Source organism: Xyrauchen texanus, chromosome 2 (genome assembly GCF_025860055.1).
Source record: "Xyrauchen texanus isolate HMW12.3.18 chromosome 2, RBS_HiC_50CHRs, whole genome shotgun sequence".
Lineage (NCBI taxonomy): Eukaryota > Metazoa > Chordata > Actinopteri > Cypriniformes > Catostomidae > Xyrauchen > Xyrauchen texanus.
In genome coordinates, this window is record NC_068277.1 from 9642643 (window position 1) to 9703590 (window position 60948).

A 60948-nucleotide genomic window follows, 5' to 3' on the forward strand; every position below is an offset into this window, starting at 1 on the left:
TGCCTTCCTCATGTTACATTCGACTGTCACTCAATGTTAAGGGTGACATGCAGGTGTCATGAGCGGAGCACATCAGAAGTGCAGCACGAGCGCATCATACGGACATGTCTAAGCCTGAGCCTTTATTTCCAATGACAAAGCAGTTGAAGTCAGCTGTCTGGGAATACTTTGGTATGATAAAGACCCATGAAGCACCATCAATGTTAATGGTTACCCAGTCTGTAAAGTTTGTCCCAAAAAAATATTGTCTCAAATGGGAAACACTTGCACCATGCGGAGATGAAAGCAAGGGGAAATACAGGATAATAAAGTACATAAAAACACCAGATTCAATGTAGTTTTACATGATTTGTAATGACTACGTAGACTAAAGTTATGTTTATGCTTTCGGTCACATTCACAAATGCAGCTAACGGATTTAAGCACTCGTTCAACATTACGAATTGCCAAATGTTTTTTAATTTGCCTAAGTGCAGCGCAACAGTAGGCCAACAATGTGTTTGATACTACTAATAATATGTTTTACTTAGTACTAAAACATAGTACTAAACTGGGTTTACAAAGTGGATGGCTTTTGGTGTGCAGGAAATTGGCATTGACAGTATGCATGCACATAAACATAAATTGTGGATGTGGTGGTGCAGTGGGCTAAAGCACATTACTGTTAATCAGAAGATGGCAGGTTTGATCCCCACAGCCACCACCATTGTGTCCTTGAGCAAGGCACTTAACTCCAGGTTGCTCCGGGGGGATTGTCCTTTTAATAAGTGCACTGTAAGTCGCTTTGGATAAAAGCGTCTGCCAAATGCATAAATGTAAATGTGAGTCTGCAGTGTGTGTATACAACCACCCTACAATGTTAAAAGTCCCCCCACTCCTCTTTCTTATATTTCTATTAATCAAAAACAGTGTGTTAAAATGAATGGTTTTCGTGACACGTTAGAGCATGCCTCGCCCACGAGTGGTGACGGACTCCGCCCTATTATCATAGATCCTCCCCTGAGTGATCTACACAGAGTCCGCCATTTTTTCCACACTGGAGCAGATACAGAGAGAAGAATAATGTCTCAGCTTCGTAAGCGTCATAAGTGTTCTGTTGTTGGCTGTAAAAGTGAATGTAAGAGTCTTCATGCACTCACGGAATCAGAGCCACGTGAAGTGGACAAGTTTTGTTTTTGAAGGAAATGTGCCCAAAAACATACAAATAATAAATTTATGTTTGTTCAAATCATTTTACACCAGACTGCTTTGTGGATGAGTGTCAATATAAAGCAGGATTTTCAAAAAATTTGATTCTCAAGCATGGATCAGTACCAACTGTTCGTGTTCCAGCTTTATATCCTGAAGATGTAAGTATTGCACTTTATATTTTGTGAATGATCGCAAATCGCCTTTCTGAATGTGCTTGTTAGCTGATTCCACGGCTATTGCAGCTAAAGTTACCATTGTCTCTGATTGTATTCATGGAGACCAGAGCTATGTCGGGGCTGGAAGCAGTTAATTTGCATTTAAAGATACACATACGAAAACAGTGTGTTTTTGATTCTACCCAAAAAGAGGCATTTACAAAATGGTATAATAAATGATCTGTGGGGTATTTTGAGCTGATACTTCACAGACAAATTCTGGGGAGACCTGAGACTTATATTACATCTTGTAAAAAGTGGCATAATAGGTCTCTTTTAAGTAGGATTTGTTTAGAATTAAATGTCCTGGTTACTTTCGTAACCTCCGTTCCCTGATGTAGAGAACGAGACATTGTGTTGAAGTAGTGACACTAGGGGTCGCACTTGGGAGCCCCAAACACCTCTGATCTTTCATAAAAGGCCAATGGGAATTGGCGAGTGGAATTTTTATGCCACTCCCCCGGACACACAGATATAAATGGAGCTGGCTTGCAACCACTCATTCAGGTTTTGTGCTGAGGTGCAGAGACAAGGTCCCAGCCATTTCAGCGGGTAGTTCAGTGTTGTGGCAAGAGGAACACATCGTGCTACTAGGACAACCTGCTCATTGTTCTCACTGACCTTGGCTCAGTGGGGAGAACACATACTTGTGTAGCCCCAGTGGCCAGCTGTGTGCCAGCGCATCTGTGCTGAGGGGAGCCTCTGTCAGGGAATACCAGAGCGGTCAGTGGGAGAATTCCTGGGAAGCGAACAGGTCTACCTGGGCCTGACCGAATTGACTCCAAATCAGCTGGACCACCTGATAACAATCTTATAAATATATTACAAAAAAAGAACAGTCTTTGAGTATTAACCTAGCAACTGCTCAGCTATGCCCTAGCAACCATCTCTAGAGCACCCTAACAACCATACAGCTGCATGTCTCAGCAATATCTTGGCACCAGAACGACTTTGAGAGTTATGGGGTGTGCTTGTTTAAATTGGGCCAGTGTAGTGAGGCCCTTTGTGGTACTAATGAGGCCCTTGAGAGCCCCTGGGTGCCCCGGCCATATTTCGACACCAGAACATCGTAGAGACATGGGGTTTGGCTCTCTTGTCTGGGGGAACTTTACCGAGGCCCATTGTGGGACATTTTGGCAGTCTCGGCAATCACCACTCACATTTAGTTTTCTTTAACTAAGTTAACATTTCCCTTTTAGCTAAGATTCTAAAGAGAAGTTCTCCTCCAAAAAACTTTATCAATAGCCTCTCTACAGATTATTATAATGACATGAGCCTCCAAAATGTCCAGCCAACGTATACCAGTGTTTCAAGGCAATAGTGAAGTAATCAGTGGGTAACCTTCTTATATGGTACGTCGCCCTCATTTATGCCAAGAGACATTCTCATTAAAAAAATCCAATGAGGAATTTCTCAGAGAGGACCCTTGAGATTCCAACTGACCCCCTCAGAATCACAGAAGAGAACTCGCATGAAGAACACAACAGCTTTGTGTAGAGGAGAAACTAGCTTATGTAAATGGGAAGGTTGCTTGAAAATAGACATAATGTAAGGACCAAAGCACAAAATATTGTTGTGTGTGTGTGTGTGTGTGTGTGTGTGTGTGTGTGTGTGTGTGTGTGTGTGTGTGTGTGTCAATGAGTATATATTTTGCTTCATTATTTCTTTTTTGTTTCAAACAGGCTGTTTCTGTACTCTTTCTGCTTTGTTTGAAATGAGCCAGTAGCAAGACTTTGTGCCTGTATCTTCTAACAAGGTCACAGAACATGATACTGGTCTTCCGTCAAAACAGAAATGATATATTTTTTCAATAATTGCTATTTTATCGCAAAAAGACCTGGATTAAAAATAACATGTCTCGGCTCTATCCCATTACAGCAATAAAAAAAAAAACCTTGAACCTTGAATTTCTATTTATGCAAAACAGGATGTGCAACTTACTTTTGTTTTTTTTTCAAACAAGGCAGTACTTTATTGATATACATCAAACATTCGGTAAGTGGTTGTTCTAAATTCCCAATCCAAAGTATTACATTTAAATCATTAAACCTGATTCAGCCCAATCTGCTTAATTTATTTACTATGTTTTGTAGGTAAAATAATTTCAGTCTCAGCGCCTGGTTAATGCATTGTTTTTTAGCTTCCTTTAGAAAGTACAGTCACTACACAACAAAAATTATTTGATTAATACAAATATTTGTCTTGTTTCCCCCCCAAAAATATCTGTACATCCTTAAAACAAAATAAATGTATTTTAGAGGATAATAAGACTAATTTTCACCCTTTTTCTTTTACCCCATTGAAATTATACATATATATATATATATATATATATATATATTAGGGCTGTCAATCGATTAACATTTTTAATCAAATTAATTACATGGTGTCCCGATTAATTAATCGCATATACAAATATTTGCTGAGAAAGCCCCACATTTAACAATAATTCAATATATAAAGATTATACATATTTATATTAATATATAATTATACATAGTTATCTTTAAATATTTAAAAATGATATATATATAAATATATATATATAATAAAAAATATTCAGATAATTAAAATGCATTACATTCTTGTGGCAGAAGAGTTAATCATTGATAAGACAATACAAAAATTGGCTTTAGAATACAATGTATTGTTTATTACCATATTATTGATCATAAGTCAATCATTGGCATACAGTTCACAACAATCCATTACACAAGTGAATTTGTCGATCATTTGGAGATTTATTATGAGGGCTTGTTTAAGGACCCATCAATGTACACCTGCGTCAGTCATGCTTGTGTAGCGTCTCGGGTGCGTTGCATCATAAACATAAAATGTTAAGTTCGCTGTTTCAAGTTAAATATAGTTTAATACTCAATCTTTAAACACATCTTGAGAGCCCTTAGATCGCATTTGCGCGCCTTCAAGTGTTTTGAACGCAAGAACGTAACGCATGTTTGTGTTGTTCTGCCTACTGAAGTGTTTTCTTCACTGTATAAACTGTACAGCTGAAATTTCACTTACTGTCATCTGGAGTAAACAGGTGGTACTACAAGCATGCATTTCTCAGGAATCTTCCTTATTATGGTGCGCTTAATTGTTTTTTTTACCCGTTATTTTTTGTCAAATTAATCGCACTGAATTAATGTGTTAAATCGACAGCCCTAAATATATATATATATATATATTTATAATTTATTTATTTATTTATTTTTTTCATTTTTTTTTTCAGCATATAGTTAAAAATAAAATTTTTGAAATTGGGTACAAAAATAAATGTTACATAGAACCGAAGCTTAAAACCTACATTTACCTTAAACTGTTCTTTTTCCTTAATTTCCTTTACGAAACAGAAATGTAGTTGCAGATGCATTCTGAATATTTCTTGAGTTAATCTGGAATAAACTTTTTATGTTTTTGCTTTCACCAACAAAAAAGAACTAAAAAGTATCACACTTCTATGGTTCTGTTTTTTGGACATCCATGGTGTACCATTTAGATACCATGATATACAGTATGAATATGGTAAATGTAATACTATTATATTATATTATGCATTTCATGTATTCTAAAGAGCAGATTATAATTAGATTTCAGTACATTTTGTAATAAATGTAGAGATCCATTTTGTAGGACTATTTAAATATTAACAGTTAATTGTTTTAATATCATCAAATTAGTTTTAAATGAAAACATACTGTAAATCACTTTATGCCCGGCACACCTGCTCAGCAATGTTTTAAATGCCTTTTGTCTTCATTTGTTGCATGCACTCTGTCATGGACTGATTCAGCAATTACTATATAATTTTGCATTATTTCAGATGTCAACTCTGATTATGGTTATTATGCTTAAATCGAGCACCGTTTATACCAGACTAATCTATTTTCTCCCCCCCCCCCCCCATAAATATGGGCGGCTGTGGCTCAGTTGGTACAGCGGGTCGGCCACTAATTGCAGGGTTTGTGATTTGAATCCTGGCCAAAGTGTCCTTGGGCAAGACACTGAACCCCAAGTTGCTCCCAATGGCAGGCTAGCGCCTTGCATGGCAGTTCTGCTACCATTGGGGTGTGAATGGGTGAATGAGTCACAGTGTAAAGCGCTTTGAATACCATTAAGGTTAAAGGCACTATATAAGTGCAGACCATTTACCATAAATGTATTTCAGTTTATTCAGCTTCATATACTTATTATTTCTACGCTATGACAAGCAGAAACATAAAAATAAGTCATGACAAAACAAATATTTGACTGACATTTACATTTATGCATTTGGCAGATGCTTTTATCCAAAGTGACTTACAGTGCACTTATTACAGGGACAATCCCCCCGGAGCAACCTGGAGTTAAGTGCCTTGCTCAAGGACACAATGGTGGTGGCTGTGGGGATCAAACCACCAACCTTCTGATTACCAGTTATGTGCATTAGATCACTACACCACCACCACCACTCATGGCTCTAGCGATACAGCATGTCCATTCTCTTTCATATCATTCAAACTACGCAGAAAGGGTTCATTCTGGATTCTGAAATTTGTAGCGTTACCCCTGATCATTTGTTTGCAGATCAGTCCCCCAAGATCTTTAACCATAAATGCAGTTTTACCCAAAGATCAGGGAAAATGCTCTATGAATCATGTCGAGAGGCCTCCCAAAGCTAAAAGCTCATTCACAAGAAGGCTGGGATGTTTGCCATCCAGATTACATTCCTCAGGCTTATTTCTCATCTACTTTCATGCATGTTTGTCAGCATCAAAGTACTGTCAGCAGTGGCCTTTGCCTTTTTTATGGTAGTTAGAAATTGAAAGAAAAGCATTTGCACAAGAAACCTTGACATATTTTACGCTTGCTTAGTTTTTTTGCATTTAATCAGTGTTTTACTGTTTGCATGTGATGTTGCGAATCACCTGCGCTTCATGTGTATTACATGTCACACATTATTCAAACACAACAATGTCAGTGGCCCTTTATGGTATCTGCAAGGCTGTGTTTGCACACCAATCACTTTTCTTTTCAGTCCCTTGAAAAGAAGCTGTCACCAACCCATCACACACCGTGCCATGCAAACAAAACTAAAGAGAATGGAGAGAAACTGACTGAAAGCGTCATTACAAACACTTTCCTTCCATCGTGACTTTCATGATATTTGTTTTCTTCAAGCTCTTGTTGTTATTTCGATTTTTAATAAGAATGCAGGACTGGCACAATTCAATAAAATGCATAAAAAGTCAGATCATGTATATTAAAAGGAATATTTCAGGTTTTTTGTGGCATAATGTTGCATTACTGTTACCACTTAACAATTATTTTGACTTTGACCTTTTCTTTAAAAAAAAAAAAAGCACAAATCTGGCTTAAAGTGAGGCACTTACAATGGGAGGAAATGTTTTCAAAAGTATAGCCACAAGACATAAACAATATGTGTGTTGACATGATTTTAGTGTGATAAAATGGCTTACTAATTTTTTCTGTGTAAAGTTATAGCCAATTTTGCAACTTTATTGCCATGATGATGTAACACAGTAAACCCTAAAACGACTGTAAAAATGACGATTTAAACAACTTTACAGCTCAAATAATACATGAGTTTTAACAGAAGAATTAATGTAGGTGCTTTTATTAAATTATAAGCTTCACATTTGATCCTTAAATCAATTGGCCCCATTCACTTCCTTTGTTAGTGCCTCACTGTAATTTAAATATTTTTTTTTTTCTATAAAGGAGGAACGAGTCAAATAATTTTTTTTGGTAATCAACATTATGCCACAAATGCTGTTAATGGAGCTTAAATTGTATTGAACCTGGAATATTCCTTTAATTCAGTGGAAGTAAAAATGAAAGGCACACAAAATGCTCTAACAAGCATTGTTCAACTTCAACTCTGTGGACTCGCCGGCAGGGCCAAAAGGTGGCGCTATATTACGAAAAAAGTGTATGCTTAAAATACCTCTGTATACATCAGTCAGGCATATGTGGTATCCTTAGAAAGCTTAGAACAAAATAACAAAAAAAGGCCTTAAAACATTGCATCGTAAATAAGCGCCACCAAGTGGTTATTTTGTAGAAATATTGAAATTAAAATAAAAGTCTTTTAACAAAGTTTACAAGATTTTCAAAAGAGTCACAAAGTGAAATATGATCTCAGACACAAATCTTATGCACTGATAACTGCTGCTGTCATTTTGTTTTTTATTATTATTATTATTATTTGTATAGCTGTAAGCCCCAAATAGCTAAAAACTCTATATCTGCTTTTACCTTAGGAAGTTCTATACAATTATTTGCCATTGTTTACTTGTCTGTGAGCTTGACTGTGTGAATAATCCAATGTTTTGTCCTTATATTTCCCTATCTTAGATGTCCAAAATGAAATATGTAGTCCGGTAGGAAAAGCATGCTAAACAAATCATCAGAAACACATGTTATGGACTATTAATGATATAACGTTAGACACCATCGCAAATGGGAGGATCTCAGCTTTCTAATGACACCTAGATTGAGCTTCTAGTCCACTCAGATGCCGAGATATTCAATGAAAAAAATGGGGTGATGCATGAACTGAAAATCAGACTGAACGTCTATGGACAAGCACATCTGTGAGGGCTAAAATGTGAAGAGCACCACCTGGATTTCAGATCGGCATTTTGTGATGAAGGTGATAGAGGAAAAAATCCTCTAGTGCCATCTAGAGGAATAAATAAGACTATTTGGAAGAAGACAGGGAAAACAGAACCAGAATTACATGCTTCTAAATTTAGGACAAACATTTTTTATTCATCATAAGAATTTAAACATATACAATATTATGTATGAATAATTGGAGGCAAATAGTCCACAGTTTGTGTGAAAGGTGAGCTGAAAAACTTCTGACAGCAGCCCAAAAATGCTTCAGAGCTGAAGAGGTTAAATAGAAGTTATGAATGTAAAATGTGCTTCTTACACAGTTTTGTTAACAAAAGTGCTGCAAAACTGCAACAACAGTAGCCTAATCTAAAGGTCTTCAAACTGATTGTAAAATATCCAGCTTGCAAAAGGTTTTCCCAAAATATTCAGAGTCAATTTATTTTTTGTGTGTAAACAAAACAAAATAAGCTAAAAACATGTTGATAAGAAAGATCTTTTTGGTGACCTTACTTAAATACCAAAGTGATTGGTTTAAAGGAAGAATTGGAATTGAGTCCATAACAAAAAATGTCACAAACACAATCATGGGGCGTAGATTCCAGGGGGGATGGAGGGGAGGTAACCCCCCCAATATTTATACCATGGTCAATGGAAACATTCTTCACACTGTAACCCCCCCAATGTTCAAGCCAAATGTACGCCCTTGACAACAACATTTCCCCAAAAATTGCCCCAACCTGCCAAACGTAGTCTGAACTTTCATAGTGAACAATGGGCTTGCAAGTTTTAAGCATTCTTCAATCAGATTTGTGTAATGTGAACATTTAACCAGACACATGATCAATTTCACATTTGTGTAGCATTTCAAGCGACAGTCTCCTGGCAGATAGGACAAAGGTAAATTAGATTCAGTTTGTCTTATCTTTAGACACCAGCTGCTTATTTACATACACATCTTGAGCAACAGAAATCCCAAGGGCCTGTCCAGCTATAGTAGATGGAGCAGCTACTCGAGGGAACAGTCTGCTCGATTTTCCATCCTTCATGGTGAAACTAAAGCAAATCATTAAGGTGACGAAAGCACGTCTAGAGTTCAGATACTTGCTAAAATATATTGTAGAGGTGATAGAACTGATATATGGAGCTCATTTTCTAGTCACTGTTTTCATTTCTAATGTAAAACTAAACTTCCATGTGTCTAATAATGTTGTTTTGGCGCTTCCTAGTGGATAATTTATGTAAGTGATTGTTTGCTGTTGTAGGAAAGAAGGTTAGCAGCCTACTTGTGCGAAAAAATGAAAAACTTGTCTTGGCTAGGTCTTATGAAATGCTTTAAATCGTATGTCCCACACAATTATTTGCAATTCCCCTTGCATTAAACATCACAAGTGTTTATTACTTAAAGCCTATTTACAAAGCATATAACCAGTGTTGGGTGTTATGCATTACTAAGTAATTAAATACTGTAATTAAATTACTTTTAGTAATGTACAGTTACTTCTGATGTAATTGTGTTAAATATTCTATAGACTCTAGACCAATTCTATATAAAACAATAGTGAATTTAAAATTAGAATTTAACGTCTACTGTTAAAATGTATGCTTTCTAATTTAATACTGCCCCCTTAAATTCTCTGGTCAGTTCATGAATAATTTATTTGATTTTAAATTATTTATTTGAAAGAATTAAAAGAACAGTGTCGAGTCTATCCTTGTATTTTCATCTGTCGAGGTTGATCTGGGTTTTAGAAAGTAATTAGTAATTAATATAGTTACTTTTCAGACAGAGTAATTATTACAGTAATCTAATTACACTGTAGGAGATGTAATTACTAGTTAGTAATTAATTACTTTTTTTTTGCGTAACTTACTCAACACTGCATATATCCTGAGTGAGTACATTTTGGAAATAGTAGTTTTTAATTTTGTATAAACATTAATCCTGAGTTATCGATCTAATGATGTGTGAACAGGAAAAGTAATTAACTTTAGGTTGTACTGAACATTTCAGAAATAACAACCTTTTATTTTAATAATAAAGGTAATAATTAGCCTGGGCCTGACACACAGCAAGTCTTGCTATATTTTCGATATAGACCACTAGTCCTTTGTTTGCAGTATTGTTGTTATGATGCCGCAATATTTGGGTCAGCCACTAATGCTACGATCTTTCACTGAGATATTTCATTGGCCAATAGGTCAATAGGTTTTTGAATATATACTGATATAAAAGGGATGGGCGATACAACTTATTTTATTTTCGATCCGATACCAAAGTTATTTTGTACAATAACACTGATATCGATACCTCTATTAAATTGAATTTTTACAAATTCTTTGAATTTTATTTTTTACTTTAATTATTACTTAAATTTGGTATATATTTCTAGGCCTAAACAGAACATTATTTGGCTGCTTTGTTTACCCTTTAAAAATTTGTTAGAATAAGCCACATATAAAACCTTAAAATGTAACCATAGATATTATTATATGGTTACTATTATGAAAACCACATTACCATATGGATAATACATTAATGCTGTAATGAAACCATGGTCAATTGTATCAAAACCTTGCTTTCTGCCAAAAAGAAAGAGAAAAAAACATGGTTAATACAGTCGTGGTGAATACAATATTACTACAGTAAATCTATGGTAAGTTTTCATAAGGGTATCATTTATTAACAAGGATTACGGATCATTATCAATGTTTTAACGACTCTGAATTTAAACAAACCTGTAAAAATGGTCAAACAAGCCCATTATAATACATGTCACGTCTAGGTTTGTCATTACTCGGTGTGAATAACTGTTTACCTCAGGGAAGTTTCAGTTGTTGCTGTTTCCCAGCGTGGTGTGTCATGGTCCTCTAAGCTCTTACCAGCCTTTTCCGAAGGCAAACACACAGGTTGTGTCTTAACCTAGTAAACTTCCTACCTAGGTATAATTTTGGGGCATCAACATCTTATGCACATGCAGGATTTTGAAACATTACAGAGCAAAAATCTCAGTTTGTGTGTGGAAGTTTTCATTCATCCAAATGATCATGAAAAGTCTGATAGTTTAATCATAAGCTTTAGTTTCTATCTTTGTTGCAAGATGCTTCTCCATACTTTCATTCATCCATCATCATCATCATCATCATCATCATCATCATCAGGGTACTCATGGTGGAGACAGCCATTCCTAAATATATGGGTGAAACTGGGGTGGTGAGATATCTTTAACATCTTTAAACCTTTGTTTGCCCTTTCATACACATCAGTCTCACACAGACACTGTCAAGGACATTCATTGGTCTCCAGACATCAACACGCCAGCATAGAGCTGAATGCACATGCATGAGTGGAAACTCCTTGAAATTAAAGTAGAAATATGTAAAAGTGCTTATGCTTTAACAACTGTGCTACTGAGTGAATTCTGTACTACAGGGTTGTGGACTCGAGTCACATCGACTTGAATCACAAATTTGATGAATTGCATTTCCACACTCCACATACAACTAATCAGAGAACCAACTAATCGACTTCTATGAGAGTAGGACCAAGTTGGAAGTTTGCGCATTCAAGGATGACAAAGCCAAAATGATACCAAAGGTAATTTCAATTGGATGTAATGTATACAATAATGAAGGCAACAAAAGGATTGTAACATGTAGAAGCTGTGGTTCAAAAATTACAGATGCATTTTTAACAACGTACAATTTTGTGAGGCATCTGAGAACCCACAGACAGTCCCACAGAGCTCAGTGCACTGCAACTACAGATTTGGCATGAATTATTGTGCATGACTTATTGCTGAAACCAGCTAAAAGATGCACCGTGGACCAACAGTTGCCACCCGTGCCATGCCTGTATCCACACCACAAAATATCCGTAACATTTTAAAATAACATTGTATTTGTCAAAATTAGTACATTAGTTAAACTATCAGTGAACAACACTTAAAGCACATATTTAGCTTAATGTTATTTCCAACATACAGTATACTAGATTTTTAATGTTAATAAATGGTGTATTTAAACATTAGTTAATCAATTATGAACTAAAATGGATGTAACCCGACACACACACACACAAGTAGAGACAGTCACAATGTCGGTGAGAACTGCTTTTAATGTGTTTAAAAGCAGTGCAACAGTACAAAAAGGGGCAAGTCAAGAGAAGAATGGTCAAGGGGGAGCGTAGGGTCAAAAGCCGGGGTAATCTGAATAACAATAACAAGTGGGAACGAAGACAGGGGAACGAGTTGGCAAGCTAAGAGGTGACGAGTAGGAGCAAAACTAGACGGGACTAGCGGGGCAAAGGTACGGGAAACTAAACACAATAACCAACGGGATTCACACGGAAGGATAGTGTATTTATAGGGGCGAGTGCAGGTGTAAACAATGACAGGTGATGAGACGAGTGCAGGTGAAACTAATGTGTGAAGATAGGAAGCGCGTGAGTGCAAGTGGGTCAGAGGGGGGAGAGAGTTTACGAGCGAGAGCTCGTAATAGCAGAACGAGCGTGTGAGCTCGCGAGGGAGGAAACAGAGCGTACGAGCTCAAGGGGGCGGAGCGAGGAAGCGAGAAGCGAGCACGCTCGCGGATGCCCATCTGTCACAGATATTACTCATCATGACATTTGATACTACTGATGATGACTCCTTACACACTCATCACATCTCACTTAAGTGAGATAATGCTGCTTAATTAACTTTCATTAAAAAATGTATTCTTCCAACCTTCCTTTGTCTCTGTCTTCTCTCAGGTCCAGTGCCTTTTTGTGTATTTCAGCATAGGCCAGAACCATGAGAAGAAGGCTGCTATCTGAGGTACAGTATGCGTGTTCTTGGATATTTAGATATTTGGAGTGTGGAAAAAATGCCTCATGCAAAAATTTAAATGTTGTAGTCAGCGTCCATACTCACTGAGCTACCCAGGCCCCCTAGATCTCCTCCTTTTTAATAACATCCTGTCAGTGAACAGGGTTACTCAAGTGACCTTAATTCACCAGGCCTGCTTTTGTGAACCGTTTCACCTTTCCTCCCTTGCCTGATTTACACACAGACTGCATATTTATTTATTTCTGCTAATGTAACCTACAGGTGAAACTCGAAAAATTAGAATATTGTGCAAAAGTTCATTAATTTCAGTAATTCAACTTAAAAGGTGAAACTAATATATTATATAGACTCATTACAAGCAAAGTAAGATATTTCAAGCCTTTATTTGATATAATTTTGATGATTATGGCTTACAGCTTATGAAAACCCCAAATTCAGAATCTCAGAAAATTAGAATATTACATGAAATCAATAAAAAAAAAGGATTTTAAATACAGAAATGTCGGCCCTCTGAAAAGTGTAATCATGCATATGTACTCAGTACTTATGCATGATTATGCATGACTCAACAATTATTACACTGTAAGTCCAAAGCGACTTACAGTGTAATAATTGCACTGTAAGTCGCTTTGGATAAAAGCGTCTGCCAAATGCATAAATGTAAATGTAAATGTACTTGGTTTGGGCCCCTTTTGCATTAATTACTGCCTCAATGCGGCGTGGCATGGATGCTATCAGCCTGTGGCACTGCTGAGGTGTTATGGAAGACCAAGATGCTTCAATAGCGGCCTTCAGCTCTTCTGCATTGTTTGGTCTCATGTCTCTCATCTTTCTCTTGGCAATGCCCCATAGATTCTCTATGGGGTTCAGGTCAGGCGAGATTGCTGGCCAATCAAGCACAGTAATACCATGGTCATTGAACCAGGTTTTGGTACTTTTGGCAGTGTGGGCAGGTGCCAAGTCCTGCTGGAAAATGAAGTCAGCATCTCCATAAAGCTTGTCTGCTGAAGGAAGCATGAAGTGCTCTAAAATGTCCCGGTAGACGGCTGCGTTGACTCTGGACTTAATAAAGCACAGTGGACCAACACCAGCCGATGACATGGCTCCCCAAACCAACACAGACTGTGGAAACTTCACACTGGACTTCAAGCATCTTGGATTGTGTGCCTCTCCATTCTTCCTCCAGACTCTGGGACCTTGGTTTCCAAATGAGATGCAAAATTTGCTCTCATCAGAAAAGAGGACTTTGGACCACTGAGCAACAGACCAGTTCTTTTTTTCTTTAGCCCAGGTAAGACGCTTGACATTTGAAGCCCATGTCCAGGACCCGTCTCTGTGTGGTGGCTCTTGATGCAGTAACTCCAGCCTCAGTCCACTCCTTGTGAAGCTCCCCACACATTTGAATGGCCTTTTCCTGACAATCCTCTCCAGGCTACGGTCATCCCTGCTGCTTGTGCACCTTTTTCTTCCACACTTTTCCCTTCCACTTAACTTTCCATTAATGTGCTTTGATACAGCACTTTGAGAACATCCAACTTCTTTTGCAATTACCTTTTGAGGCTTTCCCTCCTTGTGGAGGGTGTCAATGATGGTTTTCTGCACAACTGTCAGGTCAGCAGTCTTCCCCATGATTGTGAATTCAACTGAACCAGACTGAGAGAGCATTTAAAGGCTCAGGAACCCTTTGCAGGTGTTTTGGATTAATTAGCTGATTAGAGTGTGACACTTTGAGCCTACAATACTGAACCTTTTCACAATATTCAAATTTTCTGAGATTCTGAATTTGGGATTTTCATAAGCTGTAAGTCATAATCATCAAAATTATATCAAATAAAGGCTTGAAATATCTTACTTTGCTTGTAATGAATCTATATAATATATTAGTTTCACCTTTTAAGTTGAATTACTGAAATTAATGAACTTTTGCACGATATTCTAATTTTTCGAGTTTCACCTGTACATTGTTTTAATGTGAGCACTATTATGACAGCTAATATCTTTCATTGAAAATCTACTATACCAAACAGTGTAACAAAGGATAGTGATTTGAATAACAGCTCCTGACAGAAATGTCATTAAAAAAAAGATGTGGAAGTGTAGAAAATTTATCAAGGCTCCACTGGTTATTATTATTGTTACAAGACAACTCAATTCCCATAATTCACCTGTAACCTGCTTTTCACATGATATGTTAAATGTCTGTAATTGTCACTTTCCACAATGCAAATTACAGACTTGAAGAGAGACAGGTGTCTAACCTATTATTGTAAAAAGAAAGGGCAGCGCTTGTACCCGGCCTGTAATTTAATGTTTTGACCCGGGGCAGGGGGTGTAGGGAGATCAGGATGTTGCATAGCAGGTTTAATTGGGTGTCACAGCACCCTGGGTCTGGCAGGTCACCTGGATCAAGAGTAAGTTAGTGAAAAATAAGACAAAGAGAATAATAGTGTTATTATTAAATATATATAATATATATTATAAACATAATATAATTTAACAACAGTAAACCTCAGCTGCTTGGTGGCCATTGGCCGATTGCATCCTCATATTGTCCCTCAACCCACCAATCGAGACATCAGAGTGAAGCCTACAGAGTATGTGTCACGCCATGCCATTGATGGGAAGTTTGACTTTGTGGACCAAAGGTTAGTGATAAGATTTGGATTGAAAGGTAAAGTAGAGGAGTGGTTGGTGGTGGTGATGGTCTAAACCACATAACTGGTAAACTGATAGTGAGAAGGTCACTGGTTCTATCCCCACAGCCACCACCATTGTGTCCTTGAGCAAGGCACTTAACTCCAGGTTGCTCTGGGGGATGTCACTGTAATAAGGGCTCTGTAAGTTGCTTTGGATAAAAGCGTCTGCCAAATGCATAAATGTAAATGTAAAGTTGGGTGCCCTAAAATTAAATACAGTTTAGACCTAGTTGTGTAATGTGGCTAACCTTCAACAGTGCTTTTAGATGGGATTGGATCTGAACTATTTTCAGATTCGGTGAATACCGAATGAGACTATTTCATAATCCACATATGGGTGGATTTGGAAGCCTTTTTTTCAGTTCCATTGTTGGCTTAGTTACTGTTTTGGCTTTGAAATGTAAGTAAACTACTAGCTCAAATTGATTATGGACCCTTCTCTCTAGTAAACTACAGCAGGGTAAACTATTTAGTGATCACATGTTTTTCATTTCAACATACCAACAATTTACCATAAAGCAGAGTACAATTAGATTTTCAGATACAAAGTAAATCACCCCCACCCCCACCCCCACCCACTAGTGATCCCATTAACAAAGGATGTACAGTATACACACATTATATATATATATATATATATATAGCTTTATTGCCATGTACTGTATGCTTACACATACAAAGAATTTGTCTTGGTGACAGAAGCTTCCAGTGCACAAACAATACAGCAACAAGACAGAGATGATAAAAAATAGAATAAAAATAAAAAGTGAATAGAAAATAAAGTATACATAGAAATAAAGACAAAAAAACGATTTATTTATATGCATGTACAAATACAAATATGTTATATACAGATAGTCAAGGGAGTGTAATGGTAGAAGAGGTAGGATATGTTGGATAAATATAAATAGACTAAGCTGTGTATTGCACATAATTATTGCTCAGTGGGCAATAACTCTAAACAATCAGCACACTGTCAGTTGTGCATCAGTATCAGTACAGCAGCAAAGTTGTTTCACAAATATAACATTCGAGCACTTGATACATTGTTTCCCGCAATTGTTATTGCTGGATAAATACACATATGCAGCTGTGGCTTTGTGTATAGCTCTGCAGTTTAAAGACAGAACACATCTGAAACTTACAGAATGATCATCTGTTGAGAAATAGTTTGAATAATATAAACAATAATATGAATAGGTAAAATATAGAAGTACTGCTAAAACTGAAAGAGGGACAAGGACAAGTAGTTTAGAGGTATAGTGTAACATTTGTAGCTTATAGACGTATAGGCGGCTAGTTCAGTGTGACGTGTATTTTAACATACAGGCATATTAATATTTATATCACCTTTTTTAAAAACATCTCATACAAATTGATTCGCAAAACAATACAAAACAACAATAAAATAACAAAGTAAAAGAGGCACCCAAAAATAAATGTGTTGGTTATAAAAGATGAATAATGAATAAGAAAAATAAATAAGCCTAAATATGGAAATATGCAAGCAAGCCTAGTTAAAATCAATATACTCTATTGATCTCACATGATGTCACTATTTGGTTTAATTTCGGCATGTGGCATCCAGTTATGATTTAGAAAATAAATATGGTTTATTTCGCATTTCATATCTAATTTTGTGTCAAAATATATTATTCTTAGTCAGTCCAATCAAAGAATGGTCTAAGATGATTAAAATAATGTTGAAATGTTAAAATATTGTAGTTGACCACAAACTGCCTTCTGATTGACTTCTGCCTTCCATGAAGAAAAGTGTCCAACTCCACATCTAATTTAAAGAAACTAGCTATAGTGCAGTACTACAGAATAGAGAGAAAATCAAGAGTTCAACCAGTTCAAGATTAAAGATGGCTCTCATAATTTTAAGAAGTCACTAGTTCAGTTTCATGAACCCTTGGTTGGACCAAAGAAGTAGAATAAATTGTCTCTACTAATACAGTTGTCTTGCTTGTTTCCAACAATATATTATCCTAAATGATTGTGTTTTCAGGGGCAGTTCGCTTGATGGGTCAGATCCCACATATTCTCAACTCACTGCCTCCACCAAGAGTATGGACAGTGTTCGTACAACTGGTGACAGTAAACAGATTTAATCCACTCTCCTCATCCTAACACAACAAACACACCACTGACTATTAGAGGCTTGTTGCTTTTCATCACCTCAGCAGAAGTTATTAGTCAAATGGCTTATTTTTAACCAATGTGATAAAGGCTTAAATTGATTTCCCTGGTTTAATACTCTATCGGGAGCATCTGTGACATGCTGTTGATAGCCACGGAAGATTATTATTTAATGAGATGCGTTAAATTTAACTAGATAATTTAGTGCAATTTAAATAAATGCAAAATAATGTGTTAAAGAAGTTACACAATTTATCATGCATAATCTACTTTTAACTTGACACAGTGACATTGTTAATGACTGCAAGCTTATTTTCAGTGATATAGAAATAAAAAGACACGTTATTTCTTGTCTAATCAATGCTTTACTAGTTCATTATATGTTTTTATATATGTTATATTTAGAATTGTTTTAAATATGTATTGTTTAAAATTAATTTTATTTTTATTTGGGGGACTTTCTCAGTAAATATTGATATGTGATTAATTAATTGGCATGTCATGCAGTTAATTTGATTGATAAATTATATTCCATGGACAGATTTAATGTTTACAGTAACACACTCGTAATTGTCTATGAGGCAAGGCATTACACCAGAAATGGCCTTTATTACATAGAAAAATACACACCAACATGAATTACACATTATCGGAAGTTTATATTCACAGAACAGAAGTCCCACCACTAAAAGGACAATGTAGACAACGTTACTCCTTAAACAAACAATTTTGTAGGTGCTTTAATAAAAATACAAGCTGCACATTTCTGCGTTTGAACTTTGGGCATTCTGAAGGCCCCATAGACTTTTATTGTAAATATTTACTGGAAAAGTTAATGAGGAATGATTTAACCTCCTGAGACATGAGCGTGACCGCTGTGTGCACTTTCCATTTCCCTTTAGGGTGTGTTCACACTTGGCAGGTTTGGTTCGATTAAAACGAACTAGTCTGGTGCGATTGCTCTGTTAGTGCGGATCATTTTAACAAGTGTGAACACGGTCACACGAAACTTCGTGCGTACCAAACAAGCGGAACGAGACCGCCTGAAAAGTGGGTCTCGGTCCACTTCCAAACGATCTCTGGTGCGGTTCGATTGATAATTGAACGCAACATGGACCAAAGATGACTAAACGGACCAAAAACAGGAAGTAACTTGCCTAATTCTGACCTCAAGCATACCTGTTTTTTCTCATCATAGGAGCTGCCCATATTACAGTTCGGTATACTGGCGTCGGAACCGACGTCAGCTGTCCTTGCAGCATATCTTTGTGTTTACAACGGAGGAATTACTGACGCTGTTTTGACTCCTTTACATATTTTATTAGCTCTTCGTTTGTTGTCAGCTGGTAAAAATATCACCATGTATACATTATATATTTTTTCCTAATTCATTTTTAATTGTTTAAACATGTTTAAAAACAAAAAAAATGTAATTCTTTTTTTTTTCTAATTCAGTGTCACTTTATAATCCAAAACAAATGCATTTACTTTTATTTTATTTTTATACTAAAATTGAAATCACAAGTTTAACTCTGCTGAAAATGTGTGTGCATCTATATTAGTGTGTGAACACAAAAAGCTGTGCTACATATATAAATATAACGAGCTTATTTTGCCCAGCAGCCCGCATTGTTTTGGATGATCGGCAAGTTCCGTCGCAAAATATACGTCATAAAAGTGTCCAATCAGGTTGTGACTTTTTCCTGATGCCTTTTGTTTTGTATCGTTAGGTTAGTGGTTTAAAATGCCAGTGTGAACGGCTAAACGAACCAGGACTAAATGTATAATTCTTTTTTTTGGTCCAGACCAAGAGAACTGAACCAAAAATGTGAACACATTTGTAACTAGTAGCACCTAATAAACATGTAAAAACAATCTTTAGAGCAAATAGTTTCCCTAAACATTTATGTCCACTTAAATGAACAGTGAGACTAAGTTGTGAAATTTTAAATAATACCAAGTTATAGAAAGAAAAATACCAAGTTTTTGAGACGTTACAGACATTAAATCAGAAATTAGCATAATTAATTCTGATTCAAAATAATGGCTAGCATCATCCAATCACTGCCAACCATGTTAAAATAAAATTATACATTATACAATTCTGAATCTATTTACTGATTACCATTGTTTCATGTCTGCCAAACATGTTGCGTTGTCCAAACATCATCTGCAGCCTGAAACTGAAATTTTAGTTGGATTTTAGGATTAAATGCACTTCACTGCATAGAGAGCTATAGGATGCTCCCTTGCTTCCATGCTCCCTATTTAGTGAATGACTTAACCTCCAGTGTGCTGTCTGCCTTCACTGGTCTCAGAATGGTTCAAAATGCACCTTATTTTCACCCTAACTCCATTTAAAGCCTCTGAAAGCAAAACCTTTTAGCTTTTTGGATGAACCTATCGATTCTAAATGTGAAAATCAACATTGCCTATTAGAATGCAATTACTATGTGTTTATGTTAATGCATAGAATCATATTGTACAGTGATAACAAAATAAAATTTTAAATTTAAATTAAAATGAGGCAAAATTACCCAGAGATCTGTTAATTTTGAAAGTTATCCAAAATAACTAACATGTTTTTTAAACTTTTGAGCGAGTAAAATCCCAAAATCCACATATGTGGACATCATGTTTATTAATTATTACATTTTTTAAGCAGCATTTCTAGACACGCTGCTCTTTACACCCAAACAGGTTTCAATTTGAAACTTAGAGGTTTCTAACAAGAGGCACTTTTGTTAGCTCTGCACCCGTAGAAGCACTTTACAGAAATCAACTGCATGATGTTGTGTAACGTGACTTGGTGCGTCAGAAGTTTAACCTTTAAATTACAGTCTAAAGCAGGGGTTCTCAACAGGGGCGGTATCGCTCCCTAGTGGGTGTCCAAGGATGCCAGGGGGCGCTGAGAGCAAATTAGTAGAGAGGAGGGCATTAGGTTACAAATGGGGGTGTTTATCAGGCTTAATTATCAAATCTATCGTCAAGTTCCTGTTTGCATTAAAATGTTTATCTAGGGTAAGTTGGGGTAAGGGAATGAAGTAGGGGGGCGTTCTTCAAAAAACGAGTCTTGTGAACAGTATTCAAGTTTAAATTAAGCATTGCGTAGCGAGGCAAATATACAACGTCCACGCATGTGCATGCGGGTTTGCACAAGGTTAAAACTCTCTATCTATGGTAATCTAGAGCAAGTCACAGAGGTCACCTGTATTGAATTCTGAAGAATCCATAAGAATTCAGAAGAAATTGGCAACTCTGCTCTTTTTAAATGTGTACTGATAATTGCTGTGTTCTGACTGGCTGCAGGCTCAGGGAAGCGTGCTCTCCAGACTGTGCCTGGAATCCCTGGAGGCAGGAAAGATTGGCTGCATGATCGCTGAGGAGGTGATGGAGATCCAAATGTAAATTCAGATTATTTTCATTCATAGTTACACAGCAGAACTCAAACGATCTGCACATTAATCGAGATGTTGAATACAGTACATTGGATCTGGTTTTGACTTTGACGTATCATTTCACAGGATAAGAGGCTCACCCCTATCTAATTGTGGCACAAGTCCCCTCAACATCACCAACAGCACACACTCCTCTGGACACATTCTCCCCTGGGGCAGGAAGGTAAAATTGGAATTTTAATTTGGCAATATATGTAAATCATGAGCACTCATTAAAATGAAGACTCCAGTCATATCAGTAACCTTATAAAAGCTGTTTTATTCTACATGGAGAGGGTCCGCACATGGGGGCTGCCATGTTACATGACCAGCCGAATATTACTCGCTTAATCTCAGTAACCGTCCTGTTATTTGACACTTTCACTCATGGATTAAAGTAATCATGTCTGACTGTGAATCCTACATTTTGACAATGGCATCTGAAACTAAAACTATTGATTTTAAATGATGCTGCATCCAAGCCACTAGGTGTCAGTGTCAAGGCACAAGTATGACACAAAGACAAAAGTTACTGAGTGCACCTTTAAAGGTAAAGTGTGTCATTTTTTGACATTAAAATACTTTTTCCTATCTTAATGTGCTGAGTATGTAAGCCATTCATAGGTTGATTTCCCCAAATACTTTAAACACAATGACTGGGGCTTAAATTAACAAATGTCTATGTGGGGTAACCATCCTTGGGCAGTAAAAAAAAAGAAAGTTGAATTAAAGGTTGAAATTCTTGGATAAAAAAAGAATTAAGTCATTTCGAATAATCTTTTGTTATTATTTATTGAAAAGAAAATGAACAGTGAAACAATTTAATTAATTTTTGTAATATATATATATACATTTTATGAAAAGGCATGTTTTGTTCAGGTCAAATGAGTAACTCTAAGAAAATGTCTTTGTATTCGTGACTCAAAAATGTATTTTTGTAAAAAAAAAAAAATACTGTTAAAATATTTTTACATTACCTTTTTTTATTTGTATTATTAATTGTGTATTCAAGGTGCAAGGGACATTTACATTTACATTACATTTCTGCATTTGGCAGACGCTTTTATCCAAAGCAACTTACAGTGCACTTATTACAGGGACAATCCCCCCGGCGCAATCTGGAGTTAAGTGCCTTGCTCAAGGACACAATGGTGGTGGCTGTGGGGTTCGAACCAGCAACCTTCTGATTACCAGTTCAGCGCTTTAGCCCACTACACCACCACCACCTATTTGCATACTGTAATTTGATGGTTACACCACTTGACATTTTTTAAAGTCATTCAATATTTATTTTTATTTATTTAAATGTTTTTCCACAAATTTATTAGCATTTTAAATGGTTAACTTTACAGCCCCCCATTCTGTAGGTGATAACTCATGGATGAACCCACTTCCAGCAGCCCCATTAGTTATGAGGCTGCCATGGCGATCATCATGAGCCTCCTGGAGGCTGATGCGGGTCTGGGAGGTCCAGTTGATTTTAGTGACTTGAGCGAAAACTTTACTGTCATGTGTACAACCTGGCACAATTGATTTGTTGTCATAATTAGCCAAGACCGTGACATGCAACAAGTCATTTTGTTGGTTGTTTGGATTCTATTTTTGTCGCATTGTGCTGGGTAGCCTCGCCTACAGTGAAATTTCATTGCTCCACAGCTTCTCGCTCCCTTCATGCAGTACTTTCCTCTCAATGAAGATAGAAAATGTACTTGATGCTGCAAACTTGCATGGATTGGCTATGTGTCAGACTGCTCAACGACCATGCCGACAACATGTCATTATCAGTACTGTTATGATTAAAGCTGATGTGCCTATTTGGTGTGCTACTAAATCACCTAACGGAATTGCAAAAATCATGATGGTTTTCAAAAATGGTTTCCCGTACACTCCACGTTTGTCATTGAACAGACAAACTGTCGTCACGCTCCAAACGCCTGCCATTGGTTGAGCCAATGTTGTTGTGTTGGGCTAGTCATGGGATGATAAACAAACACAGCACTTACAAATGGATTACTATACTATTACTAGTTGTCGCTGGATGGGATAAATTATTTTTAACATAAAGAAATGTTTACAGCCCACCAAGGATATTGTTTTAATATACAACAATTAGCTCCGGCACTCGAATCTGATTGGACGACAGACGTTCCACGAGCACTGATAGTCTCACACCATCAGCACTTGGATGCTTCACTGTGTGTGTATCACTCTGCTTGTGTTTGTGCAAAACTAAAGTGTAAGAGCAGTACATATGTGTTAAGAGCAACTGTATGTGTGTCTCTTACACATGTCCAGAGCACTGGCTTTTTTTTTACATTACATATGTTAGCCAGCAGTTAGTGGCAAAAGATCATTTTTGTGTGTGATATGAGCCAGTTAGGTGACATGAAGAGTTTTTATAGTCAAAACAAGTGAAAAAAGTGAGATTACATTACTGACTTTGAGTAGTCTAACGTCGAATCACAGCAGTGCTGATGTAGGGCCATATCGCACTCTTGTGATATTGCTTAAACATACAGAATAGAGCACTCCATGCCAATTCTACAAACCAACAAAAAACTAAAACCACATACCACAAACAAAAAAACTTGTTTGGTATTGGAGATGTTTTCTATGTCCATTTCTCAGCATTTTTGTTCTTCCGTTTCAGAATATTTGCTCTTTAAAAAAAACGATCTAATGTGTATATACCTGTAGATTTGTGTATTCTAACATATTGTAATTATTTTATTTGAATGTATCTGATTTTAAGTAGATTGACATTTTAAAAATAAAGTGTTCTTTTTTCTTGATGTTGACAAAATGAGCAGGGAAAAGGACATTCACAGGTGTAACAAAAAGCCCAAACTGACATTTGTGTGATTCTAGTCACAAACTGTGATTTGTATGATTCTTTTTCTTCCCGCTGTATTGACTTTAACGTTGTGTTTTTATACAAATTTAGTTTTTAAAGTCATTTGTATGATATAATGGCTTTTATTTAAGTAAATGTTTGTGAAATTTGAGCCTTAATCATATTTTTTTTTTTATATTTTGCCAATGTTTGTTCTGTTTTTCCATTAAAATGATGCCACTTCCTGAATGGTGATGTCATTAAAGAACTGACTAAAAACATACTCGCAAGAAAACATGTTTTGTTAGAATCATTTCAATTATAGAAAGGAAAAAATGAACACTGGGAATATTTCTCATTGCACCAAGAAGGGTTTGGAGCTTTATGTTAAAAAAAAAAGTATTCCAGTACAGATTACATGCTGTAAAATGTAATTTTTTATGTATTCCATTACACTGTAAAAACAGCTATATGCTGTAAATTTACAGTTTTATACTGTAGCTGACAAAACGGTATTTAGCTGTTAATTTCAACAACAGTAACACACCGTATTTTTACGGTATGATGCTGGCAACCACAGCTGCCAGTAGTTTACCATTTTTTTACAGGATTATTTTTTACAATGACACCCCAATAATTTCAATTATAAATGATATTATAACCCTGCACTTTATTTTTGTCATGGATTACAAAAAAGGAATAAAGCCAAGTTAGGATTTTTAAGACAACTTTTTTTTTTTTTATTCTGATACAACACCAGATAAATTCTGCTCAATTATTTTGAACTAAAACAGGCAAATAAAAAAAATACAGGTAGTCAAGTAATATTCAGTGCATACAAATAAGCACCCATCAAAATGTAAAAATGGCTTAAAGGAGAACTCCGGTCAATTTTAACATTGAGCTAATTTTTTTGTAAATTTGGAGTGCTGTCAGTACAGAGAACAACGACAAAAATCGGTCGTTCTCTTGAATTGCTTAATTACCAATGATCGCGCGCGTGAACTCGACAATCGACTACTGTGGACTTAGACCGAAAACAGGAAGTAAATACGGTATGTGCGCTGGCTAATAAAACATCACTTTTATTCATATCTTTCACATCTACTGCAGTCAGATTCACCGTGTTCACTCTGAATAAAGTCACTCACGTGGCTGTGCACTTGTAATGACACATCAAGATTGTTAAGAGGCTAAAAGCAGGTTTAAAACTTGCCATTTAAGTCAACAGGGTGCAAATTTAAAAAAGAGGATAACACGGTATAGGCAACACCGATTTTTGTCGTTGGTCTCTGTACTGACAGCACTCCAAATTTACAAAAAAAATTAGCTCAATGTTAAAATTGACCGGAGTTCTCCTTTAAGAAAATACACAATATATAGAATTGACTTACCTGTATATAAAATACAAATCTAGTCTCAAATGAGGCTTCAGCAAACATTAGCCCAAAAACAGTTGCACTAAAACAAAGTAATTATTTAAAATAATAATAAAAACTCTTAAATCAGGCTTTAAAAAACACCAGCCCTTTTTAATATCTAAACAATTCTGTATAAACAAAATATAACACACCAGCCCACCATGTTTCTGAAAACAAACTGCATTTGTGAGGAGTGTCAGCTACATTTTAAATGAAGTGCCACTCAAAGTCCATAAGTCTTTTTAAAAGATTTGATACTTTGGTACTGACGGTTATGGTCTTCTTCTGCACGGTTTTCCCAGATTTTTTGGACACCACTTTTCCCTTTGCAGCCTTGGTCCCCTTTTCTGGATTAATTCCAACAAAACGTCTGAAAAATAAGAGGAGAATATCTTCAGTGAACAATGATTTAAAAGGAATAGTTCACCCAAATCATTAATTTATCCCATAATTTACTCACCCTCAAACCATCCTAAGTGTATATGGCTTTCTTCTTCCAGCCAACACAATCAGAGTTATATTAAATAAAATCCTTCCCAGCTTTGTAATGGCACTGAACAGTGCCAAGTTTTTGAAGCTTAAAAAACACATCAATCAATCATAAAAGTAATCGATATAAATCCAGTGGGGTTAATAAATGTCTTCTGAAGAAAAGCCATGCGTTTTTGTAAGAAAGATATCTGTATTTTATAACTTTATAAAATATAATCACTGGCTTCTGGCATGGCCGTATGCGTGTTCATGATTGAGTTGAGTTCTGGCGGAAGGGTGACCTCTGACCTGACGCATGACGTAGGACGTATGGCGAAGACGTAGCGAAAGCTTAGGTTAGAATTGACGAACGCGGAAGTGCAGCGGATAGAGCAAAACACAAAATGCCGGTCATGAATTATAAGTCTAAAAAGAGACGTTTTGAAAGAAAAGGACTTTGATATAAGATTTCATATGTCGGGTCAGAGGTCATTCTTCCGCCGGAACTCGACTCTCTCATGAACTTGCGTACTGCTGTTGCTGAAAGCCGGTGATTATAGTTTATACAAGTTATAAGCATGGATATTTTTCTTACAAAAACCCATCGTTTCACTTCATTAACCCCCTGGAGTCGTATGGATTTTATGATAGATGGATGCGCTTTTTGGAGCTTCAAAAACTCGGGTCCATTCAATGCCATTGCAAAGCTTGGAAGCCAGTATACTATTTTATATAACTCCGACTGTGTTCGGCTCAAAGAACAAAGTAATATACACCTAGGATGGCTTGAGGGTGGATAAATTTAAGTTTCGGGTTACCTATTCTATTGTCACCATACTAATACTAACATATTAATTAGAAATAAATAAAATAAGTCCAAACTTGTTACCTTTGAAGGAATTCCAGTGTGGATGCTGCTTCCTCTTGGTACTGCAAATTAAATATGTAAAACAAAGAGAACAATGCAGCAAGTCCAGAGAGAAAAGTTGGCTGCACACCCTCGCAGATTATTCGGCCTTCCAGGCTGATCATCCATCGTTTCATCCATTGCCCCGGATTATCACCTGGACCATAAAAGGAATGGATAAATTAATGTTTATTCTACGATCTCAGGAGAGCTTGGTGTAGAAAATGTAGTGAGAAACTAATACATTATTTTATAACCTGAAAAAGGCACACAATGTCATGTCTTACAAGATAACAAAACCTACAATATCTACAGTATATACAAATAAAAAAAGGAAAAGGAAAGCTTGTTTTAGTCTGTTTTTAACTTTAACTTTTAATGCTAAGCCAGCTTCCAAGAGGGAAAAAAGTAAAAAATTAAGTATAGTGATTGTGTTGTAAAGACTCAAACTTGGCTTTGATGAATAAAAATGTCCTCAAATTCAAACCAGCACAGTGTAATAAAACATGATTCAAAGACAGTAAACTCTAGAATGAAGCACATAAATGTGAATCCTCTCATAATAGTAAAACTTGTGTGAGCCTTGTTTTAGTAAAACAAATTGCAGATATGTCTAATATGATATACTTACCAAGCAGGATCAAACGAGGACTCACAGGCAGGTTACCCGTCTTTTCAAGGTCAGCAGGAGTGGCAGACATCTATTGTCAAAGATGACAATTTAAGACAACTGACAAATCTTAATGTGATACTTGCTGATAACTTTGATAATATTCTAAAAGGCTTTTTGTACTCAGAACAGGAATAGTTTATCCAGAATGATCATTCTCTCATCATTTACTCACCTTTATGTTGATTCAAACTGGTATGACAAAAAACATGATATTTTGATGGGAGTAAATTATGAGAGGACTATCATGTTTGGTTGAACCATTTCTATACAGGTGTTTGTTTTTAAGAACTAAAGATAAACTTACATGTTCTTGAAGAATGAGTCCTTCTTGCTTTTCCATGAAGTGAGCCATTAGGAGTTGAACAATGTGGTAAGATGAATCAATGGGTTCATCTTTGGAAAGGATTGACTTGACTTCGGAGTTGGTAGGCTTGCTTTTAAAAAACAGATAGATTATCTAGTTAATAACCAACGAAGCCATCGATTCTCGTTAAAATACGTTATAAAATGGCTAAAACAGATGCAGTGCAAGACACTGTCATGCTGCTAATAGGCCTAGTTATGCGATCAAGCCAGCAGTGGTTTGCATTGGCACGTTTACAGAATTTTTAATTTTGTTCATACCTCACTTACCATTTACTGACAAGAAATTTGCATATGGGCCCGTTTCATAAACACACATAATTCAAAACTCAAACTTCATAATTCACTTGCATGCTTGACAGTACAAACGCGTTCTGAGTGTACGTGCAAATCTTACCCATTCACTAACCGGCAAAAGAATTACAAAGGAATCACTGGATCTGTATTGTTATTTTATAAGTAGGCTACTTGATAACAGGGCGAATAAAATAAGCGCGAAGTGGCAAATTACACCGGCAGATAATAATGTCTCTCATGGACTGAATGCGCACGTTAACATTAACTTACCACACAAGAAAAAAAAACTAGTGATTTCGGTCATTCCCATTCATCTTTTACTTGGATAAAGTTTGGTAAAATATATGCAGGTTGAATGAAATTGCGGGATTCTTACCTGTGATAAAACGGCTGAATGACAGCAGTCTGAGCTCAATCTCACTCGGTCGATCAATTAGTTGCCTAAAACACATAATTTAATGGAGGCATCTGATTTAAATCACAGAAGCTTCATTAGATGTTTAAGATGTTATATTTTAAAGTAATAGCTCATTTAAAGATAATACAATAATAAATCGTTGCAAACCTACCTCATTCAGATAATCCAAAATGCCGCCTTGTGCACATTGGATGAAAATACAAATAGGGTATAATCACTGATATATATATAGATCAGTAGGTATAATACTGTTAAATAACAGTAACAAACTGCTGTTGATCGACCACGCAACCCGAAGTGAACAAGTCTTCCCATAATGCATTGTAAAAAAAAAAAACGCAACTTGCTGTTATTACATGAAAACAGCATTTTGCTGTTAAATTCCCATGTAAATTTACAGGAATGTTTTACAGTGTAGACTACTCAAAGTCAGTAACGTAATCAAATTTTTTTCATTTGTTTTGACTATAAAAACTCTGCCAGTACAGTAAGACAAAATACACATTAAAACAACATTCTCTGAAAAAAATAAATATCTTATGCAGTGTTGCTTGACAAAATAAGATTGGGACTGGTATTAGGTGCATGAAAAATGGCTAGAAATAGCATTTTAGCTTAGCATAAAGCTAAATAGTCACATGACTTGATTCAATCTGTCTGCTTGAATGAATGCAACACATTTTAAGGAAGTATTTCGCCGCTGTTTAAATGCTCTAAATTGTATCATTTACATGGATAAATGTTTTCCTATTGAAGAGAGTAAATTTTAAATGAAAATAAAATGTAAAGTAATCTCTTCAGTAATCAAAATACTTTTTGAATGTAACCTTGTGATTACCAACTATTAAAATTGTAACTGTAGTGGAATAGTTATATTTTGTATTTTAAATAGCAATCCCATTACTCCCCAACCCTGGCACCACAGTGAAATCAAAATGAACCCATGTTAATGTGAAATTGTAATTAAATTAAATGTTTCATTTAAAAATTCATCCAGTATATTAAGACTATAGGGTATATGATGACATGACCAAATATTGCATACAAGCAATGACTGACCAGATACTGTTGTTTTATGGTCACCTTCAAAACTACAACTCCTGTAAGAATTTATGAAAGGTCATGAAAAGTGAAATATTAATGTCTTTAATTGAAGAACAGGAATTCCTGAACATGAGTTCACATGAGTTAGGCCCAGACGTTGGGTTTCTATCATGATCTTTACCTGCAAAATACACCCATCAATCAAAAGAGACTGACCAATAATCCAACTTTATATGCCACACAAATATGAATACATGATATAGCTTTATTAAGACAATGATTTTCAAGCACTAAACAGAGATCTTGAGCATATAAATTTGTGTCCATCTAAGAAAAACACTGCATTCGTTCACCAGGCAAATGAAGCTCCTGAAAACACAGGAGCTGTGAAGAGATCAAGGGGAGCACTTTTCGAAAGCGAAATAATGTGGCACCAAACTCAAATGTAAAAAGAGAAAAAAAAAAAAAAAAAACCTGAATAATTATTATACTCATTGCAGTAATAATATAATAAATGGAAAAGAACAATAGTAATAATAGTTCTAATAAAGGCCCAATTACAAAATAAGTACGAACTTTATTTCCAACAATAAAAATAAATGTCCTTTGGTCAAGTTACAAAAAAAAAAAAAAAAAAAAAGTTAAGAGAGAACAGGAGAGCACTGCCCATGCCAGTAGCCCAAGTCTATGGAGGGTTTAATCATTTTTTTGTATTTTTTTAAATACAGTAACTAGACAGTTGAGGCTCTAAGGCTGTGAAGGAGGTGCAGAAGGCAATCCGGTTATAGTGTCACTCTGGTTCATGCTGCAGCATGCTGTTGAAGGGACGTCTCCTCTCAGACGGCAGGCGCGGGGGCATCAGGGTCAGACTCGTTGTTGAAGTTGTTGCTGTAGTGGTGACCCGGTGGAGGGTGGTTGGGGAGAATGTCCAGTTCATCCACTTGTGGTCCAGGGTGCATCACCACAAGTTGATCCTGGGGAATGTCTGCTGCAGCTGCTGCGAGGTTTGTGATGGATTTGCTCTTCACGCACTGGAAGTCCACATGTCGACTCTTACCCTCCTCCTTCTCCCATGACATGCGGATGAAGGGTCTTTGGACGTAATTGTAGATAACTTCAGGTCGACCACCCGGACGCTTTTTCACTTTCTCTTTGTATGTTGGGTAACCTACAGATACAGAATGCTTACTTATATGGACTTGTATTCAAAACATATCCTCAAACCTATCCATAATATAAGTACAATTGTAAAATACAGCGTTCCAGCTGTGCTATAATAGAATACAGCAATGATGAGAAACGCTTGCATCACTGCGCAACACCCATAAGAGGACAAATATCAACATTAACACCAGGTTCACATTTCAGAGATCATGGGCTCTATTTTCGTGAGTTTGAAAAGTGCAGCGCTACAACCGTGTGCAACATCTTATCCAATTTTCATGAGTGCACTTATTCAAAATGCAATTTTCATGCTAGCATAATGTGCAAGTGAGCATGGATGGGAGTGTTTGAGCTATCAGTGGGTGTATTGTATGTAAATGGCAGTGCCGTAAAGCGCAATTTGCTAATTTCCTGAGAAATAAGTCATTGCGCCAAGACGTTTGAGAAGCACGTCTTATCTCAGCGCAGTCTAAATTCAGTTCCTGCATTTGCAGTTTGGAGATTTCACCAGCAGGTGGTAATAAAGTTAATGTCCAAACTCTTAAAATATTGTGGAACATCAAATGATGTCAATGACGATCACTGTTGTAGCCGTTTTATGAAACAAATATTTATGATAGTTGTGCTAAACTATCTTAAGGTCATGGTTTATTTTTAAATGACTATAATTATTATTATGTTTATATTTATAATTGAATTTATGATCTAATTTGTATTGGTAAATTTTCCACCTGTTGGCGTGGTGTGATTTTTAAGTCAGCAAATGGGCCGGTGGAAGAAGTTGGTGAGGGTAAAATGTTTAGATTTGTTATGATTTTTTTTTTACCACTTTTCTATTCTTTTAATTAATTCCATACATTTTATTTACACTACCAAATGTTTATAAATGTGCCAACTTTGTTTATACCACTGTTGCTTGACAGGGAATGGACTATATAATAGGACACAGATGGTGGAATAACCGGAGAAGAACCTCGGCCCATTAGCGAGTTGAGCATGCAATTTTGCCAAACCCACTTGCGCTTAGACTTAGTGCAAGCTTGCATGGAAATACCAAAACTTCCTGGCCATGCCCACTGACTTTGTGTGACAATGACTTATGTCATAGCGCAGAACGTAGCGCTAATGCTCTTAAAATAGAGCCATATATCTTCTAGCAGAAGGATGACAACAAATTTGCTTAATTTAATGAAAATGTTCACAATACTTTTATTAAGTAGTCACATTTTTATAAAAGCATAAAGGCACTCAAGGCTGTGCTATGTTTTACATTATTGCTTAAAGAGATAACATATTTGGCTGAACAACACAATATAATATAAAATTAAAATGATATACAGAGGATTCTTACCTTCGATGCCTAGTCTGATTTTCTTGAGTCCCCGCTCTTTTAAAACTGATTTGGCTACATCACGGTTTTCAATGTACTTGAAGAATCTATATAGTTTTGTACTGTATATGACTGAAATGGAAAACAAACAGAAAGCAAATTTGTAGAGGTCACAGAGCAAAAAAATAAAATAAACATAAAATGCCATTTAAGATAAAACAGAAAGGAGTGTCTGATTTACTTTGTGAATACTCCTCTCCCATTTGGGGTGGGTACTCCTCATCCCAGTCCACCACATCATCGTCTGTAAGCACAACAATGTGACACTCCCTCTCTCCATTCTGAGCGCTGGCCACCATCAGAGGGAGCACCATCTCCTCCAGATAGAACTCAAACTGCCGTCGAGCGCCATCATTGGACAGCTCATGCATCAGGGCACCTAGAGAAACCAGATCAACAAGAAACAAACAAATGTAAAACTGTCATTTCAAAACAGGGAAAGGTTATCTGACACTCTAAAATTCATGGCCAAGAACACTAGAGATTAGTTGTTATATCACAGCACTTTGCATTGATGATGGATTACACACAGGGTTTTAAACTAACACCCACCAAATGTGGGCATTTCATAACAGTGGCCGGTACCACTACCACTACCCGGCACGTGACCTGCAAGACATTTTGGAGTGACATAACAAGATGTGTTACACACAATGATGTGCGTTTGAAGAAACCCACTTAAATATATTTTTTAGAGCAGATGAAAGAATAGCGTTAATGTGCAAGTCTGATTCGCTGCATGTTCATTCGTTCAGTGTCGCTCTAGTGCCCATGAGAACTAGCACTTCTCACATCAAGTTCTCACTCTTCTCAGTTTCAGACATCTGAAAACAGTTTGCCAGAATGGTGTCGTCTATGAAAGTTGCCAAACTCTGCAGGTTTACATAATTTTGACATTGCTTAGTTACAAATATTTGTGGCTGTATGTGTTACATACATAGCACATGACATGCAGGGACTTGAGGTGAATTGTCATGCGTGTCGTCGTAATAAAGTACAGTCTCAATGTAAAATGGTGCTTTAACAAGAAGTTTTTAGCCTCCTTTCTTAGTTTATTGTAAAATTACCAGTATGATGATTATAATCATAATACTATGGTACTATTTCCTATAGTACTATTAATTACATTAATAATAATAATACTTACATGTTTTATTACAAAATATATTTAGTGCTGTCAGTAGTTAATCGCGATTAACCGCATATTTTGAAAGTGATGAAATTTGACTTAAATATACTATTCCTGTTAAAATGCATTTATTTCATAATTAGGAAAGAAAACAAAACAATGTAACAATATAATGCTTTATTAACATTTCCCAAACAAAGCCTTTCACAGTATAAATATAGAAATGCACTAAAATAGCAACAATTCAAGTAACATTAAACATTTCCCAAAGTCCCAATGTGGGAAGTTGACTAACTAGTCTCTAGAACTAGTCTCTCCATAGGCTGCATATTCATTGCAATGGGCATTAAATCTCTTAAACTCATCCTCCACAATATACATTTTCTAATGTGGCTATCAGCTTTGGTACAGCAATCGTTCACGATTCGCGTCAGCACCAGCAACGTGCCGCTTTGAACTTCTCGTGAAATGGGTTTGCAAATAAAACGGTCCAATTCTGTGTTTTGGTGATAGTAAGGATTTGATATGCTTCTTTGGTAAATAAACCATGTCTTACCTAGGCTGAAATATACTTGATTTCTATCACAAGTCCCATCTAGGCTTGTTTTGTACAACAAATAGCATTAAGAGCTCATTTCCCAATCACATTATCACTGAATCACTGTTGTGTGTGGGTCAGAGTTATGACTCCGGGCAGACAGATCCGCCCTTCCAACCAGTGTTTATGCTGGTATATGCTTTATTAACGTTAAATGTGTTACACAGTTCCGAAAAATGTAAGCGTTCGTTTTTTCTTTTTTATTAACAGCCACTGTGGCTCATGGGCAAAAAAAAAAGTGAATTTCATAACCCTAATTATCAGAGTAAATCTCATGTACCAAAAATGGGATTTCTTAAGCAGAGGAATTACTCACTCAGGTCCCGGCACTTGATAGTACTGTAGTCAAAAGAGATGCACAGATAGTCGCACGCTTCCCTCAGCTCAGGAATGGAGATTCCATCAGGACAGCGGATTGTCCCAGATTTATAGTAATCCTGCCAGTTAGGGAAGAACAAACAGCAACACAAAGGCTGCTATTTTATAAGCTGTACAACTTAAAAACACTGGATTCTGAAAGCAAAATGGTTTCCACAGCACTGCTGATGGACAATCATTAATTGATTTTGACCAGAAAGTTAAGGCTACAAACTGACAGTCAGATTTACTAAAACATATGTAAGGATGACAAATATCAAGTAATGATGAAGTAATTGTAATTTTGATAATCTCTATAGAGAGAACATCAGTGCCAAGGATCAAGTAAAAGGAAAGTGTACAATTTCTGTACCACTGATCAGAGCTCAAAAACAATGTTAGCAAACATAAAGAACCTGCAAAGGCAATAAAATAAGCTGCAATATCAAGAAAACAAGAGAAAAAATAAAAGCATGGCTTCTGTGGGCTTTCATGTGTTTGGAAACTAAATATATACACTGGAGGCCAAAGGTTTTGAATAATGTACAGAGTTTGGGAAATTGGTACTTTAATTCACCAAAGTGGCATTCAACTGATCACAAAGTATAGTCAGGACATTACTGATGTAAAAAACAGCACCATCACTTTTTGAAAAACTATATTTTGATTTGCCACAGTATGCAATAGACTGGGATGTCTTAAGGTCAATATTAGGTCAAAAATGGCAAAAACGAAACATTTCTCTCTATAAACTCATCAGTCAATCATTGTTTTGAGGAATGAAGGCTATACAATGCTTCAAATTGCCAAAACAACTTAAGATATCATACAAAAAGGTGTACACTACAGTCTTCAAATCAAAGGACAACGGGCTCCAACAAGGACAGAAAGAGATGTTTAGTTGTACATCTGGGCCTTCTACAAGAGGATAAGTACATCAGAGTCTCTAGTTTGAGAAATAGACGCCTCACATGTCCTCCGCTGACAGCTTCATTGAATTCTACCCGCTCAACACCAGTTTCATGTAGAACAGTAAGAGAAGACTCAGGGTTGCAGCCTTATGGGAAAAATTGCAAAGAAAAAGCCACTTTTGAAACAAGTTTGAGTGGGCAAAGAAACACAGACATTGGACAACAGATAATTGGAAAAGAGTGTTATAGATCTTAACCCCATTGAGCTTTTGTGGGATCAGATAGACTGTAAGGTGTGTGAGAAGTGCCCAACAAGACAGACACATCTATGGCAAGTGCTACAGGAAGTGTGGGGTGAAAGGTCACCTGAGTATCTGGACAAACTGACCGCTAGAATGTCGAGGATCTGCAAAGCTGCCATTGCTGCACATGGAGGATTTATTATGAGAACTTTTTGAAATCGTTTCAAAGAAGTTCAGAATATTTTTTTCAAATTGTAAGTCATTTTTCATGTTATTAATGTCCTGACTATACATTGTGATCAGTTGAATGCCACTTTGGTGAATAAAAGAACCAATTTCTTTCTATAAGAGCAAAATCTGTACATTATTCCAAACTTTTGGCCATCAGTGTATAAATATATTTTGCAATTTCATTTGACGCCACTGCTGGTGCCGAAATAACACACTTCACCTTTAAAGCTCTCACACTATACATCATCTCTCTTTCGCTCTCTCTGTGGATTACTAGTCAGTGAAGTGTCATTGTTTCAATGCACTAATATGTGAGTTTAATTGTCTACACTTAGAGCTATAGCAGCAAACTGAACACTGACCTGAGCTCAACTCTACCCAACACATAACAGACAAAAGATCAGAAGATGTACAGTAAAGCTGATAACAGGCTTATGCTGCACTTCACTTCATTATTTCAAAGCTGTTGCTGGAAGCACATTGTGAGATGTTTAAAGAGACAATGCAAGCCACAGTTCAAGCCTGTGACCAAGCCACAAACCAAAATGTGTTTGTATTTATACAAATCTTTGTCTTCAAATATATGTTAATATTAAACTTGTTTGATTGCTTTTAATAACATCCCAGCTTTTATGGCTATTTTCATGGTAATATCAAAGTTAAAATATAATAGGTTTAAAAATGGAATAAAAACCTGTGCAGTCATGCTATTGTAGTAACTGAGGCTGGACAATACAGTATAAAAATAATAAAAGTCTCTAATTGAACTCGTATCAGCCATATCACAAGTTTAACCTCTCAAATTGAAAATTGTAGTACAATTCAAAACATTAATAATAGATGCAACACTTTAATAATCATATTAAGTGGCTGAGGAGAGTCCCCAGTTCTCTATTTAAAAGCGCTTTGAGTGTAGTGTCAGAAAAGTAATTCATTCAAATATGTAAATAAGAGTGTTGTTTATCTTCATCAAAGCAAGTCATATTTCTGTTTCAAATGTGTACTCATTTAACACAATATCAACATGAAAATAGCACGTTATGACTTCAGCTCCAGTCATGATCACATATAGGCGATGTCCAGGTAAGCTCAAATTGGGAGCAGTGCCTGAACACAACAGATGTAATGCATTCTTCCGCAACTGCTTGCAATTTTAAGTTCTAACCACAGATGTCGCTAGAGAGCTTAAAACTGCAATAAAAATATGTTTTCCTTACTTGATATTTTTGTCTTGCTTTCCAGTAAAATATCTAAACATTCTTAAAACAAAATATTAATTTGACTTGAGCAAAATGGCATAAGGTGTTAAGTCTTAATTTCACAGATATCTGACAATTTATTTAAATTTATTTTCTTTACCCATTGAAGTTTTTTCTTGTTTTAAGCAAAAACATAAAAAAACATTTGTAACGGTTTAAAACATTTAAAACAAGACTTAATATCTTATTAAAAATAAGATATTTGTCTTAAGATAGCTTATCAAGTAAAAATATCTTGTTCTAAGAATGGTTAGATATTGTACTGTAAAACAAGACTAATTAAGATAAAAAAATTTTGTAGTGGCTGCATTATGTCCAAGTCACCCAAACAGATACATTTCATAGGGAAACATGGATGCTAAGCACAGCCATTTCACAGAGTAACTAATTAATATTAAACAAATAATTCAGCTAAATAACTATAATGGCTTATCGGACAAAACTATCCAAGTAAGAAACAAGAAAAGCTTTAATACAAAGTGGCACAAAGCTGCTTATGTGCATCCTGGACACAGAATGACACGCTTCAATGTAAGCGGAGCTCTTGTGGTCAGTGCAATCTTCGCTGCGTATTCAAAGTGCATTGCTGTTCGTTTGTAAATACTGCAGGGTGCAACATGTAGTTCATGCCATCCAACGGTTTGACGAGCCTTTTGTACAGCTAAACTATTCATTAGCCTTTTCGCACATGAGTTTCTCCTCTACTGACAGACCCGCCAGCGAGAATTCTTCAATGGAAGGAAAAAAATAAAATTAAAATAAAATCACAGCAGATGCACTTGAGGACAGATTATTTCACAGCAGCTGCACTAAAGATCAGATTTTATATGATCAAATGTATAATGTGGATTTTAGATGGTTAAAATGATTGATTAGATAAGATGCGAATGCTCTTACTGGCTATGCGCGCCGCCATATTGTTTACAAGCAATGCAACATGGGATTCTGAATTTGTGATAAAAGCGTAGAAGGTTCTAAAATCCTAGCCCTTCCACTTTCCCAGCACCGAAAGTAGTTAGAATGAGTGATAGATGGCAAATGAGATGGCACAAGTGGAGTGACTAGTTTGTATATGGTGGTGGAGTGGTGGTGGCTAGTTTGTATATGGTGGTGGAGGCGTAGTGGGCTAAAGCACATAACTGATAATCAGAAGGTTGCTGGTTTGATCCCCACGGCCACCACCATTGTGTCCTTGAGCAAGGCACTTAACTCCAGGTTGCTCCGGGGGGGAATTGTCCCTGTATTAACTGCACTGTAAGTCACTTTGGATAAAAGCGTCTGCCAAATGCATAAATGTAGATGTATATTCTTTGTTTGATGTCAAAATATGAGCTGCATTAAAACAGTCAACTCCAACTGTAACAGCAGCTGGTTCATTATGACAACTGCTTCAGTCCCTCTTTTGCTGGTAAACAACAGCACGAATGCAGATCACACCAGTTTGATTGTATACCTCTGAGCCCAGCCTAATCACACCAATTTGAGCGTCCATGCAAAATTGTTAAGGCAGTGTCTTACAGAATCTGTAGAACTACTCCTGAAAAATACTCTACACTGCACCTCACAAATACAGTCAGGACCATAAATATTGGGACATCGACACAATTCTAATCTTTTTGGCTCTATACACCACCACAATGGATTTTAATTGAAATGAACAAGATGTGCTTTAACTGCAGACTTTCAGCTTTAATTTGAGGGTATTTACATCCAAATCAGGTGAACGGTGTAGGAATTACAACAGTTTGTATATGTGCCTCCTCCCACTTTTTAAGGGACCAAAAGTAATGGGACAACTGGCTGCTCAGCTGTTCCATGGCCAGGTGTGTGTTATTCCCTCATTATCCCATTTACAAGGAGCAGATAAAAGGTCCAGAGTTCCAAGGTACTTTGATGGCTTAAAATATCTTTCCATCATTAGCATATTAAGCAAAACATGTTGTCCTTTTATCAGGGAGACCATTTTAAAATCGTTTGTCTCATGAATCACGATTTGTTACAGAATCGACCCCCCCTACATTTGACAGTAGTCATCATCATCCTAAAACAGTAATTCTTTCAAAACTATATCTAATGATCTGTGGCTGTAATCTTGTTAATGTGTTGAGACAATAAATGGGTAAGATATTGATTAAAAGAAATAACCCACCAGAATTGCTCTAAACACAGTGGAGCTGATGCCCTCTGCCACCTCATACTCTCCTTTGTCATTGGGCCGAGTGAAATTGTGCTCCCTTCCAGATCCAAACATTCTAAAAAAAAAATGTAAAATAGATAATTATCAAAAACAATATTACTTCTAGAAACATTGAGAAACAATGAGATATTTATTACAAAGCACAGATTAATGGCTTTTTAAGGCAACAACAAATTAGAGGAATAGATCACCCAAAAAAGGAAAAATCTGTCATTTATTTCACAGATATGACTATTTACTTTCTGCCTAATATCTCCTTTTGTGTTCAACGGAAGAAATAAAATCATACAGGTTTGGAACCACATGAAGATGTGTAAATGACAGATTTTTAGTTTTTTTGGATGATCTATCACTTTAACAATTTAACAGATGAGAAGTATTCTAACCTCCCCAGCATGGTGTTGGGCTGTGCTGTGAAAATTGAGGGATCCACCACAAAGCGAGTGTTATCCACTATAAGCGTAACTTTTTCTGAGGTGCGGACACTGCGGGCTCCATCTTTTATGTTCTCATAGACGAAGACCATTTCACCGAGGATCATGCTCTTGTAGGTGCCCTCTGAGCTTGACAGGCTGCTGTTGCGACTGCTGGCCACCCCACTGCTGCTGCTGGGAGAAACTCTCTGAGGCCTGGGGCTGCTGGGCCGCGAAGACACACTTTCACGATCTGCTCATAAGACACAAACAACATAATTGAAAATTAAAGGCCTGATCACAATGTATAGTCATTAGGACATTAATAACGTGAAAAATTTAGTCCATTTCTGTGAACTTTGAGAGAAAGTTTTGCAATTTGCAAAAAAAGGACAAATAACCAACAAATACTCAGAAACCATTTTTGCAGTTTAAAATGCAGCCTTATTTTTTAGAAACAACGCAAGGCCATATTGTAATTCCAATCTTAATTCAATCAATTATGCAGCATTAATAAAGCAATTTGATGACTACGAAATCAAAGTCTGCTGGTTTCAAAGCATTTTAGATGGTTTCCCTCATGTAGCCTATAGAGAAGTCTCGCTTTCACAACCATTCACGTCAGTATATGGCTTTTTTTGCTCAATGTGAGAAAGAGACAGATTAAAAATGAAATATGACATGTTCTTACGAGTGCCATATTATGGCTATTATTATTTACAATGAGTTTTTAAAGTGTTTTTAATTGTAAATAAACCATAATTTTTTGAATTGGCATTTTCATGCTTATAACAGACATGCTGATGGTTTTAATTTGGTAAATAATTGCCCTATTTATTTATGTATTTACTTACATGCAGCCGATACATCGGTGCATCCCCAATTTAAAGTCTCTTTTGGGAAAATGGACCTAAAATATCGATGACTCACCGGCATTAGTGATCGTACAATATGGCCGATGCCAATAGCCAGAGTGCAGGGTAGCCAACAAGCCAATACAATGCTGATAGATCACAAAATTGAAAATAGTAAACAAACATAAAATTGCTAAAAAATTAATAAACTCTTATATAGCACTATATTTTCTCAATTTCACACAAAACTTGTATTTTAAATGGTAAATAGCCATTTCTTCTGATTTCTGTTTAGTGATCAAATTTATTTGCCCATGAATAAATTATTAATATATCAGGAATGAAACAACAGCACACACAGTAGTCAAGCAACCATGGACTACTGCATGTCCACATTAGCACTTGCATTTTCTCCAAAAACACAGAATCAAACCAACTGCACATACAGTGCATAGTGAATAAGATATTTACTTGTTGCACTCACACCCATGTGCGGATCCAGCATGAGCAGCAATCTCCTGACAGTTTAAATGGCCTGGATCACCTGCTTGCATTGTCACAGAGTGGCCATCATGACTTATTGATCAGAGGAACCTTTGATCCTGATACTGAAGTTTTGCTTCTGGCTGATAGAATACTACGTGCTTCAGAGGAATATATTAGATGAGCACTCGACAAAGAAAACGCTGGAGTTTCGTGAATTAAATTGGTTTAAATGAGATATGTGCATATTTGAAGATGGTATATAATAGAAGTTTTATTGATATTTGCCTTTTATCATAAGAAAAGTTACAGGGAACTGTTGAGGAGAGACTGTCTTCAGGAAGAAGGATTATGAGTGATCCACAGGACGCTGGATCTGCTTAAGTTGTGTGAGGTTGGTTTATTACATCTGTTTAAATGATATATGCACATATTTGCAGATGGTATATGATATTAGTTTTATTGATATTTGCCTTTTTATCATTAAGCAAGACAGTTAAAAGTTACAAGTTCAACTGTTGAGGAAAGAGAGGGAGAATGAAACAGGTGAGCATTGTAATATTACGAGTGTTTAAATGACACTGTGTTGCACACCAGGAACAAGATGGCACGTAACAACAAAATGAACCGTGACTGGTCGTTTACATGTCTCAGTTGCTTCACATGCAAGCATGCGGTTCTCAGCGCCTTAACTCTTTCCCCGCCAAACACGGAATTTTCCGGGTATCCGTGTTTTAGGTGGTATACGGTAAGGAAGACCCACGCGCATGTTTTGAAAGAGTACGCAACTCTTTGATCAAAGAAACAGACTGCGATTGTCTCAAACGTGAAGTGGAACACCATACTAACACTAAAGCACTTGTTTGATAAAAATGCCTTTTTCTCAGCTTTTTGTCCGAAATGTTGTTTTTGACAAAACCTACCTCTGTTCAAGTGGCAATAAAAAAAGAACAAATGAAGATAAAATTAAAATCGTTTTTTTTGCCTAAAAGCAGAGGCTCAGATCTTTATTTTGATATATAGCATCTTCATATATTCATGGAAGAAAATATTCTGCGGGCCATTAAATTTTAACGAAAATCGTCAAAAAAATCTGGCGGTGGCTGGCAACTTTTTTTAAAAACGCTGGCGGGGAAAGAGTTAAAGAAACAAGCCTCGGTGATATATCAGACGACCACCAACAAGCATTTCCAAATATTTGTCCATTTGAATTAGAATGTCCCTCTAATACTACCTGCCACTGATTAGCAAAGCAAGTAGCAATTCAAGGTTCAAGGCTACGACAAACTAGGCAACTGGCCATTTAAAGACAAAGAGATAAGCCCTTTGGTATGTCCCACTCCATGTCCCTGTTACAATAGTAAATATGTCAATACGGGAAAGAAAACTGCACTCATCAAGCAATTTCATGGCATCTTTCGAAATCATACATGCTTAAAAGAATGAACACAGATGTAAACAGTAAAGGGAGTTATCTCACCGCTGTTGTGTTGACGTGTAGGTGAGGTTACGTTGCGAATACAGGGTGTGAGCTGGCCTTCAACACGCTCGTGTGAGGAGTCACGAGAACGGTCACTGGAGCGGCGTCGATCTCTGGATCGGTCACATCCTCCACTGGCACCATACATGTTCATTTTCACAAGGTAAGCCTTAAGTCCAGACTAACACATCTGGCCACTGCAAGGAAAGACAGTAAAAGAGAGAGACTTAAACATAGAAAACTCTACATACAAGGACAAGAGTCATAATTCTGTGATGCTTAATAGAAATGTGCTCCAAGAGTACTTTAAGGTAATATGGCTCCCACAACACCACAGAGCTCAATTTTAAACTTTGTATAGCAAAATTAGACACTTAACCCTTTTGCAAATACATTGTCTGACAATGCTTTTATGTCTGAAGGGAATTTGATGGGGTGTGATGCAAATTATATGTTCAGCTGATCTTTCATAACCTTTGTCTACTCGTAAGTGTATATCTATGTACATACTGCATATGTCAAACAGATGTCTTTTGCTGCTGCATTGCATCTTGTTGTTCCAGTGTCTCACATATTCATTATTACTGGCTGTTATATTGTAGACTGTTACAAGTACAAAAAACAGCATAATCAAAATACAATGCATCATATGTTGTCATTATGTGAAGACACACTGGCCAACTCAAGGAAAGAATGCTAAGAAAGTCTCTGTATTGTAAATACATGTACAACACTGTTTTCGTTGTGGCTGTCTGAACTTGCAGATTGCTTGACTGGAGACGCCATAACCATTGTTTTTAATACACTGTGTAAAGTTGAAAAGACCCTGCGCTCTGTTCTATTCAGCTGTGCTCCGTCTAGCAGTTTTAAAGGTAGAACTTGCCTAGCGACTGCACTTCTCCAGATTTTTGAGGGCTGTCTCTGCCCTGAACAGAAAGTCTAAAAGGAGCAGTCACACAAGGCTTTGAGCACACTATTTTTTCTGGACAACGCAGTGGACCAGGAAATGTCACACATAGAAGGGCTTCTGGTGTAAACAAACAATAGATCGCCAAAAATTCATTAAATTAGATTTCAAATGTTAAAATATATTGTCTATTCACTTTCCTGCATCAATAAAACACACAGATTTGGCTTTATTCCCAAGTGTGCTCATGTACACAAGGAACTGATAGAATTCTACCTGCACGTTTCATCACTCTGGAGATGTACAAGTCTTGGACAGTGGGCAGGGGGCACCAGTAATCTTCCCAGCAGTCCTGGCTGTCCGTTGTAGTTTCCTTCTGTCTGATTTGGTGGCTGAACCAAACCAGACAGTTATAGATGCACACAAGACAGACTCAATAACGGCCAGATAATCATCACAATCCTCCATCCTGGTCATCAAATGGTTAGACGTTGACCTGATGAGGCATTCAATCCACAGTGTCTCACACCCACTGTGAAATTTGGTGGAGGATCAGTGATGATCTGGGGGTGCTTCAGCAAGGCTGGAATCGGCAGATTTGTCTTTGTGAAGGAAGCACAAATCAAGCTATATACAAGGTTACAAGGAAGAAAACATGCTTCCTTGTGCACTAACAATGTTCCCCAGTTTTCCAGCAGGACAATGCTCCATGGTAGCCAGGTAAATCAAGGTGTGGATGGAGGACCACCGGTTTAAGACCCTGTCATGACCAGCCCAATCTCCAGACCTGAACCCCAATGAAACCCTCTGGAATGTGATCAAGAGGAAGATGGATAGCCACATGCCATCAAACAAAGCCAAACTGCTTGAATTTTAGCACCAGGAGTGGCATTAAGTCACCCAACAGCAATGTGAAAGACTGCTGGAGAGCATGCCAAGACGCATGAAAGCTGTGATTGAAAATCAGGGTTATTCCACCAAATATTGATTTCTGAACTCTTCCCAAGTTAAACCATTTGTATTGTGATGTTTAAAAATGAATATGAACTTGCATTATTCGAGGTCTGAAAACACTGCATCTTTTGTGTTATTTTGACCAGTTGTCATTTTCTGCAAATAAATGCAATAATGACAATAATTTTATTTGGAATTTGGGAGAAATGTTGTCAGTACTTTATAGAACAAAAAAAAATCATTTAACTCAAACACATACCTATAAATAGTAAATCCATAGAAACTGATAATTTTGCAGCGGTCTCTTAATTTTTTCAGAGCTGTATATTATTTTTATACACGCACGGAGCATCTTATTAGGAACACTATGGTCCTAAGTGCCCATTCGCCTCAAGGTTCAACGTGTTGTGCATTCGGAGATGCTATTCTGCTCACTACAATTGTTCAGGGTGGTCACCGGAGTTACCGTAGCTTTTTTGACAGCTCGAACCAGTTTGGCCATTCTATTTTGACATCAACCAGTCCCCTTAACCCTTATGCTTGGTTCATTATTGAATCACTTTACAGTTGTTCCCGGTCAAAACTGACTGGAAACATTAAGAGTGAATTTTTTTTAATTGCTATGAAAGAAATGTAACAACTAACTTCAATCATGTAAAAGAGTTATGCATTTTGAGTGGTTTTGAGGTATTTAGACCTTGTTATCTTGAACATTTTATTTTTATGATTATTTCCTCAAATACTGAACCAAATAAATCATATACTATTGAAAGCTTAAAGTCTTAAAATGTATTTCATTCCATTTCTGTTTTGTTCCATGTGCTGTCAACTTCACAGGTGTCAGAGATGATGGCAAACACCTGATCCTAATAGGATGTGGTCTATTTAAGTCTTCCTCGTTCCAACAAATGATAGAAAAGATACACCATCTCCGAACATGCATCGTTTGACCACGCTGTTTTGGGATACTTTAAACCCCTAAAATCTTATAATAAATTCTTAACCAAAAATGTAATTATTGGTTTAGTCTCCCTTATTGCAGCCTTGAGCCGGCTGTAACATTATCAAAGACTACTTTTGTAAAGGTTTAGCATTTTGTTTGGTTTGAGGTCATTTGTGTCAGTTTTTGCAATAATGCCACATTATTATTACAGTCAACCCTGAACATGGTGTTATGAGTGTAAAATTTCCCTTTGATCTGTAAATGTCTATCTGTGTGTGTGTGTGTGTCTGAGAGAGAATGTGTGTGTTTTGCACTCTTGATGTTTGGTAGTCTCTCCCCTTTGTCGGTATGTGTTTTTCGGCATAGTGGATGTTTTTGTAGATTTTGTATAAGTATCCCAAAAAAAAAATCAGATTTTTAGTGTCTCTCATTAATTTCCTATGGCGGTCACTTATGACCGGGAACAGTAGAAGTGAGACTTTTTTTTTTTTTCCCTTCTACCAATTAGAATGATCAAAACAACTGCAATTGTTTTGTGTGTGCTCAGAAATGAAATGGACTGAAAAGTCACCAAGTCTTGAACCCATCAGATAAAGGAATATTATTGAAGAGACAAAATTGGTTTTGGTCAAATGACCCAACAGTGCATAAGGGTTAAAAACAAGGACCCTCTTTGACATGTTTGTGTATCGTGTAACATCACATCCCACATGATCTTTATCGATCATTGTTTTCAAGATCGATCATTGCGGTCACTTCCAAGAACATTAGAATTTGTGCCTAACCATAATAATGGTAAAAGTTTAAGCATGCAGTAAAAGCATCTGGCAGATAAACTTTTGCACGCAGCCCCCTAATTTATCAGTTTTACACCAGCACTTTTCCCCTGAAATTGAGCTAATATGGTGGAACTACAACATTTACATAGCAATTCTATGTGCCAGAGTGTCACCACACCCTCTATTTTCCAACACAAATCTAACATATTTAAAGCGAGTACTATCCAAATAGACTTGTAAATAGCAGTGGATGAGACATCTTTTCCAAAGGATTGAGATAGGGTGTTTTTTACAGCTTCTATTCCAGTCGATCAGGAAATTCCTGGAGTAAACTCAGCTTGATGTCATGAGTGTAATGTACAGGACAAATATGGCTTGCGCCCTGATTGTTCTGACACATTTAGGGTGTATGTGGGTCAATGATGCACTAGAATTTAAGAGCTATTTACTTGTTTGTTTGTTTTTGGCATTGTTAAAATATTTTAAAGGTTTTGGACTGAACAATGATGTTTAACATTTTTATTTAAATTAGTTTAATGTGCTTTACCAAGTTAATCTGTTCTTGAAATGTTTCTCATGATCTTAAAAACCTTTTGATCTGAAGGCGTATACCTAAATGTTTGAAATTAGTTTTGAAGAGAAAAATTTAATTGTGCCAGTATATTAATTTAATTACAAAACAAAAAAAAAGGTTTTGAAATGGATGACTTGGACCAAATAATTAAGAAAAGAAGCCACTAATTGCCCAGCATATGGGAACTCCAATACGGTTTAACAAGCATCCCAGGGTGATCAAGAAGCTGGTTTAGAAAATGCAAGAGTACAGTACATTTCTGCAAAATCTAGGCAAAGTGTGACCATTTTGAAGATGCTAAAATATAACAGTTTTGATTTATTTTAGTCACAACATAATTATTTCATAGTTGTGATGACTTTACTATTACTCTAAAATGTTAAAAAAATAAAAAGAATAAGTAAGTGACCCTAAACATTTGAACAGTAGCATACACACACACAACTGTGCAAAAGGTTTAGGCACATAAGATGTTTAAAAAAACATTTGTCTTAAGATGGTTATTTATATCGGCTACTTTAGTGAGTCAATAGGAAATATTAATGTTATACTCCCAAACATTACTTTTGAAAATAGAATATAAGAACAAGGAGCCCTGCAACAGATGGCATGGCCCTCAATGAACCCCCCCCCAACCCAACCTCGGATCAGTCTAAGATTACACAAAAAGACAGAATTGAGACAGCCTAAATAAAGAACTGTGGCGAATTCTCCAAGAAGCTTGAACATCCTGTCTGCCAACAACCAAGAAAAACTGTGTCCAGGTGTAAGCAGGAGAATTGGTGCTGTTTTGAAGGCAAAAGTGCTCACAACAAATATTGATGTAGCTCTTTTTCTGTTTACTGGACTTTGTATGACATTAATTGAATAATATTCATTATTTTTTTTTTGTACGAAATCCTCACTCTGAAAGTTTTTCACAAGTGCCTAAACTTTTGTACTGTATATATTATACACAAACATATATATATATATATATATATAAAATAGAAAAGAAAAAAGGAAATGTTTACTGTTGGTGGCACTACAAAGTTTGAGTGACACATCACTTGGTCTGGGGACATTTCAGAGCCTAACCTATCAGCCTGCAAAATTTCAGAACTTTCCTCCAAAGAGTTCTAGGGGCTGCCATAAACTCCCAGCTAGATAAATTAAAATAAGAGGAACAAAAAGTAATATAGCTGCAAGCAGTAATAAGGGGGCCAACATCCAAAACGGCAAGCAATGCAGCACACGACCGCATACGACACACACAGCAAACCGAACCCACTTTGCAAGACGCCTCAGGGAAGAATTTAACCCATGCCCCTCCGTTTCACATTTCTGCACACTTTCCACTGCACCACACAACCACAGAACTAACAGCCATCAAAAGAGACATACCAAGCTGAGAGTCAGCAGGTTTTGAATAAAAAACCTCTGCCATTTTCTAAGAACGTAATGGTATAAAAAGTTGCTTAAATTGACTAAGCATTTTAACCACTATGTGGCGCTGTCTCCAAACTGCTCAGGTACCCTCAAGGCATGTCGAAGACGCATACTGACATACCAAGCTGGCAGTCAGCAGGTTTGGAATAATAAAAATAACATTATGAAATTCTTCTCCGACATTTTCTGAAGACTTAGACTAAGAGAGTAATGATACATAAAATGTTGTTTAAACTGATTAAGCATTTTGACAAATGTGGCGCTGCCTCCAATCTGCTCAGATATCCTCAAGACATGATGTTGATAATGCATACCAATTTTCTTTCAAATCCAACAATGTCTTCAAACAACAGAACTTAAAATAAAAAAAAAAAATCTATATTCTGAAAAGGCAGTATGGCTGATAAGGTAAAAATAGGTATTGTTGAAATCTGCATGTCCCAATGAGTCCAAAGAAAAGCACATCATTTTAGGACATATCGTTTAAAAGTTCCGGGTAAAAATAGCAGTTTTTCTTAACCCATATGTGGTGCGTTCACCAAACCGTGCATACCCTATGAAACATATCAAGTTTCATATCGATAGCACAAATGGTTGCCAAGACACTACCTGTTTTATGTCTACCTCGTTAACTTGTCAATGCCGTAACTTTTAAACAAAGACAAAAACTCATTTTCAGGATTTGTTTGGGAAAAATCAAAGAAAAGTGAATTGTTTGAACTGGTACAATAGAGTTAGTCTTAGAGGTCCCTAATTTGCTATGGGGACTTTTCATGGCCACCCCTATCAGTGTGCCACATTTCATAAATTGTCTAAGAACAGCTCTATGGGTTCCCATAGACTACCACTGGGGAGGATGAATAACAACAATAATACTAGCGGATACAATAGGTGCCATAGCACCTTCCATGTTTGGCCCCTAAATAAATAAATAAATAAATAAATAAATAAATAAATATATATAAAATAATGAATTAATGAACTAAAATGAGTATATAAGACTTTTTTGCAAGATGTGAAAGTAGCTTATATTAAGTGGAAACCAGGACATATTTCCAGAGACAATGTTCATCAATGTTCACACCGCACCACATGATGTTTTTCTAGTTCAGTCAGATTTACATTTACATATTTGGCAGAGGCCTTTATCCAAAGCGACTTACAGTGCACTTATTACAGGGACAATTCCCCAATCTCCAATTGGAGTTAAGTGCCTTGCTCAAGGACACAATGTTGGTGGTTGTGGGGATCAAACCAGCGACCTTCTGATTAACAGTTATGTGCTTTAGCCCACTACGCCACCACTCCAGTACACAACTCCACAGGCAAAACGAATTGGCCCCCCCCTCAGCAAATCAGGCATTATTCCAACACAAGGCCACTATTAATTTTCTAGCCTAATCAAATTACTGATTTTTTTTTTTTAAACACAATTTTAAGTATCTTTTTGTCATGCAAGCACCTCAACTAAAGATTTTATGTTTGTCATTCCCACATATTGTGTAACCATATATTTCTACTTTAGACACCTGAGGAGTGTAGTAAATACATGTTGGCACATGAGCTTGCAGAATGATTTATGTCAAAACAAGTATAAAGGCTTGGTCACACATACTGCTAAAATGATATATCTTTCCATTGTGAATATTTAGCGTAGCTGTGTACGAAGCACCGCCAACAAAGAGGTCACTGCCAAACCAAGCAACTTCCCATTTGTCAACTATACGAATTGCTGTCCAAGTTCACCAAACTTGAACTCCACGTGAAATATTGCAGATTCCCATTGAGGTGACTATTTCGAACCGGAATTCCACTGTTCAAAGGTATTTGTAACCGCACCGTAATACTTTAAGTTGAATCTTCAGCTAGTTAAAACCCATATAGTTGACCTTTGAAAACTGTAGCAAGAGAGGTCAAGTGACTCACAAGGTGATAAACTGGTTCATTTGGTAATCAACACTTACAAGGAAGTATGAATTGCTGCATTTTACCTCATCCTGTGTGTGCAGTGTTTGAGTAATAGTGTTTACAGATGGAAAGTTTACAAGACTAGTGATGCTGGTTGAGCCCCAAGAAGCAGACCCTTCACTAATACCATCATATAAAACACAAAGTCACAACCAATACACCGCTTTAACACTTCGAATAAGTGAAAATAATGGAAATAAAATTAAACGTTTTCTTGGAAGATAAAATCCTCCTTAAAATTTGATTAAGAAAGTCAGCAGTACACTGAATATACATTGGACAAAATATCCAACCAAAAGTGACATCTTCTGCAATTAAAAGGTGCTAAACCGGAGTTAAAATTTGGTCTGTTCGAACAAACAGTTGATTAGGCTAGATCGCTTCAGAAGACATGGATTAAATAACTAGAAGGTATTCAAAATCGTGAGAGGTGAAAAAGGTCAAAGCCATAGCAGGTGTTCAATGGATATATTTTCAGTTGATTTTTGTTGTTGTTGCTGCATTTAACCCTTTCGCACGTACGATCAAACCAGTGTGATTGCACTAGACTGGGTGTACAGCAAATAGGGACTGAAACTTTTTTTTTTTAAATGAACCAACTGCTCAAATAGTCTTTATCCATATCTTTATTTTTCTACATTACAAACATTAAACTTTTATTTTTTGATGATTTGAAAGTCAATACCGTTGGAGCTGAATGTTTTGATGCAGCGATGCGGCCATGTTTTCTGAGGTCAAACAAAGAATGTAAAAAACTAGTTAGTCCACTTGGGTCTTCTCCCATTTCATCCAGCACTCATTCTCCCCACTTCCAGTGCAACAAGTGGAAGGGCTAAGTTTTTAGAACCTTCCATGCTTGAAGAACTCAGAATCCCATCCAATCCAATTACATTTTTAATTAGATATAATTTATCCTCAAGTGAATCTGCTGTGAATTGTAAGGTGACATTTTTTGAAATTACAGATGGTTGGGTAAAAATATTGATTTTATGATGCATAGATATCTTCATTTGATCTCAATATCGATTCTTAAATCCCAAGATCGATCATTTTACTCTTTGAGCAACCCTCCACTAGAATGAGAGGAAATCACTCACTTTTGCAACCAAATTTTGCGCTATATGATCAAATGAGTATATTTGGCAACTGGCTGGTACATTTCAACAGTGAATGAATTGTGTAGACCTTATTTACGCTAGCGCCATCTTTGATTTTTAATGGGAATGTCAACGAGGCTGTGAGGGAATGACACCTCTTCAATTGCATAAATAGTATAAAGTAGTGATGTACCGAAATGAAAATTCTGGGCCGAAAAAGAAAATTCAGGATGCACTTGGCTGAAAACCGAAAATTTTAAAATAGGTTTTTTTTTAAATAATTTTTAATTAATTAATTTCATGAATTTAATTCATCTGAATTGAAAAACTACAAACCAATAAAATGATCACACTTTTATTGAAAGTAACGCACCAAAATTGGACAAAAAAAATATTAAAACATTATTAAATATATTAGCCTATTCTTTATTCAGTTCTTTAACATTCAAATTTAACATTCAGATTTTTTTTTACCAATTATCCAAATAATGTAACGTTCTAGAAAACGATGTGAAAATGAGATGCAAAATAGCAGTCAATTAATGAACTTAGCAGCTCTAGTATAGCATCTTGCAAATTCAAAAAGTTGAAATATGCTACACAGTCATTTTAATGAAAACAACAGGCAAAACACAGAACGGCAGAGGGCCTCTATTCTGTTTATGCAAATGTATTTCCACTTTAATATAAAATGATTGCGCAAAACACCAGCAATAGAACTAAAACCAACCTCAAACTCTAAATGACAGATGTAGCCTCAAGTGAAGAACAAAGTTTTGCAGGGCTAAACCTATTTTAATGTAATTGCTATACACATAGCAAATTGGACTGCTTTACATTTAAGAAAAGTGGCAGGTTTCTCTTCAAGAACAAAAGTTGCTCAGCTTTCTGGCAGGAGAGACGGTTCCTCTTCTCATCAAGAACATGAGATGCTGCACTGAATAGTTTCTCTCACTCTCTGTGCTGGTGCTTGGGGCAGATAAATACCTGCGAGCGGTCCGCGATCTTTGTTCATGTAGCAGTATTCAAGAGGATTGCCGCGTTCGCGTGATAGGAGCGTGAAGCAATCCTCTGTGTTCTGCAACTGCATTCGGGTCCTTGGAAAACAAATAATGTGCGAGAAAGGGCAGCCGGTGGAATTTGTGGTGCCCCCCTAGGGAGTTGGTGCCCTACGCAGACTGCGTAGAATGCGTATAGGGAGAGGCGGTACTGCATTGAAGTATTTCCACAATATCAGGAAGATAAGACCCTTCCTATCTGAACATGCCACACTACTGCTTGTTCAGTCATTTGTCATAACTAGACTGGACTACTGTAACTCTCTCACTGCAGGCTAGGGCTGGGCAAAAAATCGATTTAATCGATTTATCGATTTTGTAGTTTAAAACGATTTTTATTTTACAAACTCGAGTTTTTTGCCACAATAGTTTTTTCGGACTTTTCCGCGTTTCGTCCTTGTGCGTTACCGTAGCGCGATATGAGCCAGCCCCCGCCCCGCGTAACACAGTCAAAACAACATGGCAGCGTGTAGCAGAGAACTAACGTTACTTCCAAAGAAAGGCACAGGTAATTCCGTAATTTGGAACTGGTTTGGTTTTGATGCAGCAGACAAAAAAACACAGACGAAGCCTTGCTGCAAAATATGTTTCAAGGCTGTTGCTACTGGAAGCAGCAGTACAACAAATCTTTTCCAGCACCTGAGGAATAAACATCGCGAAGAATGGGAGAAGTGCAGCCGGCTCCGTAGCGAAAACGGCTCCTCTAGCACACCTGCTAAAAAGCAAACTACACTTCCTGAGAGCTTTACAAACTGTGTGCCTTATGATAAGAACGGAGCGCGATGGAAAGCGATTACAGAGGCGATCACGTTTTATATTGCCACAGACATGCTGCCAATTTATTCTGTGGAAAAGCGAGGCTTTAATCACATGCTGAAAGCATTAGATGCGAGGTACGTTGTCCCCAGTCGCAAGTATTTCGCCGATGTAGCGCTGCCTCACCTGTACAATACAACTCGGGAAAAGATCCGCAGTGAGCTGGAGGAGATGCAGTTTTACTCAGCCACAACGGACCTGTGGTCCAGCCGGACGATGCAGCCATATCTGAGTCTGACGGTTCACTACATCAACATTAGTTGGACTCTGCGCAGCATCTGCCTTCAGACAGCGTATTTCCCTGACAACCACAATGGTGAGATAATTGCCCATGGCTTAAAAGACGCTCTCAGCTCCTGGGGACTTTCGGAGGAACGACTCGTCTGCATGACGACTGATAGTGGCACCAACAAGCCCTTAAGGACAACAACTGGCCCAGCTTGCAGTGTTTTGGCCACAGACTCCACAACGCTATAGGTAAGAGTTGGTGTAAGAATAAATAGGTGCACATACTTGCACATTGTAAAGTACTGTTTGCACATAATTTAATAGCCAGAACATTATGGAGCTATTATTGTGTCTTTATTACATGTGAGAAAATCCGGTGGAAGCTGCATCAGCCCAACTTTCCAAGGCTAAGCTTACTGGCTAAAAAATATCTTTCTATTCCAGCCACAAGTGCCCCCTCAGAAAGGGTATTTAGTGTGGGTGGGGGAATAGTTACCTGCAACCGGGCCTGCCTTAAGCCAGAGGTTGTGGACAGGCTCATCTTTCTTGCAAAAAATGTTTAGAATGAGCATGCACAATGTTTCAGAGATCTAACAAGCACGTTGTTATAGATAAAAGTTTACATTTGTTCACTCTTTGAGCAGGCTATATGTCTGCCACAGGCATGTTTCATTTTTTTATATTCACACTATACTGAGAAGAGTTTATTTTTTTAATTGTAATGTTATATGTTACAAAATTTGTAATTATCTGATTTCTTGAACAGAAAATTTAAGCTACTGTGAAGTTGTTGCACTTTTGCTTAAACCTGGGTTAAAGCTTGAAATTGTTGAATGACAGAGCCTCATTTACTTTTTGTTTTGGGATTCTACGCATTTTAACTCTTGAGGACAATCATAGCAATAAAGTTGCACTTTTGACACTATATCTGATGTCTGCAGTCATTTTTTAAGTGCATTGAAAAAAAAAAAATCGAATCGAAACTCGAACTTTTCTTTAAAAATCGAAGATTTTTTTTTTTGGCAAAATCGCCCAGCCCTACTGCAGGCCTCCCTGCATGTGCAATTAAACCTCTGCAAATGATCCAGAAAGCAGCAGCATGTCTGGTCTTTAATTAACCAAAGAGAGCGCATATATTACACCTCTCTTTGTCTCTCTCCACTGGCTGCCGGTTGATGCACGTATCAAATTCAAGGCTCTGATGCTGCAACAATCACTGGGTCTGCTCCAACATACCTAAAATCATTTCTGCAGAGCTACACACCCACTTGAAGCCTGCGGTCGGCTAAGGAAAATCGCCTTGTTGTACCAACACAAAGAGGCACCAAAACACTTTTTCTGACTTTCAGCTTCATCATACCATGTTGGTGGAATGACCTTCCCAACTCACTCTCAGCAGACTCACTCTATGTCTTAAAAAAATAAAGCGACTTAAAATGCATCTTTTCCAAGAGCACTTCAAACATTTTTATAAATAAAATTGCACTTGTATATGTTGTGAATACTATTCTGATCCTAGTGACACTTTTGTACCACTGTCTCCTTAAGATGATTTGCTCTTTTGTAAGTCGCTTTGGATAAAAGTGTCTGCCAAATGAGTAAATGTAAATGGAAATCTGTCTCAATCCCCAGCAATTATTACAGCACACATGGGGAGATCATCAGTACAGGATAGGTATAGGCGATACTTATTTTCTTTTCAATCCGATACCAAGTACTTTTAGGCCAATATCACCGATACCTCTACTGAATTAAATTATGAATTTTTGGGATATAATGATTAATATATATATGGGCCTAAACAGAACATTATTAGGCTGCTTTGTTTACCCTTTAAAAATGAGTTAGAATAAGCCACATATAAAACCTTAAAATTAAACAGATATTATTATATGGTAACTATTACTAAAACCACGTTACCATATGGATAATACTGTAATGCTGCAGTAAAACCATGGTTAATTGTATCAAAACCTTGCTTTCTGCCAAAAAGAAAGAAAAAAAACATGGTTACTACAGTCATGGTGAATACAATATTACTACAGTAAATCCATGGTAAGTTTTCATAAGGGTATCATTTATTAACAAGGATTACGGATCATTATCAATGTTTTAATGACTCTGAATTTAAATAAACCTGTAAAAATGGTCAAACAAGCCCATTATAATACATGTCACGTCTAGGTTTGTCATTACTCGGTGTGAATAACTGTTTTTCTGTCATTACCTCAGGGAAGTTTCAGTTGTTGCTGTTTCCCAGCGTGGTGTGTCATGGTAAGTTTTCATAAAAGGTATCATTTATTAATGAGGATTACGGATCATCATCAATGTTTTAGCAACTCTGAATTTAAGAAGCCTGTAAAAATTGTCACACAAGACCATTATAATAAATGTCATGTCTAGGTTTGTCAATAATTGGTCTGAACTCCAGATGCTGTTTTCCTGTCATTACCTCAGGAAAGCACTGCTCACTCTTTAAACGAGCGCAATGACTGAAAGGGCGAGCGCTGTCTGAATGCTAGTGTATTTTAGCATTTCTGTGGGTCAAGATGAGCATAAGAAAAAAATAGTTCCGGTGCCATGCAACATTTCGCTCATATAATAATTTGTTCCCACTTTGAAGCTTATGAGATGCATTAATATTCATGTTATCTAAATAATAAGATCACAATTCAGAAACGATATTTTTATGCGCGGATCGATATTCATAATACCACATCAGTATCGATACTTTAGTATCGATCCGCGCATCCCTAGTACAGGAAAACCTCATGTGCGAAAGCTTAGTTAAGCATTTAAGCTTAAATGTACCCCTTTTAAAAGTATTGGTATTAAAACGTAAAACATTTTTACCAAACAATTTGTGGCAAATTAGCTTAAAAAAAGGGACTTTAGCCAAAAAAGGTGAGTAGTTTGAATCCCTGCAATAGAGTCGTATGGATTATTTTAATGGTGCCTTTATGTGCTTTTATGGAGTTTAAAAACTGTCACCATTCACTTGGATTATATGGAGCGGAGATGTTCTTCTAAAAACCTTCCTATGTGGTCTGCAGATTAAGCATATAAACGTAAAAAAATATATTAAAAAATTAGTTACACACTTCGGCTTCGAGCAACACTTTAAAATGCACCCAAGTGGCATCTGTAAACAAATCATGACAGATCAGAACTAACTTTCCTTTTTTGCCATTACTTTTAATGGCCCTAACTGGCCTAGATTTATGGGCTCTGGCAGAGGAAATGTGCTGTTTATTTTATGATTAGCTATGGATATGGTTCATGTAAAATACATGGTTTAAACGTTTGATAACCACAAAGCATCCAGAATGTGACTATTTTAATGGTGCCTGTAATTTTATAACTCAAGACCCAACAAACTCTTTTTTTATTTTTATTTTATTTAGGATTTTAGCTAAAGTCTTTGATTAGAAAATCGTGCTTGTGCCATCTTTCTTGAAATTGACAAAATGGCCCTAATTTCAAATCCCAACCAATTCTTTAAGAGACTAAATTAACATGATCGGACAAACAACAATTAGTTTGACCATTCAAGCTGAAGTCTCGTGGCGTGTCACCCCGCCAGAGACTCGATACATGACACGACTGTCTCGAGACTGTAGATTGTTTTACAAAGAACGATTTTTAATTAAATGTGTACACGTGTCTCGTGTATATGCGGTAAAGCAGCGCTATCGTTACTGAACTATCAGCTAGCCACCGAAGCTAAACAACAATAACAGCTGTTTGGATTAAACATGAACCAGATTCTTACCTTCTACAATGTCGTGGGCATAGTTGGTTGAATAGTTGACTTCTTCGGTATTGACCCGTGAGGTAATCAGGGAAATATGTGAAGCGGAGCTACAGCCTTTTTGAAAAAGCGAATTTGATCCCTAACAGCTGACAGGAAACGAGACTTTAAAAAAAGTATCGCGGGAACTCTATGATTTATTTATTTATTTTCAAATAATACGAAATATATAAAGACAGACAGACAGAAAAAAGGAAAGAAAGAAAGAATAAAGATAGGAAGATGAAAGAAAGAAAGAAAAAAAGAAAAAAGCAAAGAAAGAAAGGATAAAGATAGGAAGATGAAAGAAATAAAGAAAGACAGACAGAAAAAAGAATGAAAAAAGGAAAGAAAGAATAAAGATAGGAAGATGAAAGAAAGACAGAAAAAAGGAAAGAAAGAATAAATAGGAAGATGAAAGAAAGACAGAAAAAGGAAAGAAAGAAAGAAAGAAAGAATAAAGAGGAAGATAAGAGAGAAAGAAAGACAGACAGAAAAAAGAAACAAGGAAAGAAAGAAAGGATAAAGATAGGAAGATGAAAGAAAGAAAGAAAGAAAGAAAGAAACACAGAAAAAAGAAAAAAGCAAAGAAAGAAAGGATAAAGATAGGAAGATGAAAGAAATAAAGAAAGACAGACAGAAAAAAGAATGAAAAAAGAAAAGAAAGAAAGAATAAAGACAGGAAGATGAAAGAAAGAAAGACAGACAGACAGACAGACAGACAGACAGAAAAAAGAAAGAAAAAAGGAAAGAAAGAATAAAGATAGGAAGATGAAAGAAAGACAGAAAAAAGGAAAGAAAGAATAAAGATAGGAAGATGAAAGTAAGAAAGACAGAAAGAAAAAAGGAAAGAAAGAATAAATAGGAAGATGAAAGAAAGACAGAAAAAAGGAAAGAAAGAAAGAATAAAGAGGAAGATAAGAGAAAGAAAGACAGACAGAAAAAAGAAACAAGGAAAGAAAGAAACAATGATAGAAAGAAAGAATAAAGATAGGAAGAAAGAAAGAAAGAAAGAAAGAAATAGTAAAGTTAGGAAGATGAAAGAATGAAAGAAAGGAAGAAAGAAAGACAGAAAAAAGAAATAAAAAAGGAAAGAAAGAATAAAGATAGGAAGATGAAAGAAAGATAGATAGATAGATAGATAGATAGATAGATAGATAGATAGATAGATAGATAGATAGATAGATAGATAGATAGATAGATAGATAGATAGATAGATAGATAGATAGAAAACGAAAGAAAGACAGATGGATAGAAAAAAGAAAGAAAGAAAGTAACTTCACTTACTGTGTCCCCTTTTATGCACTGATGATATTTAGAGTTCAGTAGCTCAGTTTTGTCAATGTCAGTTTAAGATCCAGGCTGCACCTCCCTCCTTTCTTTAACATCTCAAGATGTGTTGTTCAGCGTTGTAATTGTGCGTTGTGCTCTTCCTCTTTTTGTATGCACAAGTCCTCTCCCGTTGGTCAATGATGATCTATCTTCATTATTGATGGTGACGTCATCCATGCTTTGATGGAGACTGGCATGTACATGCTGACACATGACTACCCACCACTAATTTTGTTTTCATCACCTTGGTCAAGCCCACCGCGATCACAGTGCTGTAGAACTAGTGCCATGTACGGCTATGGCGGTCAGACAGAGTGCCAACTTCAACAAAGTAAACATATATTTTCCCAAAATACACACATAACATATAGTTCTGTGAATTTCTACATATATCACATGTATGGATAAATGCATTAGGCTGTATAAGTTAAAACAATCTTTTCTTTTCATATTTGCACATGTCATTTAGAATATACAGTGTGTCGCAAACAAATAGTGGAATTGAAAATATGCACATATGGATCCAGCTCCATTCCTGCTTTGTTTTGGACTCCACTGCTTCGTGTCGCTGTGTGATGATGACTAATAGCAGCCAGTGCCTTCCAAACATCACTTCAGTCTGTTATGATGGACTTCAGAGGATGTACTGATGCCAACTCCAACCATAAGACATGGGATACTTCATATGCTATTGCCTGAACCTTGGATTTAGGATGGACCACACCGAACCTCACCGAAATTACCGGCCAGGTTGAACTGCGATGTACCTCACTGATCTCTGCCTGCATCACCTCAGTCTATTGATGGACTCTTGAAATGGAATACATAGACTATCAACTGCCAACAAGAGCCTTCATCAGCCAACTAACAAGGACAATGCATCTATGTGAACTTCTGCAGTTAATCCAGGATGGACTTCAAAGACATTGGTCATTAATCTTACAGTTCATACAAAATCTTTGTTTAAACACTGACCCATAAAACGTACTTAGTTTAATAATTTTAAATCATGACTTGCACTATACGTTATAGTGCACTATATGCACCATTGTACCAGTACCAAAGCATGCTGCTGCAGTGGCCCACAATGACTTCCGCCCCGTTGCTCTTACTCCCATCATAGCGAAGTGTTTTGAGAGGCTGGTCCTCTCCCACCTGAAAACATGTCTGCCCCCAACACTGGACCCATATCAGTTCGCCTACAAACACAACAGGTCAACTGAGGATGCTATCGCCTCAGCTCTTCACCCCGCCCTGACTCACTTGGACAATAATAACACGTATGTCAGGATGCTATTCATTGTTTTCAATTCTACCTTCAATAATGTGATCCCATCCAAGCTGATCTCCAAGCTCACCGATCTTGGCATTAGCCCCTCCCTCTGCAACTGGACCCTGGACTTCCTCAATAACAGACCACAGTCTGTTAGGATAAGCAACCACAAATCCTCCACCCTCACTTTGAACACTGGTGCACCACAGGGCTGTGTGCTGAGTCCAATCCTCTACTCCCTCTTCACCCTCGACTGCATACCTGAGTATGGCTCCAACTCCATAATCAAGTTTGCAGATGACACCACGGTGGTAGGCCTGATCAGCGGCGAAGATGAGACGGCCTACAGGGAAGAGGTACAGCACCTGGTAGTGTGGTGTGCCAACAACAATCTCACACTCAACTCCCAGAAGAACAAGGAACTGATTGTGGACTACCGGCGGACTAGGAAAGGACACATACACACTCCCATCTACATTGATGGGGACGAAGTGGAGCGTGTGACAAGCTTCAAGTTCCTGGGTGTCCATATCTCTGAGGATCTTTCCTGGACATACAACACCTCCACTCTGATTACTTCCTTAGGAAGCTAAGGAAAGCTCACCTGTCCTCCCATATCCTGCTGAATTTGTACCGCTGCACTATTGAAAGTGTCTTAACAAACTGCATCACAGTGTGGTATGGCAACTGCACTGTCTCAGACCAGAAGGCACTCCAGCGGGTGGTGAAAACTGCCCAATACATCACTGGTGTCCAGCTACCCTCCATCAATGACAGTCACAATAAACGCTGCCATCTGGGAGACGCTATAGGAGCTGTCGCACCAGCAGACTCAGGAACAGTTTCTTTCCCTCAGCTGTCAGCCTAATGAACTCTAATCTCAGGTGCTGAACACTACATCCCACCTGAACTTCATATTTGTATTTTTCTTTTATTAATTTATATATATTTATTTAAAAATATCTATATATATTTTTGCACATTCCCTTGCACATAACATCTACCTCCTGATGCTGCTTGCACTGTTATTGCCACCAGCCATATACATATATTTACACATTCACATACTTATACCTCATTCTGTACAATGCACCTTCAGTTTATGCTTCTTCATTTGCACCTTGTACTGTATTATAGACATTTGCATTGAGCTGGTCTCTGCTTCTCTACATCATAACTTTGCACTCAAAAACCCATATTGTATATTGTATATACTTGCATATTTCTATATATATATACATACTATATATACATATTGCTATTTGCACTTCTGGTTAGATGCTAACTGCATTTCATTGGCTCTGTACTTGTATTTTGCACAATGACAATAAAGTTGAATCTAATCTAATCTAATCTAATCTATACATAAGTAATATTTGCATAATATTCATGATGTTAGCCAGAGGGGAACTGGCACCCACAGTGAGTCTGGTTTCTCCCTAGGTTATTTTTCTCCCATTGACCAACGTCTTATGGAGTTTTGTGTTCCTTGCCACAGTCGCCTTCAGCTTGCTAATTTTTAAACACAATTCACA

General features: G+C 36.8%; 1 protein-coding gene across 1 annotated transcript; it reads right to left on the reverse strand.

Annotated features, from left to right (window-relative positions):
* Positions 1-29661: 29661 nt before the first annotated feature.
* LOC127660255 (BTB/POZ domain-containing protein 10-like) lies at positions 29662-58105 on the reverse strand. Its single transcript, XM_052150395.1, has 9 exons — positions 58096-58105; positions 56791-56918; positions 42267-42463; positions 39423-39702; positions 38989-39091; positions 34156-34276; positions 32294-32491; positions 32074-32184; positions 29662-30726 (listed from the first exon to the last, which is right to left on the reverse strand). The coding sequence occupies exons 3-9, from the start codon at positions 42418-42420 to the stop codon at positions 30395-30397; spliced, it is 1299 nt and encodes a 432-aa protein (XP_052006355.1). The 5' UTR covers positions 42421-42463; positions 56791-56918; positions 58096-58105; the 3' UTR covers positions 29662-30394.
* Positions 58106-60948: the final 2843 nt, after the last annotated feature.

Excerpts from the sequence above, each read along its gene's own strand:
- LOC127660255 (XM_052150395.1), bottom strand. The coding sequence starts at position 42,420 with ATGAACATGTATGGTGCCAGTGGAGGATGTGACCGATCCAGAGATCGA. Across the intron at positions 34,277-38,988 it reads CTGTGTTTAGAGCAATTCTG|GATTACTATAAATCTGGGAC; the intron begins GTGGGTTATTTC and ends CCTAACTGGCAG. Across the intron at positions 32,185-32,293 it reads GGGAGAGGAGTATTCACAAA|TCATATACAGTACAAAACTA; the intron begins GTAAATCAGACA and ends TTTCCATTTCAG.